Source organism: Procambarus clarkii, chromosome 75 (genome assembly GCF_040958095.1).
Source record: "Procambarus clarkii isolate CNS0578487 chromosome 75, FALCON_Pclarkii_2.0, whole genome shotgun sequence".
Taxonomy (NCBI): domain Eukaryota; kingdom Metazoa; phylum Arthropoda; class Malacostraca; order Decapoda; family Cambaridae; genus Procambarus; species Procambarus clarkii.
Window position 1 is genome coordinate 19,590,590 of NC_091224.1, and position 72,089 is coordinate 19,662,678.

Here is a 72,089-nt window from a genome sequence, read left to right on the forward strand (position 1 = left end):
CCGCCCACAGAGGGGTTTGCAAGGACCCTCAAACATCAGCTTCATACAGCAGCAGGATGAAGACTGCATCTATCTGGACCTAAAAAAGGCTTTTGACAGAGTTCCACATAAGAGGTTGTTCTGGAAACTGGAAAATATTGAAGAGGTGACAGGTAAGCTGCTAACATAGTTGAAAAACTTTGACTGACAGAAAAATGAGGGTAGTAATAAGAGAAAGTGTATCAGACTGAAGAAATGCCACAAGCAGAGTACCACAGGGTTCAGTTCTTGCACCGGTAATGTTCATTGTTTCCTTCTCCTGTACTGACGACTGTACAGGAGAAGGAAAAAAATAACGGAAATGCTTCGGCAGATACAACTATCAGAAGAAAGAAAAATTAACCTAAGCAGGGAGATCGAAGAAATAGAACAAACGTTGAAGCGATTATATGAGTCTGAGGAAATGGAATTGGAACAGAAAGCTATACAAGAGATAAAGAAAAATCCAAAATATTTTTTCACATACGCAAAATCAAAATATAAAGCCTCGACCAGTATTGGACCGTTAATTACAAATGAAGGTATGTACACAGAGGGCAACAAAGAGATTAGTGAAATTCTAAGAAGCCAGTATGAGGCTATGTTTAGCACACCAATAAACAACATGAAAGTTGATGACCCAGACAGCTTCTTTATGAATGACATTCAAGCTGCAGATAATGTAACAGATAACACGAACTCGGAAGACTTTGAAAGAGAAATTGACAATATACCCGTGCACTCGGCTCCTGGGCCTGACTCGTGGAATTCAATATTCATAAAGAAATGTAAAGTACCAATAGCGCGAGCACTCAGCGTAATATGGAGGAAGAGCCTGGATACAGGGGGAGATACCAGCTGCACTTAAATCTGCAGATATAGCTCCTCTGTGTAAGGGGGGTAGTACAGCCTTGGCAAAAAATTATAGACCAGTTGCACTAACATCACACATAATAAAAGTGTTTGAAAGAGTGATTAGGAATCAAATTTCTAGTTTTATGGAAAATAATGAGCTACACGATCCAGGACAACATGGATTTAGAGCGGGCAGATCCTGTCTGTCACAGTTACTCAACCACTATGACAAAATCACAGAAGCTCTAGAAGAAAAGCAAAATGCAGATGTTGTATACACAGACTTTGCAAAGGCGTTCGACAAATGTGACCATGGGGTGATAGCACACAAAATGAGGTCAATGGGAATAACTGGTAAAGTAGGACGCTGGATACTCAATTTCCTGTCGAACAGAACACAAAGAGTAACAGTCAATCAAATAAAATCGAGTCCATGCGCAGTTAAAAACTCCGTACCTCAAGGTACAGTCCTTGCACCGCTACTGTTCCTTATTCTCATATCAGATATAGACAAAAATACACGTCACAGCTTCGTGTCATCCTTTGCAGATGACACAAAAATCAACATGAAAATTAGCTCTGCTGAAGACGTTGAAAAATTACAAGCGGATATCAACAAAGTTTTCGATTGGGCAGCAGAAAATAACATGTTTAACAGTGATAAATTTCAGGTACGGCAAAAACGAGGCTCTGAAACATAATACAGGGTACAAAACGGAATCGAATCTGCCCATAGTAGGATAACAGCATGTAAAGGATTTGGGAATAATGATGTCCAACAATCTAACGTTTAGGAAGCATAACCAAGCAAATATTGCATCAGCCAGGAAAATGATAGGATGGATTACAAGAACTTTCAAATCCAGGGATCCCATCACAATGGTTGTACTCTTCAAGTCACTTGTTGCTGTCCCGTCTTGAGTACTGCTCAGTACTCGCTTCCCCCTTCATAGCAGGAGAGATTGGTGAAATAGAGGGAATACAGAAAACATAGGCACGCAATACAGAAAACATAGGCACGCATAGATGCGATAAACCACCTAAATTATTGGGATCGTCTCAAAGCTCTCCAAATGTATTCTCTAGAAAGGAGACGAGAGAGATACCAAATAATATACACATGGAAAATACTGAAGGGCCAGGTCTCAAATCTACAGAGTAAAATAATAATATACTGGAGTGAACAATATGGAAGCAAATGGTAAGTAATGTACATACTTTAGTACTGAAGATTTTGGTGAATTAGGTATAAAATTTACTTTTAGGTTAATTGTTTTGGGAGTGTGGAACAGATTAATTCAATTTACATTACTGTATTTCATATGGGGAAATTCGCTTCAGTTTACGAATATTCGGCTTACGACCCGTCTCTAGGAACGAATTAAATTCATAAGCCGAGGTACCACTATTGAGGTATTCCATTATTTTAAATGGGGAAATTCGTTTCCCAAGACAAGCGTTTCACATGATGAGCTCGGTGCTGGAACGGATTAAATTCCTTAACCGAGGTTTCTCTGTATGTACAGTGGAACTTCTGCTTACAAATGGGGCATTCGTAAGCCAAGGATCCACTGTATATAAATACTCTAACTTTCTTAACGCATGTGATCCGACTTGAGCTCTGCTGTTTTCTCTTATTCTTACCCCTATTTCTAATTGCCTTTCATCTTGCTCTTGCCTGTCATCTTATTCTTACCTTCTTTTTCTTACTTGCCCTTTACCTTTCATCTCGCTCTCGTACCTTATTTATTTGTCTGTCTTCCTCTCTCTCATTTTATATGCCTTGATAATGGTCCAGGATGGTCTGAAACTCTCTCTATACCTGTACACAGAAATCACAGTAGCGTGATGCATCAAATGAACAAATAGTCGACTAAGGCGTGTCTGGGATCATCCTGGGCACAGGTTCAAACCCTCATCATGGCCCTTGTGGATTTGTTCGTGTCTCTATTTTCTGATGGTCATAATAGGCTGAATGACAGGGAATGAGTTCATTAAGCATATCTATTAATATGCCTAACCAATATATAATTTTTTATTTAATATGTCACATTAATTTTTTTATTTCTCTGTTTTAGGTTCTTTTGGTGGTTGGTGGACAGGCTCCCAAGGCTATTCGCAGTGTAGAATGTTACGATTTTAAGGATGAAAGATGGTTTCCTGTGGCTGAAATGCCAACAAGACGCTGCAGGTATGTCCAATTTTAATTTAATCCTATTTCTTTTCTCATGCTAAAGGTAATTAAAATGTCTGTTTTCTAATGTCAATATAAATGGTGTACAATATTTTATGCATTCAAATCTAAGAATACACTGATATTTATTTTGACTACCTGTACACATTTGATACTAACTAGATAAATGTACCATATTTAATACTGGTAAAGCAATCGTAATGTTTTCGGAAGGATCTGTTCAGGAGTTAAGAGAAAAAGCCCTGAAGTTACAGCCCCGCTCCTGTGCCAGGTAAGTCCACTATGGGCTCACCATAGTTTCGAGTATCTTGAGGTTATCTTGAGATGATTTCAGGGCTTTAGTGTCCCCGCAGCCCGGTCCTCGACCAGGCCTCCACCCCCAGGAAGCAGCCCGTGACAGCTGACTAACACCCAGATACCTATTTTACTGCTAGGTAACAGGGGCATAGGGTGAAAGAAACTCTGCCCATTGCTTCTCGCCGGCGCCCGGGATCGAACCCGGGACCACAGGATCACAAGTCCAATGTGCTGTCTGCTCTGCCGACTGGCTCCCGGCTTGAGTAGCTGAATGTAAAACTACTACTACTACTACTACTACTACTACTACTACTACTACTACAACAACAACAGGAAAAAAGCTTATTTTCCCTATATGGTGTATTTCAGTAAATTTGTTCCCTAAACATTTACCATACAGTATTTTCGTCTTGCATAGAGTTGATGTACAGGCATACCTCAGAATAAGAGTTTAATCCGTTCCTGGAGACGCCTCGCCTTCCGAAAACTCGCATTCCGAAGTTAATTTCCCCATAAGAAATAAAGGGAAATGAATTAATCCGTTCCTGACTACCCCAAAAACCCCACATCAAACTAAATTTTTATACCTAATTCATCTAAATAAACCTACAAAACTGTGTTCCAGTTATTACTTACCTTACTGTCGAGTGCTGTAGGCGTATGGAAGATGGTGAGGAGGGGGGAGGAGGAGAGGAGTTACTGTTTGGAAGGGGAGTCCCCTTCCATAATCACATCACATAACCCCATGCCTTGTAACACTATGGATACCACTTCTCTTTCTAAATTTTTCAAACCAGCCCCTGCTTGCCTTAAACTCTTTCTTATCTGCATCACTCGTTGCAGGGGTATTCTTTAGAAGGTCTTCGTGCAACACCCTGGCTTTCTCACAAATAATGGCCTCCGAAACACTATCACCCCTCAACTCCTTGTCGTGTATCCAAATTAATAACAACTTTTCCACTTCTTCAAGTATTTGTGCCGTTAATGTTCTTACTCCTTTTGCCACTTTAGCACCCATAATCTTATTTTTCTTCTTAAGTATAGTGCATATTGTTGATGTGGCTTTGTTGTACTGCCTACAAAGTTCAACAACACGTGTACCGTTCTCATGCTTCCGAATGATCTCTTGTTTCTCCTCTATTGTCATCCTCACAGGAGCTTTCTGGCCTTTATCCTTACCACTGGCTTTCTTGGGACCCATGGTGAGATATATAATAACAAATTGTATAGACAAATCACCAAAAATCCAACAAAACACTGAAAATCCGCGAGAAGAATTGATGTGGGGGTAGTCACTGAGCGCCAGACAATAATAAACTGAGGGGCGGAGGGGCGACGAACGCGCTAGGTCGGCTGTACGCGTATCAACAAACTCGCGTCCAAACTCGCCTCCCGAAGTAACCCTCGCCTTCTGAGACAAATTTTTGGAGTAAATACACCTCGCCTTCCGAAAATCTCGCATACAGGGACAATCGCATTCCGAGGTACCACTGTACTTGGTTGTGTTCTTGTACAACTATATGTAATGTACTTCACAACCATCAACAAGCAATGCTCAGTCAAAAAGAGGCTGCCAAGTATCATTTGGCTAATTGCTAGTGGACCACCAACAGATGTTAACAAGTAAAATGAAGAATAACTAGAAAAATCCTGTCTCAAATTCAGACAGCACAGGTAAAGTTGATTAAAAGGGGAGATACAGAGGACCACATGGTTTGTGAACTTGAGTTATCCGAAAGTTCCAGTTTCTCAATTGGGGTTGGGAAGTCATGCTACACAAACTAAGTTCGGGTAGGAAGCGGTCCGCCAAGCCTCAAGCCAGCCCATGGTGATGGGTGGGTGGGTGGGTAGGAGATGGTCCACTCCAACCACTCTAGAGTGCTTTCTACCCAGTGACATCACAGATTCACGGCCTATTGTTCCTATTGTTTTGATTTGTCACGAGGCTGAAGTGTTCATTCTGTGACTTTCTTTTACATACCTGCACAATCGAGGAACATCTGTGCACCATGTCGGCTCCAAATGCACACATTGCGTCAGTGATGGCTGACTGGTGGGTGAATGGATGGGGGAGCTTAGGTGGGAGGCAATATGTGAGAGAGGGGGAGAATTAGTGAGAGGGAGGGGGAGGGAGAAATGCTAGGAGGTAGGCAGGAAGGTAGGGAAGTAGTGAGAGGCTGGCAGACATGTTCTTTTGAGGAAAGGCAGAAAGAAAACTCAGACGACACTATAAAAGAAGAAAAAAATAACGAAAATGCTTAAGCAGACACGATTTTCCCGTCAAAGAAGGAATAATTTAAATAGGGAGATTGAATAAATCGAGCGGAAATTGAAACACTCATATCAAACTGAAGAAAACCGATTAGAACAGAAAGCAATTCAGGAAATAAATAAATATCCTAAATACTTCTTTACATATGCAAAATCAAAAGCAAAAACCACTGCCAGTATTGGACCTATTCATACAAGTGAAGGTTCTTACACAGAGGATGACAAAGAAATTAGTGAAATCCTAAAAAAAGCAGTATGAGGACATGTTTAGAACTCCAATAAACAACATGAAAGTGGAGGATCCAGACAATTTATTTATGCGAGATATCCAAACCCCTGTAAATATAACTGATATCAACATGCACGTACTAGACTTTGAAAGAGAAATTGAAAACATGCCTATGCACTCGGCTCCGGGTACAAATTCATGGACTTCAATATTTATAAAGAAATGTAAAACGCCGGTAGCACAGGCACTCGGTATGTTGTGGAGGAAGAGCTTGGACACGGGGGAGATACCAGATGCACTTAAAGTAGCAGACATAGTCCCTCTACACACGGGAGGGAGCAGAGCATTGGCAAAGAATTATAGACCAGTTGCACTAACGTCGCACATAATAAAAGTATTTGAGAGAGTGAATAGGAGTTGGGTCACCAATTTCATGGAGACCAATGACCTTCACAACCCAGGCCAACATGGATTTTGAGCGGGAAGATCGTGCCTCTCACAGCTACTTGATCACTATACAACAAAGTCACTGATTCATTAGAAGAAAAACATAATGCTGATGTGGTATACACAGACTTTGCAAAGGCTTTTGATAAATGTGACCATGGAGAGAGAGCTCACAAAATGAGGTCAATGGGAATAACTGGTAGAGTAGGACGCTGGATACTCAGTTTTCTGTCAAACAGGACACGGAAGGTAATAGTCAACCAAATAAAATAGAGTCCAAGCGCAGTTAAAAGCTCTGTACCTCAGAGTACAGTCCTTGCACCACTGCTTTTCCTTATCCTCATATCAGATACAGTATAGAAAAAAATACAAGTCACAGCTTCGTATCATCCTTTGCAGATGACACAAAAATCAGTATGAAAATTACCTCGGCTAAAGACATTGAAAAACTTCAAGCAGATATCAATAAAGTTTTCGACTGGGCAACAGAAAATAACATGTTTAACAGTGATAAATTCCAGGTACTCAGTTACGGTAAAAATGAGGACCTTAAACATAATACAGAGTACAAAACACAATCAAATGTGCTCATAGTAGGAAAACAGCATATAAAGGATTTGGGAATAATGATATCTGACGACCTAACGTTTAGGGAGCATAACCAAGCAAATATTGCGTCAGCCATAAAAATGATCGGATGAATTACGAGAACTTTCAAATCCAGGGATCCCATCACAATAGTCGTACTCTTCAAGTCACTTGTGTTGTCCCATCTTGAGTACTGCTCAGTACTCACTTCCCCCTTCAGAGCAGGAGAGATTGCAGAAATAGAGGGAATACAGAGAACATATACGGCATGCATAGATACGATAAAGCACCTAAATTATTGGGATCGTCTCAAAGCCCTCCAAATGTACTCGATAGAAAGAAGACGAGAGAGATATCAAATAATATACACGTGGAAGATACTGGAGGGCCAAGTACCAAATCTACACGGTAAAATAACAACGTACTGGAGTGAACGATATGGAAGAAAATGCAGAATAGAACCAGTGAAGAGCAGAGATGCCATAGGCACAATCAGAGAACACTGTATAAACATCAGAGGTCCACGGTTGTTCAACACCCTCCCAGCGAGCATAAGAAATTTGCTGGAACAACAGTGAACATCTCCAAGAGGAAACTAGATTGTTTCCTCCAAAGAGTGGTGGACATGTGGGCCTGCGGGCCGCTCCAAGCAACAGCCAGGTGGACCAAACTCTCACAAGTCAAGCCTGGCCTCGGGCCGGGTTTGGGGAGTAGAACAACTCCCAGAACCCCATCAACCAGGTATCAACCAGGCATGCAGGACAGGCTGACAAGCATGCAGGCAGGCTGGAGCCTGGCTGATGAGCCTGAGTGGGAGGCAGACAGCCAGGCTGGCAGAGAGGGAGGCAGGCTGGCTGGCAGGCATTCACGGAGGGAGGGATGTATGTTGAGTTGAACTACGTGACCAGTGGAGCAGAGCGTGTATGGGATGTAGGGGGAGGTCTGTCGTGGTGGGGGGAGGGACGGCTCACTCCGATAAGCCTATCACACTTGACCCCATTTGCCAGATTTTTCTTAAATTCTGGATGTACATAATCATATATATTTCAGGAGGGAGCCCCTTCGGCTCCCCGGAGCTTACTAGGCTGATATGCTAATGTCAGACTTTGGCATCAGTCATGTGTATGGAGTTCTATGGGCCTACCGGGGACCACGAGCCAGAACCTGGCCCCCTCAGAAGAGGCAAGGAGAGCAATGGCCTATAAAAACCCTCGAGTGGTTGGAAGCATTCTGTGTCTGCCATCGACCGGGTCAGGCACTCAGAAAGGTAAGCATCCCAAAACCGGGGATGCTTATCTTTCATTCTTTCATTACATTCAACGCCGGTTTTTTGGTTACAGATTTTGTTTAGTAATATTATTAGGATAATTAAAAGTTATAAAAATATTTGTTTCACGAATGCTTTATTGTATTAAATGGAGATTCTTGTTCTGGCAATCTACTAAGCTAGCCACATTGGGGGAGGGAGGGCAGCAGTGATGGTGTACTGTCTCCACTCGATCATCCGGACTATATGGGAAGGACCCCCAGCCGGATTATCACATTTTTCGGATAATGGTACTTTTTCACCTACGAGTCCAAAAGTGACCATTTCCAACTATTTTTATACTACAAACAACATAATTTGAATTGCCTTGCCACATACAATTATTAAATATTCAACTAGAAACCTCAACTTACCTTGTTGGTGTTCGTCTTCTTGATTGATGCCACACATCTTGAAGTTAAAAATTCTTAACAATTTACGTAATCTATACTAACACAACACTAAAATTAACACTTAAAATTACTGTACAGTTCATTAAGCTAAGTTAGTTTTGACTGCCAGCTGCTGAAGCCTCACTGGTTGAGGGCATTTGGGTTGCCTGTGAGGCCTCACTTGTTGAAGCGCTTGCATGCCCTCACTTGTTGAAGGCGCTTGGCTTGCCTGTGACGCCTCACTTGTTAAAGGCGCTTGCTTGCGCCTCACTTGTTGAAAGCGCTTGGCTTGCCTGTGGCGCGTCACTTGTTGAAAGTGCTTGGTTTGCCTATAATGCCTCACTTGTTGAAGGAGCTTGGCTTGCCTGTGGCGCCTCACTTGTTGAAGGCGCTTGGCTGCCTGTGACGCCTCACTGTTTGAACAACACGTAACTTGTCTTGAATTGCTAGGACAATCTTCTTCCTCTTAACACTTCCAGAACGATTGATGCTGCTACCAGACATATTCTTGGCCAAAAATGTTCAAAATTACTATGAAAATTAAGAAAGTTATTTAAAAAAATATTTCACTAATGGCGCAACACTGTGAGGCCGCACTGGTTGAGGTGTATAACTGTGACTTGTCTTTTATTGTTAGGACAACTTTCTTCCTCTTAACACCTCCAGAACGATTGATGCTGCTACCAGACATAGTCTTGGCCAAAAATGTTCAAAGTTACTATGAAAATAAAAAAGTTATTTAAAAAAATATTTCACTAATGGCGCAGCACTGTGTATAACACGAGGGACGGACGCACATGGGTTGACCAGTGTTGGACAGGTCCACTTGGGGCAGCCATAGCGTTACGTAGGCCGCCAGGAGGAAAAAAATTCACAATATTTTTGAAGGAAACTTCAGCCTGTGCACAATGCTTTTAGGAAACTTATTTATTTGTTATTACATAATTACTAGTAGTTATTTTATTTGTTTTTGGCTATGATTAATTGTTCTAAAATTAATGGTAATTCCTGTACCCAGGTAGTCCCTCCTGACGCACCCCTCCCACCCTCCCACCCTCCCAACACCACCCACCCACCCCACCCCCACCTACACCATGCGCCTCGAGTCTCGGGCAGACGGGATTAATACCGTATGGCCCGCCTCATGTTTTCATATACGGACAAAGGCACGATTATCCGGGGGACTGACCGGATAGTGTAATTTCTGCAGAAAACCTGCTTTAATCCGGTCCCTGTGGCTATTTTGGCCGGATATTGTGATAACTTTATCCGTTCACGATTTTGGCCGTATAAGGGCGTTTTTCGGATGTTCGAATCCCGGATAATCGCGGGGTTACAGTACTTACAAAGTTGTGCTTGTGGGGTTGAGCTCTGGCTCTTTGGTCCCCGCTTCTCCTGAGGGAGAAGTGGATTAGGATTTCTCTTATTGGTGAATGCAACCAAAATACTGACAAGTTTATGCAATGAATCTGTCGATTTGTTCCCTTCGAGTTTTTCTCTCCATTTTCCTCCATTTCTCGTTTACGAATATAAACGATAACAGGCGTGTCTCGTCCCCAAGGGGTCCAGAAACCAAGTGGTACCCTGTAACAGGAGCAACCGAGTGGAGTGTCCTGCTCAGAAAGGAAATTTTCATCTACACTACAAATTATTTCTGAGCTATAATACTTTGTTCCCTTACTTAGTCAAGGGGACCCACTTGAGGTTCCCTGAAGCTATCACACTGATTCAGTGCAATACTACTAGGTGCCATCATGTGAGGTCACGAAAACTTGTAAGCCGTACTCTAGAGTACAAATTCGGGAAACTCGAGGACTGGGCCACGGGGACGTAAAGCCCCGAAATCATCTCTAGATAGAACCTCGAGAGAGAAGGGTATCTACAACTTCTTTTCTGGGGGAAACCCGTTGAGGCTCCCTGAAGGAAGCCTCAAGGGGTTTCCTTCCCTCCTATCACACTGATACAGCACCATACTGCTATGTGCCATCATGTAAGGTCACGAAATTTGTAAGCCGTACCCTAGAGTACGAACTAACAAAAAACATCCTTATTTATTTACAGTATGGGTACGTTACTTTAAACTAAGGATGTAGAACCAATGGGCATTTCTGGGGGAAGCATCTTATTTTGAGGTTATCTTGAGATGATTTCGGGGCTTTTAGTGTCCCCCCGGCCTGGTCCTCTACCAGGCCTCCACCCCCAGGAAGCAGCCCGTGACAGCTGACTAACACCCAGGTACCTATTTTACTGCTAGGTAACAGGGGCATAGGGTGAAAGAAACTCTGCCCATTGTTTCTCGCCGGCGCCTGGGATCGAACCCAGGACCACAGGATCACAAGTCCAGTGTGCTATCCACTCGGCCGACCGGCTACCTTGTCATCAAGCATCGTTGGCTTCCCAGAGCTATCCAGGCTGATATGGATATATTTGCTTTCTGGCATCAGTCAATGTGCATGGAGTTCTTGCCTACCAGGGACCACGAGCCAGAACCTGGCCCTCTCAAGAGAAGCACGAGGAACAAATAGAAACCCCCTGGAGCATTCTATGTCTGCCATCGACCAGGTCTGGCACTCAGAAAGGTAGGCGCCTCAAAACAAACCCCTATTCTGGTAAAAATATTGCTATGGAAAACTGAATTAGGGGACAGAACTCCCCAAATGAAAATTAGCAAACTGACATAACATCATTACGTTGCCGTGCCGTGCCGTGCCGCTCTCTGCGCAACCCCCTCTTCCCTCCCCGGGAAGGGGAAGGGGGAGCCCCAGACCCTCACGCCGGCAATCCAGCCGTCCAACAGTAGCACATCAGTTCTTGGCTGATGTGCTGCTGGTGAGGTCTTGTGCCTCTGGCTCCTGATTTGGTCTCGGTTTCTGTACCTTGTGGCTTGGTCTCTACAGGTGGTGTATCAGCCAGGAGTAATATTCTACTATACTCGGGCTGCATGCGCCTAGGGTTTCCTTCTCTAGGTACCAGGTAAGTACTGCCCTTGGGGCTTGGAGCCACTTTCCACAAGTCGCCTTGAGATCTACCTCTGCTGTGTCTTTTACTGCTCCGTACTTAGCCGTCCTTGGAGTCGGCTGGGGGTTTTGTTACCCTCGTTTGCCTCTGGGTAGGAGGAAGTTTTTGTTACTGGTAGGGGCGCAGGGTATTACACAGCTAGTTATCACCTATTATAGCAGCCAGCTCTGATCTGCCTGGGTATGTTGTCCTCTTGCAGGGTTGTTCTTTTGTTTTTGTTTTCCTGCCTGGTGGGGGGGATCTGCCTTTGGTTGGTTACCCCCTATCAATAATTAGGGTCTTCATATATAACCTGTGTTCTTGGTGATACCCCTTCTAGGCTCCCGTGAGTGGACACGTCCCGGTGGTTCAGCTTTTAGAAGTTTGCTTGGTATTCTTGGGCACCGGTTCGCAGTACCCTCATAACATCACACATAATAAAAGTGTTTGAAAGAGTGATTAGGAATCAAATTTCTAGTTTTATGGAAGACAATGAATTGCACAATCCAGGACAACATGGATTTAGAGCGGGAAGATCCTGTCTGTCACAGTTACTCAACCACTATGACAAAATCACAGAAGCCCTAGAAGAAAAGCAAAATGCAGATGTTGTATACACAGACTTTGCAAAGGCGTTCGACAAATGTGACCATGGGGTGATAGCTCACAAAATGAGGTCAATGGGAATAACTGGAAAAGTAGGACGCTGGATACTCAATTTCCTGTCGAACAGAACACAAAGAGTAACAGTCAATCAGATAAAATCGAGTCCAAGCGATGTTAAAAGCTCTGTACCTCAAGGTACAGTCCTTGCACCGCTACTGTTCCTTATTCTCATATCTGATATAGACAAAAATACACGCCACAGCTTCGTGTCGTCCTTTGCAGATGACACAAAAATCAGCATGAAAATTACCTCTGCTGAAGACATTGAAAAACTACAAGCAGATGTCAACAAAGTTTTTGATTGGGCAGCAGAAAATAACATGATGTTTAACAGTGATAAATTTCAGGTACTCAGGTACGGCAAAAATGAGGATCTGAAACATAATACAGGGTACAAAACACAATCGAATCTTCCCATAGTAGGAAAACAGCATGTCAAGGATTTGGGAATAATGATGTCCGACGATCTAACGTTTAGGGAGCATAACCAAGCAAATATCGCGTCAGCCAGAAAAATGATCGGATGGATTACGAGAACTTTCAAATCCAGGGATCCCATCACAATGGTTGTACTCTTCAAGTCACTTGTGCTGTCCCGTCTCGAGTACTGCTCAGTACTCACTTCCCCCTTCAGAGCAGGAGAGATTGCTGAAATAGAGGGAATACAGAGAACATATACGGCACGCATAGACGAGATAAAACACCTAAATTATTGGGATCGTCTCAAAGCTCTCCAAATGTACTCTCTAGAAAGGAGACGAGAGAGATACCAAATAATATACACCTGGAAAATACTGGAGGGTCAGGTCCCAAATCTACACAGTAAAATAACAACGTACTGGAGTGAACGATATGGAAGAAAATGCAAGATTGAACCTGTGAAGAGCAGAGGTGTCATAGGCACAATCAGAGAGCACTGTATAAACATCAGGGGTCCGCGGTTGTTCAACGTCCTCCCAGCGAGCATAAGAAATATTGCCGGAACAACCGTGGACATCTTCAAGAGAAAACTGGACGGTTTTCTAAGAGAAGTTCCGGATCAGCCGGGCTGTGGTGGGTACGTGGCCCTGCGGGCCGCTCCAAGCAACAGCCTGGTGGACCAAACTCTCACAAGTCGAGCCTGGCCTCGGGCCGGGCTTGGGGAGTAGAAGAACTCCCAGAACCCCATCAACCAGGTATCAACCAGGTATCAACCAGGTACCCTGCCTGGGTTTACCCTTGGCGTGTTACCAAGGCTAAGGGCTGTGGAGAACCTCACGGGGGCATTGTGGTCCGATGGATGAGACCCTCGAGTCCCCTCTTGCTTCGTGCGAGGTTGATGGTTGCTCAGTCCCCTTGTTTCAGGGGTGGCAATCACCAGTTGTGCCTCTGCCATGCTGCTTGTAGTCGTGCGACGCTTATTGTTTGCATGTGCTCCAGTTCACCCAAGCTACTGATCGTGATATGAGGGTGCAGGCAGTAGCCGAGTTGCATGCTAGGTTCAGGTTGCTGCAATGCGATAGGTTGGTTGCTTCCCCGGATGTCCCGAGATTGCCCCATTTTACTTATAGGGACCCGAACTTTTGGGTGGGAGTCGTTTCGACTTTGGTTTGTCCACCCCCTCCATGTTCTTCCTCTTCTATTGTGCGTCCAGTTTCTCTCCACCTTGCTTCTGGCTCCAAAATGTCTGAGGGTTTCCAAGTCGGAGCAGGGTATAGTTGGTGTTAAGACTCGGGTGGTCTTGGGAGTCCCTCTTCCAGGTTTGTGGCGGAGGCATTAGAGCCTGGCCCTCCAGCTGGAGCATCTGGGTCTGACCAGTGGGCCCTTTTCGTTGCTGCCTTTTCTTTAGAGGCCGGGGTGTTTGGAGGACGGCTCGGGCCCGGGTCCTTGGGGTGAGGTTCCCAGGGCGGGGGAGGGTGTTGACTTGGGGAGGAGGGGGGGGGGGGGGATGGGCCCCATTGGACCCTGCATGGGTTTTTTGTACTCTCAGAGCAGGGTACAAAAACCCTTTTCTTTCGTTCCCTCCTCGTTCGAACTGGATTTGGCATCTACCCCTCCCCCCAGGATTGGTTCCACCCTTCCGGAGGTTTTCAGCTATCCGTGTCCCATCCCATGTGGTGTGGGAAGCCCTTGCGGCTTACCTCCATCACGACCCGGATTATGCTTTCGTGATGATCCGTGTTCCTTCATGTATGGATCTTTGTGTCCTTACTGGGTATGTTAGTATTAGTATTAGTGGCCCTCAGGCCACTAATACTAATTAATTCAGGCAAATCTTTCATGTATGACATAATTACCAATAATCATCTTCTTGAAGGTCAAACTCTCTTATTGTCACAAACATTTAAAGCTGTTGTACTCTTCATGGTCTCTTCATGCGACTGTTCTCTTCCCTGCCTCCACATCCTCACAATCACCTGTTTCCTACTTTCATGTGGTAGGATGCCATCACACTAGAAGAAATGAGAGGGCAAGTAGGAAACCTATCTTGAGGCGATTTTAGGGCTTAGCATCCCTGCGGCCCGGTCCTCAACCAAGCCCCCCCGTTTTGTTACACATCCCCAGGAAGCAGCCCATAGCAGCTGTCTACTACCAGGTACCTATTTCCTGCTGGGTGAACAGGGGATCAGGGTGAAAAGACTATGCCCATTTGTTTCCGCCTCCGCCGGGGATCGAACCCGGATCCTTAGGATTACAAATCCTGAGTGCTGTGCACTCAGCCGTCAAGCCCCATACCATAACATGCAGGCAAAGCATCCACAGCTGCACCCCATCACTTCATATTACCACGTGTAAGATGCTTCCTCTGAGTTATGATTTAAAAAGTCAAGCTTTCATACCTGACTAATTGATTCCATAAAGCCCCACCTTCACAACCTTTTAAATTGTATATACTGTACTTCTCTTCCTTTCATTCCATACCTGTACATATGCACACATAAGTTGTTTTTAAGATTAATCCAGTTAAGAAATCTCTAAAATTATGGTGCTGATCTTTATATAACAAAATGGGGACTCAACTGGTAGATTTGTTGATGAAACTATTGTCATTCTTTTATGTTTTTATATTGCCCTCAGATGTGGCATAGCTGTGATCAATGGGAAAGTATATGCTGTTGGAGGGTTCAACGGATCTTTACGTGTGCGTACAGTAGATGTGTATGACCCAACTCGGGACTCTTGGTCTTCCTGTGCCAGCATGGAAGCCCGACGATCAACACTTGGTGTAGCAACACTCAATAGTTGTATATATGCTGTGAGTATTGATTAGGTTGATAAACTAGCTGTTATATGAAAATGTGCCCTTTTAAAGGTCAAATTAATTATATATAAGAATGATAGCATATGTTGTACTTTAGTACAACATACAATATATTGCATCTCTAAATACAGTATTCAGATTCTGATTTGGAAACTTTTTTTTTAATAACATTTACAAATCATTACAATACTAACTGGACTAAACAAGTGTATAAGCAGTCTAAATCAAGCTTACGCATTAATTATACTGTTATAATTTGATGTGGTGATATACTGTATAGTGAAAAAATAAAGTGTAGTTTACCAATAGAGCAGCTACACAGACAAAATTAGGATAAGACAGTTTAAAGAACTACTATACACTAATCAAACACTCATAAGGAGTATGATTTGACATAAATAAGAGTGTCATGGAAAGAAATTTAATGATTACTCAACTGGGAATATGTAATTAGGATACGTATTTCAGGTGGGCGGCTTCGATGGGTCTACTGGTTTAAACAGCGCAGAGATGTATGACTCCAAAGCTTATGAATGGCGAATGATTGCGCCAATGTCAACTAGACGGTCATCGGTAGGAGTTGGAGTTGTGAGCGGATTTCTCTATGCAGTAAGTGTATAATATATCAGTATAATACTGCATCTCATGTTTTAAAAAAAAGTTAAGAAGATTTTGAAAACAAAGATCTTTTTGAAAGAATGCAAGTGCTGTAAGGAGGCTGATGGAAAAACTAGTGGTAACATTGAAGATTAATATGAGAGAATGTTAATTGATGGAAAAAATTAGTGGATTTGTAGAATATGAGGGTCTGATGGGTGCAAATGATGGTGGTGGTGGTTTTACTGATGTGAGAAGTTTAAAAGACAGAGGACCAGCATATGTTCATAAATGAATGAGTTAGGTGCAACAGTGAAGGAGATATGTGGAAAAACCAACAAAATATTATAGTTGTAAAAAATGGGAGAGATGGCGAGTAGACATTCTAGAATCATCAGTCTTTTAAGAGAAAAGTGTATGGTAGCATAGTAACTGAAAGAGCACATGAAATAACTGATAAAGTGGTCATTGATGAACTAGGTTCATTATGTGTTGGATGTGAGTGTGAGTGTGTGGATCAGCTATTTGCATTGAGGTAGCTTGTGAAGAAGGTATGTGAGAAATATTGTTTTATGTAAATTGTGTATATATTATAGACTCTGAGACAGCATATGATGAAGTTAGTAGAATTCATTTATATGCATATATCTCCATGTATGTTGTACATATATCTGTTACATGTATATATCTCCACCTTAGGTGTATGCCAGAGATGTAGGTCTCCTTGAGTGTTCAATGTAGGATAGGTACTAGGCCTCATGCAGTTAAGCAACTTTTTGGGGAAAGCTCCACTCTAACTCCTTGTTGTTAGTCTCCTGACTAGCTCCACCCATCTTGAGTCACACCAGGCCCTTGTGAGTCATTAAAATCCTACCAGGGAGTAGTGGCAAAAACTTAGCCCCATCACAGAGGCATAAAGAGCAACAAATTCATGATTACCCTAACTGAAAAATAAGCCACCAGAAACGTAGTGAAACAAAACAAATGACAACAAGGCAAACAATTTGGAAAAGACACCAAATACTAAAGTCATTTGTCTACTAGCACCACTTGACCACCACCAGGTGGTAGCACTGGGGAGCTACAGCTGGTGATGCCCCTCAGTTATTTGCCTGGGCCCAGATTCACGAGACTGTTCCACAAGCACTTACGAACCTGTGCTTCTTTCCTCAAACTTTGGCGGCTTTGTTTACAATTATTAAACAGTTAATGAGCTCTGAAGTACCAGGAGGCTGTTTATAACAATAACAACAGTTGATTGGGAAGTTTTCGTGTTTGTAAACTTTTTAATAAATGTAACCAAAGGCGTCAAAGATTGAGGAAGGATGTACACGTTCGTAAGTACTTGCGTAACTGCTTCATGAATCTAGCCCCTGGTTTTTCCACATAAATGTTGGCCATCCTTTGGAGTCTGTCCTGCAGGGGTCATTTGCTTGTGTTTTCTGGGGAGCCTCTTGTGGCCCCCTGAAGCTACTACACTGATGGAGTGCGGTATACTAGGTGCCATTAGTTGTGGCGTTCTTATTGGCCTGCGAGCCAGAACCTGGCCCTCACTCAGAGAGGTACAGGCACTATGGCTTGTGCCATAGTGTCAGTGGCACTATGAAAACCTTTTATGTGAAGTTATTCTCATCAGCCACCACCAAGGGAAGGCACACACAGAAAGTCAGAGAAACAAAACAGACTACTGCCTGGTTAGAAACAAAACTGCACACTCAAACCCACCAAAATAACTTCCCGACAATGTAAACATATGATAGAAAATTTGTGAAACAAGCAGTTGCTTTGCCCCACACCTCCACCTCATTTGGGGGAAGGGAGGCAGGCAGGCCGGGTCAGCCGGCAGCTCCACCATCAGTTTTTATGTTGATGTAGATATCACAGCTTTTGTTGGTGGTTTTACTCTGTCACGGCCTGACCCTTAATATTCTGTCATGTGTTTGGCCGTGTCCCTAGGCTATATTATCTTCAGGTTGTATCGAGATGATTTCGGGACTTAGCATCCCCGTGGCCCTGTCCTCGACCAGGCCTCCTTTTTGTTACGCACCCCCCAGGAAGCAGCCCATAGCAGTTGTCTAACTCCCAGGCACCTATTTAATGCTAGGTAATAGGGGCATCAGGGTGAAAGTAACTCCATTTGTTTCCGCCTCCATTTGGGATAGAACCCGGAACCTTAGGACTACGAATCCAAAGCGCTGTCCACTCGGCTGTCAGGCCCTTACAGGGGATGGTACCTACCAGAGGCTAGTACATGTACTCTGGTTCTATAGTTAATTACATTTGTTTGACTAGGGAAGTTTGATTGATATTAGCCTGCTGGTAAAGACCAGAGAAAATCCCCAATGGAGCATAGAAACACCTAAGTCAAATGACACAGAAATTTACAAGTAAATAACAACCTACCTGTCTGTCTGTCTCTGTCTGTGTCTGTCTGTCTGTCTCTGTCTGTCTGTCTCTGTCTGTCTGTCTCTCAAACACACACACACACACACACAAAAACACAAACAAATTTGGGATTATTTATGCAGTGATAAGTCTAATGTCTTCAAAGTTAATAAATTAAAGTGAAGAACTGATACATTCTGGGGAAAAAACTCTTCTGTATTTCATACTTAATGCTTTCTTACGATAATTGCTGTTTCATATTGTAGCAAAGTCTGGAAATGACAAAATCCCCTGTGATGGAAGCAGCATTAGAATTTCATATTATTTTAGGTTGGTGGATATGATGGAGCATCAAGGCAGTGCTTGGCATCAGTAGAATGTTACAGTCCAGAGTCTGACGTGTGGACTTCTGTAGCAGAAATGTCAGCACGCAGAAGTGGAGCAGGCAAGTACCTTCATATGTTCGCTGGTAACCATGCTACTACTTTTAGAGCTTTTGCAATAGTTTAAATATGCTTGAGTTCAAAACCCATATCTCTTCTGTTTCCAATAATTTACTGAAGAATTATTTGAGTTTGTAGGTTTGATGCTGTTATAAATTTGAAAGTGCGGTTTCTCTAATGTCGCTACCAACATGGATTTCATAGATCATATGGTATTTAGAATATTATACCAATCGAAGTGTCCCATTTCACTGTTGGGAATAGAGGAAAAGAGGAATGTGATCCAAGTCTGCCTCTTTCTCATAGACCATTGTTCAAACTACAAAGTTTGAATTTTGTTTTGGGTATGAAACCCTCAAGATTTTTTTTATAATATAATTGAAGGTATTTGAAGTATTAACCTTGTATTTAAGAAAGGTGTAAAAAATCTAGAAATTGACTATTTATTTATTTATACGTATATTTATTTATAAGAAGGTACATTGAGTTTGTGAGAGTACATCTTCTTGAGGTTATCTTAAGATGATTTCGGGGCTTTTTAGTGTCCCCGCGGCCCGGTCCTCGACCAGGCCTCCACCCCCAGGAAGCAGCCCATGACAGCTGACTAACACCCAGGTACCTATTTTACTGCTAGGTAACAGGGGCATAGGGTGAAAGAAACTCTGCCCATTGTTTCTCGCCGGCACCTGGGATCAAACCCAGGACCACAGGATCACAAGTCCAGTGTGCTGTCCACTCGGGCGACCGGCTCCAGATACTTTTCAAATGCAGTACATATTTTCTCTTTACTTACCTACTAGTATAAAATAAAATACATAACATGGGTGTTCTTACATTCTTGCTAAGTCACTAACTTGCATAGCGTTTCGGGCATATTTCTACTAAATCTGCCCGAAATCAAAACTTCAACAGCCATGAAGACGACAGCTCCACCTAGCAACATTCTAGCAAAGGCTACTGAAGCCCCTCTCCTCTACTCTGGTTCCAGCTCATTCCACTCTAGAGGCTTCTTGCAACTCCTCCAACTCGGACACTTCAGTAGACATTACTGACACTCTCGCCAAGCCAGGTCACCATTTCTCCATTTCTTCAACCGAACTCGGGGAGGGGCAAACAGCAAATACAATTCGTACGCAGAGGGGGGGGGGGGAAGAAAACCCCACTACTTGTAACAGTAAGTCCCGCTCAGAGGGTAGAAAAACTCGGGCAGGGTCCAACAGGGCCCAAGGGCCCCCCAAGTCAGCCCTTCCACCACATTGGGCCCCGGGGCCAAGTCGTCTCCCAAACCCCCAGCCTCAAAAGAAGAGGCCGGTGCAGCCGTAGAAGCTTAGAAGAAATGGGGGCCCACTGGTCAGACCCAGAGGCTTCGGAGGGTGGAAAGACTCGAATGCCTTCGTCGCCCGCTCGAAAGGGGCATCCCCTGAGACCGCCCGAGTCTCAACACCATCTAAACCCTGCCCGAGTCTCGACACCATTTAAACCCCGCCCCGTCCTTGAAACCCTCAGACGTTTTTGAGCCGGAAACAGGGGGAAGGGGACCAGACCGAACCACAGCAGGGGAAGGACGAGAGGGTGTGGACTCGACCAAGGTTGAAGCGACCAACACACCCAAGTTCGAATCCCTATAACCAAAACGGGGCAGCCTCGGGGCATCTGGGTCAGCAACCAATCTAGCGCATTGCAACAACCTAAACCTAGCATGCAATGCCTGCGCCGCCTGCACCCGAATATCGTCATCAGTAGACTGGGTAAACTGAGTCATCAGCAACAAAACTCGCAGGACTCCGGGTCGAAAGTATCACCAACCCAGCAGGCAGCATGATGAAGGCAAAAACAATGAGTCACCCTGAGACAAGGAGACAGCAACCCTCAAACTCGCATAAAACGAGGGGAAACTCAGTGGTCACATCCATCGGACCCACACACCCCCGTGGGAATTCCCAGGGGTCCTGAGACGGAATTCACGCTCGGGAAAGCCCGGGCAGGGTATTGCTAACCGGCACCCAAGTCTACCAATCAAACTTCTAAGTAACTGAACCCCCCAGGATGTGTACGCTCATGGGGACCTATCAGGGGGGTACCACCAGAACAGAGAAGTGTATGCAATGCACACAGGGAGCAACAACAAAGACAGACCCCCCCCTACCAGGCAGGAAAACCAACAGAAAAATAACCCTGCAGGAGAACAGCGTACCTAGGCGGAATAGAGCTGGCCGCCATGAGAGGTGAAAACTAGCTGCGCAGTACCCTGTGCTCCTACCAGTGTAAACAAAGGATCACCGCAGCACACAAAGGGCGGCCGAAAGTCGAGCAGCAAACGACCCAGCAGAGGCAGAACCCAAGGATCTTAAGGAAGGAAGGCCCCAAGCCCCAAGGGCAGTACTTACAGGGCACCTAGGGAAGGGAACCCTAGGCGCATGCAGCTCGAGTAATGAAGAATTACTCCTGGCACGCATACCCCCAAGAAGACAGCCACCACACCATGCAGGCACCGAGCTGAGCACCAATGTCAGGAGCACACGACTTTCGCCTAGCACATCAGCCTTAGAACTGGGTCTGGGGCTTCACCCTTTTCCCCTCCCGGGGAGGGGGGGAGCTGCGCAGACAGTGGTGCGGCGATATGGTGACGTCTCGCTCATTTTTGTTTGGGGAGTTCTGTCCACTAGTTTGGCTCTCAGTAGCAATTTCTTAACCAGAATAGGGGTTTGTTTTGGGATGCCTACCTTTCTGGGTGCCATCCCTGGTCAATGGCAGACATGGAATGCCCCCAATTACATAAGGGGTTTCTATAGGCCATTGTTCCCTTTGCCTCTGGGGGGCCAGGTTCTGGCTCGTGGTCCCTGGTAAGCTGAACTTCAATTGCTTGATGCCCCAGACTAATATAACACTTATCAGCCTGATAGTTCCATGGGAGCCATAGGGGCTCCCAACAGAAATCTTAATCATATGATATATTTCTTGATATATTTCTTTAACAATTCAAATATATTAGCTTACTACTCGTTTAGTATTAAGTGTTACCCCTATTAAACATAAATGTTTTAATTATTTTCAAGTTATTCCTGAAATGCACTATGTATTAGTAACTCTATATGAATTACATTAAATTATTTTACATACTGTACATTATAGTCAGTCTTGTTTTATTGAAGGGTTTGGGTAAGATACTATAAGGATTCATAAACTCGTGCTGCTTTACTAGCTTTATTATTATTTCAACTCATAATTCAAATATTATATTGTATACTGTAATGTGAATAATGTGCATACTGTATTAGCAAAGCGAGATACAGTATTCAATTTACCACACTCAAATGGCATTGATATAGATATGCATACTGTAAATATGCATATATATTTGCTGTATAATTATATATAAAATTATGTAAATGTAAATTTATTGCATATTTTATATTTACATAAATTTCTGTAAAAGTATATGGTAAATATAAATTATGTATAAATAATATATAAATAATAATATAAACATAAAGTTGCTGTATAATTTATATCCAACCTTATATTTATACTTGTGTAGGTGTTGGGGTGCTGGATGGCCTTCTGTATGCTGTTGGGGGCCATGATGGGCCACTTGTCAGGAAGAGTGTAGAAGTATACAATCCTGATACCAATGGTTGGAGTCCTGTTGCAGACATGAACCTTTGTCGTAGGAATGCCGGTAAGATGTTTTTCATAGTTTTTCCCTTAGTCCTAGCATAGTGATGTTTATTGGTGATTGCTTATGTTGATCTCTGAGTGTGTTCATATAGTTTACTATATACATACATACAATTTTCAAATGTACTATTTTCATATACAGTGGAACTTCGGTTTTCAAATGCCCCTCTTTTCAAATTTTTTGGTTTTCGAGCTCAATTTATTCGTAAAATTTGACTTGATGTTTGAGGTTCGTCTCACTTCACGAGTTTGTTGATGCGCTAGGTCAACCCATGCGTGTGTCGCAGACCTCAGTTTACCAGTGTGTCCTGCTTAACCCTTTAGTTGCGCAAGACATCATATGATGCGTTGAGTGATTTGCAGTAACTTGTGCTCGGCATCATATGATGTTTTGGAGTACAGCGCAAGATTTAAACGGCCCGCGGATACATGGGGTTCACCACACCTTCATCAGGGCTCTTGTAAACAGACGCAATTTAAAAAAAAAATCGTGGGCCAAATTCCTGAGTGTGAGGGGCCTCAGTATCGAGTGAGCTACCAAGCCTGACGCACGCAGCATGAGCTCACAGCACTGTTGTTCAGCTTGTGACCACAGCATCGCCTAAAAATGCCATAATATACATGTTCTTGCTATTATTTAGCAATGATATTATTACAGAAGACCCCTGACCGTGATAAAACTGACCAGGGTTCTGATAATAGCAGGATTGTGGTGATATTTAGCGCTGTGCTCCATGGAGGGAGGAGTAATGCTGTGGGAGGGAGGGTGGTGGCGTTGTCTTCTGATTGTGTGTAATTACCTAAGTGTAGTTACAGGATGAGAGCTACGCTCGTGGTGTCCCGTCTTCCCAGCACTCTTTGTCATATAATGCTTTGAAACTACTGACGGTCTTGGCCTCCACCACCTTCTCCCCTAACTTGTTCCAACCGTCTACCACTCTGTTTGCGAAAGTGAATTTTCTTATATTTCTTCGGCATCTGTGTTTAGCTAGTTTATATCTATGACCTCTTGTTCTTAAAGTTCCAGGTCTCGGGAAATCTTCCCTATCGATTTTATCAATTCCTGTTACTATTTTGTATGTAGTGATCATATCACCTCTTTTTCTTCTGTCTTCCAGTTTTGGCATATTTAATGCCTCTAACCTCTCTTCGTAGCTCTTGCCCTTCAGTTCTGGGAGCCACTTAGTAGCATGTCTTTGCACCTTTTCCAGTTTGTTGATGTGCTTCTTATGATATGGGCACTTGTATATTATTTATATATATATATATATATATATATATATATATATATATATATATATATATATATATATATATATATATATATATATATATATATATATATATATATATATATATATATATATACTGTATATATATATATATATATATATATATATATATATATATATATACTGTATATATATATATATATATATATATATATATATATATATATATATATATATATATATATATATATATATATACTGTATATATATATATATATATATATATATATATATATATATATATATATATATATATATATATACTGTATATATATATACTGTATATATATATACTGTATATATATATATATATATATATATATCGGGCCCTACTATGCAGGGCCCGATTTGCCTAATAAGCCAAGTTTTCATGAATTAATGTTTTTTCAACTACCTTACCTAACCTAACTTTTTCGGCTACCTAACCTAACCTATAAAGATAAGATAGGTTAGGTTAGGTAGGGTTGGTTAGGTTTGGTCATATATCTACGTTAATTTTAACTCCAATAAAAAAAAATTGACCTCATACATAATGAAATGGGTAGCTTTATCATTTCATAAGAAAAAAATTAGAGAAAACATATTAATTCAGGAAAACTTGGCTTATTAGGCAAATCGGGCCTTGCATAGTAGGCCGAGAAGTGCGTTCTGGCTACTAGGTACGACATATATATATATATATATATATATATATATATATATATATATATATATATATATATATATATATATATATATATAACTGAAAACTCACACCCCAGTTGCATATAGTCCTGGGGACCATTCAGGCTTGTTCGCATATATATATATTATATATATATATATATATATATGTCGTACCTAATAGCCAGAACGCACTTCTCAGCCTACTATTCAAGGCCCGATTTGCCTAATAAGCCAAGTTTTCATGAATTAATGTTTTTTCGTCTACCTAACCTACCTAACCTAACCTAACCTAGCTTTTTTTGGCTACCTAACCTAACCTTACCTATAAATATAGGTTAGGTTAGGTTAGGTAGGGTTGGTTAGGTTCGGTCATATATCTACGTTAATTTTAACTCCAATAAAAAAAAATTGACCTCATACATAGAGAAAAGGGTTGCTTTATCATTTCATAAGAAAAAAATTATAGTAAATATATTAATTCAGGAAAACTTGGCTTATTAGGCAAATCGGGCCTTGAATAGTAGGCTGAGAAGTGAGTTCTGGCTACTAGGTACGACATATATATATATATATATATACTTTTTTTTTTTTTTTTTTTTTTTTTTTTTTTTTTGTGGTTCTCATCATTACTACTGTATAAGTACAGATACTACCAAAACAGGAGGATGGGCTGAATAAAAGCTTAAAACAAACAATGTTGACTGTGTTAGAAATACTAATCAAATAAAAGTCTGTAATAATGGGGTATCCTTGACCTGTTTCATATAAAATTTCCATAATATATTAATGAATAGTCTTAAAATTTCAGGAGTTATTGCGCTGACTGGGTTACTTTATGTTGTCGGAGGTGATGATGGCACGTCGAATTTGGCATCAGTGGAGGTCTACAACCCCAAAACAGATGTGTGGACACTGCTACCGGCACACATGGGCATTGGCAGATCATACGCTGGTGTAGCTATTATAGATAAACCGGGCTTCTGAGATGAGGCAGAGGGGGCAGGGGAGTGACTGCTGTGATTATTGAGATAAAAAAAAATTTTGTATCATACAGACTACATTAGCATAATTTTTGTACACTTAAGTTCTGTTGAGATTATTTTAGTTATTACAGTCCTTATTCTATTCTGTGTACCAGAGCCTTGGACAGCATGGCACATGCTTGCAACTCTAAATAATTCTATTTTCTTGCACAGTATTCTACATTAATAATGTTACTAGCTGAAGAAATTATTTAGCACCATTTTTAGTATTTGTGTTAATTGAGGAGCTTTAATTGATAAGATAATGGTTTAGAATAGAGGGCCAAACTGCTTTAAAGAAGAATAGTTTATATTTTTTTATTTTTTACTTTCATATGGAAAATATGGTACAATTAAATAAATTTATGGTAAAAGAAAGTATCATTTTGTATCAATAAGCATATTTTTTCAATATATAATATTTTTACATGAGAATTTGTTCAAAACTGTACTAGGATATGAATGAGTCATTTGCATGGGACCAAAAATTTGATGAGTAAAAACAAGTGAGCAATTGCATCTGGAAACTCTCATCATTCTTTAAGTTTTTCAGATCTTTTAATGGGTAAGCATTAAATTAGGGTCTAACTTAAATTTCTAATAGCAAATGAACATTCTAGTAATTTTGTTTCTTAATTAACTTGATAAGTTAGCTGTATGAAATGTACCCGTGCCTTTATTCCAAGTTGTAAGATTCTAAAGTCAGCATTTAGCAGATGACTGACATTATTTTTTATTCAATGAATAAGGTGTACCTTTATGCTTCTAGTTTTTTGGCTTATACAAAAAAATATTGCTTGCAAAATAAATTGTTTATTTTAAAGCACATAAATGGTCCTTTAAGAAGATTGCACTGCATCACCATAAGTATATGACTACTAATTATGTAGTCTAATCTAATGGCAAAAAAATCCTTTCAATTTCATTTACATGCAGGAATATTTATACAGTACATATACATATTTTTGGAGCCGGGTAATTAGGTCACCAATTGGGGCAATATTTGTAATGCCGTGTACTGGTAGTACTGCAGGATCTGCCTTGAGGTACTGTATTAACAGTTAACTCCATTCATTAAGGCTATCACCAGTAAAGTGAGACAGTATAAATCTCCCCATTTGGCTAGATTCGTCTTAACCAGTTTGGTGATTCATGACACACTGGCAAGGATGTAATTGTACTATGAAAACTAGCTTAAATCAAATTAGAAACTTCACTTCCCTTTGGTGGACACTCAGGACCACATGTCTGTCAGCCCAAACTAACCATTTTGCAATTACATCTTGTATTTGTTTAATAGTTTCTTCATATAGTAAAAGTTGAGTAACAGTTTTACTGTGATTTTCCAAGCAAACCTCCACTGTTAAATATGAGCAATATATAAGTACCAGAGAATGAACATTATAAAATCATGTTTTTATGAATTGGTTCAGAATAACTTAAGGAATACAGTTGCAAAAGTTATGCAAGAAGGAAATATTGAACGAGTTGATAAGTTATACATGTTTATGACTGAATGAACTATCATCACCAATAATGTGTAATAATAATAATAATGCTTTTTTGAAGTTATTAATAATGAGATTTTTTAAGTTATTGCGAGAGACTTAAAATCTATTGTCGAGAAAATTTGATTGCTAGAAAATAACCTAAAATATCTGAGAATGCTAATTGGCAGCTTTTTTCTTTAACATCTAGGAACTGTGTGCATGTACTCAAATGTACAGTGCATCTACATATGTATTGGTTAATTATAATTAAAAAAAAAGAATTCAGGCCTATAAAGAGGTTGTTTAGCATGTAACTTATTCACGGATGCATGTGATAATGAATATTACAATCATTGTGATAAGAGTGATAGTTAATCAATTCATGAGAGCAAAGGTGATAATTGTGATATATGATGAACATTGTCCTATGTGTGCTCACCTAGTTGTGCTTGCAGGGGTTGAGCTCTGGCTCTTTGGTTGTGTGTGTGTGTGTATGTGTGTGCATGAATGCTTGCTTATATAGAAAGAGCATCTTGGCAATTTTTCCCCCTTTGTCTCTTTAGTTATTCATTGGTTAAATCTTAAGTTTCACTGAAACTGAGAGAGATGCGTGTTGTTGGAGATGGTGTAAGACTTCATGTTGAACCACTTAGTAATATAATGGGGGGAAATAATTGTAAAGTTGACATAATGGGGAAATAATTGCAAACTATATTATGAGGGAAGTGATTGTAAACCACCGATATAATTAATTTTGTGTGATTTCTGGCAATTGTAAATGTGTTTTTGTTTAAAAGAGCTTTTTATGTTACAAATCGCTCTTATAAATGAAGAACTAATGAAAATCTGAAAAATTAAATGCCAGGTAACCCCAGGTGTTAAAGCTTAGAATCTCTAATATCTATTCAAGACTGTTGAATTATATGATTACCAATGAACTGGGTATTCCCGACATTTATTTTTTAAATAAATTGTGCTATTTCATAATACATTTTCTTTACATTGTTGAACAATTAACAAAAGGTGCTACAGTTTTAATTGTGATATAAACTCATAATGTTAATGATTCCTTTGTGGGGAATTGTAAAAACATTATTATATCCTTTTTTAAGGGTGCAATGTTTGAGTTCAGTAGTTGGAAAAATGTTCCCCAAAAAACAAAATAAAAAATGTACACTTTGTACATTACAGTACAATACTGTGTTTATAAAATGGTGGTAAAGTTATCAAGAAACTTAAGATGTTTCCCTATACCTCCACTATAAAAATAAATGTGAATTTTAATTACAAAGAGTCCAAGTTTCAGACTGGATATTTTAATTTATTTGATGAAACTGACTTGCAAAATGTTGAAAACTTTAGAAGGCTCATTATTCAAAAATATATATGTATACAGTGGGGCCTCGATTTACGATGGTAATCCGTTCCCAGAGACATATCGTAAGTCGAAACGATTTTTCCCATAAGAAATACAGTAAAGGGAATTGAATTAATCCGTTCCACACTCCCAAAAATATTAACTTAAAAATACATTTTATACTGAATACAATTTTTGTCTCTAACTACAATACAGTACATATGTTTATCTTACCTTTATGGAGGACTCTTGATGGCGAATGGAAAATGGTGATGAGGGGGGAGGAGGAGAGGTGTTACTGTTTGGAAGGGGAGTCCCCTTCCATTATAGTATCAGGCAGTGATAATTTCTATGAGGTACACTATCCTACGTTTTGCCTGCATACCACTAGGACCTGGTTGTGGTTCACTGCTTGTTTCTCACTAAAAATTTGTCTAGCGACACTTGTATTTCCCTTCGTTTTAATATTTGTCTGTAGTGATGCATCACAGTGTCATTGAAAAGGTTAAGGCAACAACCTACTGCAGCTTGATTTGGGCGAGTTATTTCAGCAAAAGTTTGCAGTTCTTCACATGCTGCACACATTTTCTTAATTTTTGAGGAAGGGACATTCTGTACTGCCTCCTCCCCCTGAAGAAATTTCCTCAGCTGCCTCTTGTTGCTGCTCCTTTTGAAGGGCTTGGAGTTCTTCAGTGGTCAGTTCTTCGCTGTGTTCCTTCAACTCCTCAATATCGGCACCATCCAACTCCAAGCTCAATTGCCGGCCCAGAGAAACAATTTCCTCAACAAGAGGCACTTCAGGTTCAGGCTCAAACCCCCACAAAGTCTTGTTCTGCAACACATTCAGGCCACAATTTTATCCAGCCAGAGATCACGATTCTTAGTCACTTCTTGCCAGACTTTGTCTACGAGTTTTAAGGCACTACAAAGGTTAAAATGGTTTTCCAGAACTCTTTGAGGGTGAGATTTGTGGGATCCGTCACTTCGACACATCTCCGAAAAAGTGCTCTTTCATACAGTTTCTTAAAATTTGTAATGATTTTCTGGTCCATAGGCTAAAGTAGGGGAGTGGTGTTGGGAGGAAGGAACTACTGTAACAAAACTACATTCCTCCATCAATGAATCCTACAAGCCTGGAGGATGAGCAGGAGCATTGTCGAGGAGAAGTAGGGCCTTGAGTGGCAAACTGTTCTCCTGCAGATATATTTTGATGGCAGGGCACACCACCTCATTCACCCACTCAGTAAAAAATTGCCTAGTCACCCATGCCTTAGCATTAGCCCTCCACATCACAATTTTGTTTTTCTGCACAATATATTTTTTGAAAACCCTTGGATTTTCGGAATGATACACAAGCAAGGGTTTAATTTTCAAATTGCCACTCACATTACCACACAGCACGAGTAAACCTATCTTTCATAGGCATGTGTATGGGCAGTGACTTCTTCTCCCTGGTAATGTATGTCTTCTTCGGCAATCTTTTCCAGAATAGCCCTGTCTCGTCACAACAAACGTTTGTCGTGCCTCACTCTGCACAAAATTTTTAAATTCCCCAATAAATCTTTCAACTGCTGGTTTGTCTGAGCTGGCACCCTCCCCATGCCTCACAACACTATGAATGCCACTTCTTTTTCTAAATTTCTCAAACCATTCCCTGTTCACCTTAAACTCTTTCGCTTCTGCATTACTCGTTCCAGGAATTTTCTTTCTAAGATCTTCATGCAATTTTCTTGCCTTTTCACAAATGATCGCCTCTGAAACGCGATCATCTGCTAACTCCTTGTTGTGTATCCAAATTAATAACAACTGTTCAACATCAAGTGTTTGTGTTCTATGTTTCGTGATTATTGATACGCCTTTTGCCACTTTGACACTCAAAATGTTCTTTTTCTTAGCAAGTATGGTGGATATCGTTGACTGAGATTTGTTGTACTGCCTAGCTAGTTCAACAACCCACACACCATCTTCATATTTACAAATAATCTCTTGTTTTTGCTCTATGGTCATCCTTACATGTTTATATATGTTGATTGAAGGAGGAGAAGGCAATAAATAGGCAGAAGGTGAGGAGAAGAAAATCTTAGAGGAAGAGAAGGCAAGGCAAAGGTAGGGAAGGTAAGGTGTAATAAAGAGGATAGTAAGAATGAGAAAACAAGAACAAAGATAATTGCAGAAGGCCCATTGGCCCCATACGAGGCAGCTCCTATTTATACCACCCAATAAGAAGGGGGGAAATAGTTGGAATAAGCAAGAGATCGTAAGAGAAAACAATGGAAAGAAAAAGAAAGAGAAATGGAAGTGTAAGCTTATGTTAGGTCACGTTTGTTAGAAAGTTTAGAGCATTGAAGTATATACTGTGAAAGGGAACAGTCAACAGCAACAAAGCCTCAAGTTCATGTTGATTATGTTGTGTATTAGATCCGATTCAACGAGACAGCGTCTGTGTAGAGTAGAGACAGGAAAGATAATTTTGGAGGAAGACCAATCAATAGGATGATTAGAATCCCTAACATGACAGAGGAGAGCATTGTTTGTGTCAGCAGACTTAGCACTTCATTTGTGTTCTTTAAGTCTGTCACCTTATGCGTTTCTGTTCTCGTATTGGCATCCTTGGTGATATTTAGCGCCCTCTGATTATTCCGCACATTTGATGGTGCTACATAACCTTCCCGGTTTGGTGCCTTCTTTTGATAATTACTTACATGCTTTAAGTCTGTCATTAAGTGTACGGCCAGTTTCGCCAAAGTATTGGAGAGGACAAGACGAACATGAAATAGAGTAGACACCAGCAGCATTAGAAGCAGGAGGAGCAGTGTGAACTAGATTGCTACGAAGTGCGTTAGATTGTCTTTAGACAGATTCTTAGTAAGACAAGCAAGCAGTGAGCCACAACCAGGCCCTAGTGGTATGCCTCCTACTCTCAGAGAAGAGAGTACTCCAGAAAGGTCATCACTGTCTGATATTATAATGGAAGGGGGAGACCCTTTCCAAACACAAAAACTCTCCTTCTCACCGTCTTCTATACGCCAACAAGAGTCCTCATTCAAGGTAAGATATACATACAGTACTTTATTGTAGCAAGTGCAAAATGAGTGTTTTTCATTAAATGTATTTTCAAGTTAATATTTTTTGGGGTGTGGAACGGATTAATTCAATTTACATAATTTCTTATGGGAAAATTCGTTTTGGGTGACGACACGCGTCTAGGAACGGATTACAATCGTAAATGAAGGTACCACCGTGTTATTGTTTGGATTTTACATGTGTGATGCAAATCAGAACATCATAGCGTTACATGGTGTATTGAAGTTTACCTTGACCGATGAATAAAATCCTGCTATCGTTTCATGGTTTTTACTATGTGAAAGTGGCTATTGTCATACTTGTTACAAGATAAATGCTGTCACCATCATTGTATAAAATTCTGAAGTTGTTGCAATTTAAATCGGTTGCAAAGTTTATATTGGCATACTGGGGACCACGAGCCAGAACCTGGCACCTCTCAGAAAGGTGCAGAGAACAGTGGCACTATGAAAACATTTTATGAAGGTTATTTATGTTTGCCACCACCAAGGGTTATCTTGAGATCTTGAGGTTATCTTGAGATGATTTCGGGGCTTTAGTGTCCCCGCGGCCCGGTCCTCGACCAGGCCTCCACCCCCAGGAAGCAGCCCGTGACAGCTGACTTCACCCAGGTACCTATTTTACTGCTAGGTAACAGGGGCATAGGGTGAAAGAAACTCTGCCCATTGTTTCTTGCCGGCGCCTGGGATCGAACCCAGGACCACAGGATCCCAAGTCCCGCGTGCTGTCCGCTCGGCCGACCGGCTCCCTTCCGTAATGGGTAATGGCAAACATGAATTTTCACCCAGAAAATGAGAAACAAAACACTACTGCTTGGTTAGAAATGAGACCACAGCCTCAAAACCACCAAAAGAACTCCCTCAACAATGTAACAAATGATCGATAATTAGTGAAACGTGTGTGACCTAGTTGGCCCCACCTTTCCCCGGAGCATCCCGGAGCAGCAGCCAAATGCTCCACCGTCAGTTCTTATGCTAATGTAGACAATGCTGATCAGTCTCTCAGCTCACTCTGGCTCAAGTCTCCTGTCATTAGTTAGGTGGTGTTTGCCTGTGTGGTTGTTCTTGAGCATATATGTGCAGCGTGAGGCAGGAGTTTAATGTCTTTGAAGCTGCATGCACTTAGGGTTCTTTTTCCTGTGTAATCCTTAACCCTTTCGCTGTGCATTCCTTCATATGAAGTATTGGGGAACTGCATAAGATATTAAAAAAAAAAGTTGTGTGTATTTACCTAGTTGTATTCACCTAGTTGTGCTTGCGGGGGTTGAGCTTTGCTCTATCGGTCCGCCTCTCGACTATCAATCAACTGTCACTAACTACTATTTTTGTTTTAACCCTCTCCCCCAAGTAAGCAGGTCCGTAACAGCTGTCTAACACCCAGGTACCTATTTACTGCTAGGTAACAGGGGCATTCAGGGTGAAAGAAACTTTGCCCATTTGTTTCTGCCTGGTCCGGGAATCGAACCCGGGCCACAGAATTACGAGTCCTGCATGCTGTCCACTCGGCTACCAGACCTTTTTTTTTTTTGGGCGCCTCTGTGTAATTACCTAAGTGAAGTTACAGGATGAGAGCTACGCTCGTGGTGTCCCGTCTCCCCAGCACTCTTTGTCATATAATGCTTTGAAATAACTGACGGTTTTGGCCTCCACCACCTTTTCACTTAACTTGTTCCAACCGTCTACCACTCTGTTTACAAAAGTGAATTTTCGTATATTTCTCCGGCAGCTTTGTTTCGTTAGTTTAAATCTATGACCTCTTGTTCTTGAAGTTCCGGGTCTCAGGAATTCTTCCCTATCAATTTTATCGATTCCTGTTACTATTTTAAACGTAGTGATCATATCGCCTCTTTTTCTTCTATCTTCTAGTTTTTGCATATTTAATGCCTCTAACCTCTCCTCGTAGCTCTTGTCCTTCAGTTCTGGGAGCCACTTAGTGGAATGTCGTTGCACCTTTTCCAGTTTGTTGATGTGCTGCTTAAGATATGGGCACCATACAACCGCTGCATATTCCAGCTTTGGTCTAATAAAAGGCTTGAACAATTTCTTTAGTATTTCTCCATCCACGTATTTAAAAGCAATTCTGAGGTTAGAAAGTGTAGCATAGGCTCCTCGCACAATGTTCTTAATGTGGTCCTCAGGTGACAGTTTTCTATCTAAAACCACCCCCTAGATCCCTTTCTTTGTCAGAATTCTTTAAAGCCCTTGCGGGTCCTTGGTGTCAATCATGGAATTAACGTGAGGCTTGCTAGAATGTTTTATGTATCATTTATACGCTCTGTGATTGACTACAATGCTCTACATCTCACACTGTATACTGACAAAGAACTGAAATCTCTTGAAACCTTGCAAAATGAAGCTATGCGTCTCATCCTTGGGGCTCCAAAGTCCACGAGTATAATTAATATGAGAGCAGAGTTAAAATTATCTACCACAAGTGAGAGAATTTTGTCTATTAGCACAGTTTTCGGCGTGCAGACATCGAGTAGATCTCGGTAACACATGAAGTTTCAAAGTAAACTTTGTAGTATGGTACACTCACCCACTGCCTCCAACCTTCCCCCACCAGCAGCCAGAGGAACATAAGCAGGCAACATGTCACACTCTATGTTTATACTTTAATACCTTATTAATATCCCCCCATGTAAAGTCATTTACCCATATGTCATCTAACAACCTCACCATAAGAGAATATAACCATACTTTGGAGAGTTAATTTTTCAACTTCCTGCTTATAATATAATGTAGGAATACAGTATAATATAATGTGTGTGTGTGTGTGTGTGTGTGTGTGTGTGTGTGTGTGTGTGTGTGTGTGTGTGTGTGTGTGTGTGTGTGTGTGTGTGTGTGTGTGTAAGGGTGTGAACACCATTACCCGCACACAGGCCAGAGTGTATTAGGCTCGACTGTTAAAACCCTTGAATTTTTATTTAGACAGTATTTAGTGAACATGGGTAAAGGGAAGAGGGGAAAGTGGTAAACAGTAGAGAAGGTAGGAAAGTTGGTGAATAATAGGGAATATGATGAAGAATAGGAAAGAGATGACAGGGGGAAAGATTGGGAGAGAGGCACGAGACGGAAAGGCTAGGCTAGAGAGAATATTTGTAAAGTTTTTGTAAAAAAAATTAATTGTAATGATTAATAATTTAATTAAACTACTTAAAAGTTAGCAAAAATCAGTAATAATTGCAGTACCAGTTTATGCCTAATATAATTTGTGTGCTAGTAACGGTCCAGGCTATGTTGACGATGCACTTCAAGCGTATATGAGCAAATAAAAATGAAGATCCTGAGTAAACAGTTTTTACCAGACGCCATTTACTCCGCAAAGTAATAACATAAAAAATGAATATGTAACCTCTAAATAAACTAAACAATCCATGGTGGAGCCTTTTCGAGGCTCAGTTCTGTGGCCTCTAATGCAGTATGTACCGATGATCGAGAGGTACACTGTAATTCTGTGTATATAAACGGAGAGTTTACATTAGTTCTGAACAAAGTTCAGGGCTAAAGAATGCTTACTAGTTGTCAGTTTACGGGCTCACTATAGCCCGTGCTACATGGAAATTTTGTTCTGAGTATCTGAATCTAAAACAACAACAATGGTGGTCAGTATGCAGATTTGATTGATGAAGATTAAGCCACATAAGAGGTGGCACGGGCATGAATAGCCCGTAATCAGTATGCAATTATCGTGGCCTTTATGTACCTCTCGAAGTTGATAGGCTTTTAAGCCCAACACCAATCAGCTGATGAGGAAGTGGCAACAGTAAACACAGTTGCCGACTTTCAGGGGAAAGTTTTATGCTGCATTGACATTTATGGAAGGAAACCTTCCAGAATATTAGATTAATTAGAATTGTTTTTCCTAAATAGAGACACAGCGACAATGCATGAAATAACTTAAATATGTTTAATGCTGGAACAACTATAAAGTATGAATCAAGCGAGCGCGAGGCCAGGGAGTGAGGACTGAGGAGCCAGTCATGGTAGAGCGTTCCTTGTGGGTGCACGCGAGTCGCTCCTGTTGAGGCAGGCAGCGAACACCTTGGATTCCGCCACCTTGCTGGCTGGCACTGGACACAGCACAACTCATGGCCACTAACTCTGTTATTCACGTGTCCGTAAATTAAGTGTTTTTATGTAAGCTTTAAGTTTATTAGTGAGTGTTAGCTATAGTGGTTTTAGATCTATCTCCTTTGGAATTAAACAGCTGAATGGAAATATGCGACATGAGAAACAAGATGATTATGTGCTAGTGGGTATTTAACAATTATTGCGACAATGATAAGACTTTAGGACGTAAATCGTTCACCAATCATGATTATAACCTGAAACTATATTTAAAAAGTCCCTTTTATTTGGAGGAGAGTATGCCATCCTCCAGTGAGTGTACTTGACTACATCCACATGGAGGTGCAGGAAAACATGACCATGAGCTCTCAAGTGGAGGAGGGGATGGAGATCCACCCAGAGCCCGACCCCCCTTTGGAGGAGATCAGGAGAATTCGTGGTTTTCGACGCAGAATGTCAGAGTCTGCTCGAGAGATTCCTGGTGAGGGCATATCTCGCCTCGCCCGCTTGGGCAATGGCATCCGTCGCAGGTTGTCCGGCTCGACGCGCGACGTCTCCACCACAGGGGCAGCCGCCGCAGATATGGCTGCCGAAGGCAAAAGTGGTGGTATTGGCCTTCGATGCCACCTGTCGGCCTCCATGAAGGATCTCCTTCAAGTGGGCATACTTCGAGGGGAGGGGGATGGTGAAGGAATAGGACGGCGACTTTCCCGCCGACTATCCCTCTTAGCTGGGACAGTGACTACGAGGGCTGACAACACCCGAGGCTCTTTGAGAGCTCGACTTCCTAACCTGCGACGCTCTCGCTCCTTCACTGTGACCGTCATCCTTCCAGACTCCTCCCACAGGACGGTAAGTGCCTCCTAAGTATCACTGTTTTAGCCTCTTTATGTTCACGTATCCCTTCTGTTTGTATTAGTTTATTGCTTGTTTGCTTTAGTACAGAATTTGTAATCTGGGAACTTGGCTAAATCAGCTCTTAAAATGCAAGTATATTGATAACATTAAATACGAGTTCCGTTCTCACGATTTGACCTGAACTTGCCTGGGGATCAAGAAACACTACCACAAGCTTCTCTTTCAAAGAACCAATTTTTTTAGGAAAATATATAAAACGAATCACCATGGGAGGATCTGGTGGGTATTTCAAGAAGGATCAAGTTATCACCCTGCATAACTGAGTTAGGATCTAACAGCATCGATCCCTACGTGACGGATAGAATCTGATCCCCAACTACGTGATTGCATTAGGATATAACCATGTGTGACTGAATTAGGTTTTATACTTCACTATGCGTGACTGAATTAGACTATATTCTTCACTACACGACAGAATTAGGCTGTATTCTTCACTACACGACAGAATTAGGCTGTATTCTTCACTACACGACAGAATTAGGCCATATTCTTCACTACACGACAGAATTAGGCTGTATTCTTCACTACACGACAGAATTAGGCTGTATTCTTCACTACACGACAGAATTAGGCTGTATTCTTCACTACACGACAGAATTAGGCTGTGTTCTAACGACAGAATTAGGCTGTATTCTTCACTAAACAACAGAATTAGGCTGTATTCTTCACTAAACAACAGAATTAGGCTGTATTCTTCACTAAACAACAGAATTAGGCTGTATTCTTCACTAAACAACAGAATTAGGCTGTATTCTTCACTAAACAACAGAATTAGGCTGTATTCTTCACTAAACAACAGAATTAGGCTGTATTCTTCACTAAACAACAGAATTAGGCTGTATTCTTCACTACACGACAGAATTAGGCCATATTCTTCACTACACGACAGAATTAGGCTGTATTCTTCACTACACGACAGAATTAGGCTGTATTCTTCACTACACGACAGAATTAGGCTGTATTCTTCACTACACGACAGAATTAGGCCATATTCTTCACTACACGACAGAATTAGGCTGTATTCTTCACTACACGACAGAATTAGGCTGTGTTCTAACGACAGAATTAGGCTGTATTCTTCACTAAACAACAGAATTAGGCTGTATTCTTCACTAAACAACAGAATTAGGCTGTATTCTTCACTAAACAACAGAATTAGGCTGTATTCTTCACTAAACAACAGAATTAGGCTGTATTTTTCACTAAACAACAGAATTAGGCTGTATTCTTCACTAAACAACAGAATTAGGCTGTATTCTTCACTAAACAACAGAATTAGGCTGTATTCTTCACTAAACAACAGAATTAGGCTGTATTCTTCACTAAACAACAGAATTAGGCTGTATTCTTCACTAAACAACAGAATTAGGCTGTATTCTTCACTAAACAACAGAATTAGGCTGTATTCTTCACTAAACAGAATTAGGCTGTATTCTTCACTAAACAGAATTAGGCTGTATTCTTCACTAAACAACAGAATTAGGGTGTATTCTTCGCTACACGACAGAATTAGACTGTATTGTTAATTATGATTTGACATTTATATACGTATGACATACACATTTCTTCCTTTACACATGCAGTACGCAACCAGACGCGCACATTAATACTTTTATGACTAGGTACACAGACAATTTGCAATAGACATTCAGACAATTCAACAAAGTTAGTCTTCGTGCAAAATTCTTATATCTCTCCAGAATATCATCAATCTTGCCATTGTGATACATCCAGGCTAATGCTATGCGTGCTAGTGGCTATACAAGAATGTAAGCGTTCTTGCATATGTAAAGAAATAAAAATTAAAATAAATAAAATTTGTTCAGGAACAGTCTTTAACTCGGTATTTCTATATACGTTAATCAACGGGACAATCAAGAACATAATGGGTGAGGGGTGTCAGATCTGAATTTACGACATAGTTTACACTTCATTTCCTTATTATTAACACCTATTCCATATGCCCAGCAATATTTGTACCCAAGTCTGAGCCGCGCGTGTGTAGTCACTCCAAGCATTTCTCCTTTTACCATAAGTAAAATGGGTGTTTTGACTCACATACATGTAGTGTTGCATGGTTTGGCTTCTCTCATACAGTATACCTCTCCTCGCGACTACTGATTGTGTCTGAATATTTTTAATTTTGTTTCTTATTTGTTTTTGTTAAAACACATTCAATGTCAACTTGTGGGTTTGATGTGGCGCGTTTGGCCACTTCGTGATTGAATGAAGCTCTATACTTTGCATGCCTGAATTAGGTTTTATGCTGCACTGCATGACTGAATAAGGCTCTGTACTCTGTGTGACTGAATTTGGCTCTACTTTCCTGTGTGTAACTGAATTAGGTTCTTGTATTTTACATAACTGAATTAGGCTTTATACTTCACTGTGCGTGACTGAATTAGGCCTTATGCTTTACCCCGCATGATTGAATTAGGCCTTATTCTTCACCTTGCATGACTGAATTAGACTATACTTCACTCTGCATGGCTGAATTAGGCTCTACACTTCTCTCTGCACGAATGAACTAAGATCTTCACCGTGCATGATTGGGTTAGGAGCAGTGTGCAGTGCCAATGTTGTAGGTGCCGGAGCTCTGCTGGTCCTGACAAAAGCCTCTCATTTCCTATCCTGTTTCAATATGACACACGATTATGTATTTCATGTTTGTACTCACTAATTATCATAAAATATAACTATCAAACAAATAAAGAAAAAAATAAATCATGTATTTGTCATTTTAAGTTAAAACACTTAGTTCTCACAAAATACAAACAGTGAGAAGTTTCACAATAGTTTCCACAAGGGTCACTTTCCTAGTATTTAATACTAAAATATACCATTGTATGAATTAAGAACACCTGTTTAATGAACTACTGCTAAAGCCATGAACATTATCGCTAAGTATTGGTATCCAAAGCGGTAGGTTGGTTACTTGTCTCGTACCGTTTGCCTGGCATAAATGGACAGGAAGTGTTCACGTGTATTATGGCCACACATTACTACCACTACAATTCATCCTGTTTACTTTTTAAATATATAAACATTTAAATATTTTTGAATCTTTAAAAAACGAAGAATTATTATTACATTATTAACTTATTAGTGTTTTAATACTAATATTTTCCTGCTACGTTGAACCATCACCCACAAGCCATTATCTCTATTTTTTCCCCTCATCCTCTCTCACTTCCCCCCATTCCATCACCCACTTGCTGAGGTGCGGAGCGGTGCTCCCGCAAGGTCCGGCAGCTCTGCTCCACTGGTTAGGCGTTAACCTTTATCTAGTGTTGCTGGACGTAGCAGTTTTTTCTGCATTAGATTAGGAACTAGCAGCCTCTGCGTGACTAGCTTTGGGCTCTTCCACCAAGCTGTTGGGCACATCTCTTACGCCGCTGGACTATGGCAATAAGTTTTCCTGAATAGTACATCGCATTTTGACGTATAACTTTCCTAGTCAAAAACTGATGTATTAAAATTGATAGCGGCACACGAAATTGACGTGATGTCCCGTTTTCTGTTCGTGGGTCCTCGTGTAGGTTAGGTTCGGGCAATTTAGTACAACAGTTAGGACACTGGGAACTCGAGAGAGAAGTGGCTGCACCCATTACGCTGCTGGGCCAGCTTGACAAAAAGAACTTACGAGCTTCCAGTCGTAATGTAAGTCCAGATTCTGCTGTTAAAACCTTCTGACAAAGCTGAGCAGAAAACTTTGATAAAACAATGAATCAACAATACCGCAGTGTTAGTAACGCACTTGACAGCTGGTTTCGCTCTCGATTCACAATCAGGTATCCCGGGCAGAACAGAAATGATTGGGCACATTTCATTTTATCTAATGCCCCTGTTTACCAACCATTAAATAGGTAACCGGAAGTTTAATTAAATGTTGTTGGGTTGCATCCTAGGGAGGTGAGTAGTTCTAGTAGTAGTCCCCAAGGTCGAACTACTGATACAGCTCTAAATGATGCAGTTGCGTGAGCAGTTGGGTGCTCATGGGTGGCAGTTCTAAATTGTATATATTCACAGGCTTCCTGTGTCCGAAAAAATAATTATGTTTTATATTTTATGTACTTACAAGTCACTAGGGCAGGCCGATGGAGAAATAAGGTGTATCTTCCTAATTAACTGTGAACTAACTAGCTGTGAACTTAGGAAGCGGTGGATTTGTTTTCTAAAAGTTGTTGTGAATATGGACAACGGACACTACCTTAAGCCAGTGAAGAAAGTAAGTGTCCCAGCAGTGGGAAGTGGAACACGCAACCACGACATTTCCACTCTGACTAGATAATGCGATATTTTATTTTCTATAAATAGTTTTGATCTACATTTCATCCTTGATGACCAAACTTGGGATCTATCTTATCTTGAGGTTATCTTGAGATGGCTTAGTTTAGGCTTGAGTTTGGCTTAGCGTCCCCGCGGCCCGGTCCTCGACCAGGCCTCCTTTTTGTTAACACACCCCCAGGAAGCAGCCCGTAGCAGCTGTCTAACTCCCAGGTACCTATTTACTGCTAGGTAACAGGTGCATCAGGGTGAAAGAAACTCTGCCCAGTTGTCTCCGCCTCCACCGGGGATCGAACCCGGAACCTCAGGACTACGAATCCAAAGCGCTGTCCACTCAGCTGTCAGGCCTCCTACCCTAATATAGCTTTTATTTTTGTGACCTTAATAAGAATTTTTCCTTCATTCTGTTTAATTAGATTATAATCTAACCGTTATCATGCGAGGATTAGAATATATTTATATCTTACGCGACTTGATCAACACCTAACCTTTACCTTGCATGACTAGGCTAAGATAGATGCCCCAGTGTGGAATTGATAGAATTTAGCTTTCACCACAAAATTCAGGTTAGTGCAAAAGTTTTATTATGAACCGCAAATGCTGGCTTCCATATATCAACATTTGCATAACGTGGATGTGTAATAGGTACGTAGGGGGGTACCTTAGATAAAGCTACCTGGTAGAGACTGTCCATTATTTATTTATTTATTATTTACTAGGTGTACCCGGCCACAGCAACCTTCCCCCTGTCTCCCAGTCCTCCCAACCATTCCTCACTCCCTCGTCCCTTTTTCCTCCAAATTATCCCCCACTCCAGCATCCCCTCGTTCTCCTAACAATTCCCCACTCCACCGTCCCCTCGTCCTCCCCACCACTCTCCATTCCCCTCGTCCCCACCATCCCCAACTCCCCTGTCTCCTCGTCCTCCACCACCATTACCCCCCTCCGCTGTCTCCTCGTCCTCCCCACCATTCCCCCCTCCCTCGTTTGATGATCAAGTGAACTGATGTTCCCATCAGAAAATTGGGAACATCAAATGATCTAGGGCTAGATTCACGAAGAAGTTATGCAAACACTAACGAACCTGTACATCTTGACTCAATCTTTGGTGGCTTTGTTTACAATTATTAAACAGTTAATAAGCTCCGAAGCACCAGGAGGCTGTTTATAACATTAACAACAGTTGATTGGCAAGTTTTCATGCTTGTAAACTGTTTAATAAATGTAACCAAAGCCGTCAAAGATTGAGGAACGATGTACACGTTCGAAAGTACTTACATAACTGCTTCGTGAATCTGGCCCCAGATGTTCCCATCACTGAAATATAAGAAAGACAGTTCAAAAAATGAAAAAATAACAAAATAAACTATACTCACGAAATGAACGGTATGGTAAACAACACAGCTCAATTCCAATGCAATGTCACACAAAAATTTCTTATTTTTCGCTGATGGGAACATCAGATCATTTGGCAATGCATCGAACAAGGGAGTGGGGAATGGTGGGGAGGACGAGGGGACGGGAGTGGGGAAGATGGTGGGGAGGACGAGGGGGATGGGGGAGACGGTAATGGTGGGGAGGACGAGGGGACGGGGTTGTGGGGGATGGAGGCGAGGAAGAGGGGACGGGGGAGTGGGGGATGGTGGACAGGACGAGAGGATGGGGGAGGGGGAATGGTGGGGTTGACGAGGGAGTGGGGGATGGTGGGGAGGACAAGGGGACAGGGGGAGTGGGGGATGGTGGGGAGGACAAGGGGACAGGGGGAGTGGGGGATGGTGGGGAGGACAAGGGGACAGGGGGAGTGGGGGATGGTGGGGAGGACGAGGGGATGGGGAATGGTGGGGAGGACAGGGGAATGGCTGTGGAATTACTTGCTAACTGAATCTGTCCTTGTAGTATTCTCCATTTTTTATTTGCTGTGCCCAATGCAGCCCTGGGAACTCGCCTCAATCATGACGCTCTCCGAATTGGAGTTGCCCTTCGCCTTGCTGCTCCCCATCCTCACCGAACATAGGTGCATCTGCGGAATCATGATGGCAAACCAATATGGTCGTCATGGTCTGGTATGTAAATCACAGGGTAAGATTGCAAGACATGAAGAAGTCACTGACATCATCAAGAGGAGCCTCGCCACAGCCAGCTGCCCAGCACAAAGAGAACCACACCTATTCAGACCCAACGAAACCCAGAAGCGCCCAGACGGGGTCACCTTTTGGGGTGGGTGGTGGCTGAGTGGACAGCACTAGATTCATGGACCTAGGGGCCGGGGTTCGGCCCCCCCCCTCCCCGGCACCGCCGGAAAAACAAATGGGCAGTTTCCTTCACCCTGAAGCTCCTGTTACCTAGCAGTATATAAGTACCTGTGAGTAAGACGGCTGCTACGGGCTGCTTCCTGTGTGTGTGTGTGTGTGTGTGTGTGTGTGTGTGTGTGTGTGTGTGTGTGTGTGTGTGTGTGTGTGTGTGTGTGTGTGTGTGTGTGTGTGTGTGTGTTTACTAGTTGTGTTTTTGCGGGGGTTGAGCTTTGCTCTTTCGGCCCGCCTCTCAACTGCCAATCAACTGTTTACTAACTACTTTTTTTTTCCACACCACACACACACACACACACACACACACACACACACACACACACACACACACACACACACACACACACACACACCAGGAAGCAGCCCGTGACAGCTGACTAACTCCCAGGTACCTATTTACTGCTAGGTAACAGGGGCACTTAGGGTGAAAGAAACTTGGCCCATTTGTTTCTGCCTCGTGCGGGAATCGAACCCGCGCCACAGAATTACGAGTCCTGCGCGCTATCCACCAGGCTACGAGGCCCCTCCCTGTGTGTGTGTGTGTGTGTGTGTGTGTGTGTGTGTGTGTGTGTGTGTGTGTGTGTGTGTGTGTGTGTGTGTGTGTGTGTGTGGAAAATAGTTAGTAACAGTTAATTGGCAGTTGAGAGGTGGGCCGAAAGAGCAGAGCTCAACCCCCACAAGCAAAACTAGGTGAATACCTTGCTTCCTTGGAAGGATGTTAAGCAAGTGTGGTGAGACTGCACATGCACCTCCACACTGGCCAGAACCTACCTCCACCACAGCACACACGAAGGGGGCGGCGCTGCTTCTTTCAGGGGAAACGCAGAAAGCCATCAAAAACAGAAGTCTGGCACACTGCTACAGCTTTGTTCCGATCAGTTCAGAGACTTTCGGTTCGTGGGGAAAATGTGCATTGAAGTTCCTGAAGGAATTGGTTGGCAAATTGATCGGCGTTAAGACCAGAGAGCGAAAAGCTTCTTGTTCCAGCGCCTCAGTATCGAGATTCAGAGAGGAAATGCCTGTTGCATCTTGGGCACAAGTCCAACCTCAGAGGAAGTCAAAGTGGTGCTTGACTTGAAACAGTGATCAAATCTACATGTGACATTTATTAAGGTATCACTTTGGTGGGTTTTTCATTTTACTTACATTGGGCGTGTTGCGTATGTGTTAAGGCCACATTTTGTAATTATGTAATCTTGTACAATAAAGTTCCCTATATATATATATATATATATATATATATATATATATATATATATATATATATATATATATAATATGTGTGTATATGTATGTATATGTATGTATGTGTATGTATGTATATGTGTGTATATATGTGTGTATATGTATGTGTATGTATGTGTATGTGTGTATATATGTGTATATATATGGGTATATATATGTGTATATATATGTGTATATATATGTGTATGTATATATGTATGTATATATGTATGTATGTATATATGTATGTATATATGTATATATATATATATGTATATATATATGTATGTATTTATGTATATATGTGTATATATATATGTATATATGTGTATATATATATGTGTATATATATGTGTATATATGTATATATATGTGTATATATGTATATATATGTATATATATATAATATTGAGAAAATTTGACTGAAATAATGACTGGAACAATTCAGTTGACTGGAATAATTTATGTAAAATCGTCTTGCTGTTAGTGGAAACAATCTACACATATAAATAAACAGGTAGATAAATGGAGGACAATGTGACCTTGTGGCTCGTGGCCAGCGGTCCCTGGGCCCGCGGGGGGGACATCCTGGCCAGGGACCACACCAGTGGTGCGCGCCCACTCACCACTGTCCCGACACCATCATTACACTCCAATCTTAGCCTGGAAGATTGCTTTCACACGTAAGAAACATGATTACCGGAACTGACCCAAACTGACAGCCTAGTATTACGCAGGGTTTTATTGTAGATATTTCGTCATGGACCATCTTGGTATCGTTACTGTTAACATTAAAGGCACAAGTGGCCGGGGCTTGGATACACACCTTGAACAAACTCGTGTTATTTTCCTGTTATGGCTTTGGTCTACTTATTGTATTAAGTTTTCATAGCGGTCTGCTTGTTATTTGTTATTATCATTATCGCACACGGCTGTTGATGGCAGTTAAGGTTAATAACAACTGTTGGTGTTCACAGCCACGGCTGAGGCTGCTGTGCTGGCGGTGTGCTGCACACGGCTCTTCTCGGCTCGTTATTGCTTGGTTAACACTGTTTTATCTTAACTAACACAGGTTATTCTAATGGATACAGACAAGGGGAGGTGGTGGGAGTTACACAGACAAGGGGGTGGTGGTGGTGGTGGTGGGTACAGCAGCAGGGAGGGTGATGGTGGTACAGTAGCAGGGAGGGTGATGGTGGTACAGCAGCAGGGAGGGTGGTGGTGGGTACAGCAGCAGGGAGGGTGGTGGTGGTACAGCAGCAGGGAGGGTGGTGGTGGGTACAGCAGCAGGGAGGGTGGTGGTGGGTACAGCAGCAGGGAGGGTGGTGGTGGTAAGGGGGTACCACTGGACACGTTAACATTTCATCATGGCGGACCACTTGTAATATTCCTTATTTTTAGTGCATAGTGTGTGTGTGTGTGTTTACTAGTTGTGTTTTTACGGGGGTTGAGCTTTGCTCTTTCGGCCCGCCTCTCAACTGTCAATCAACTGTTTACTAACTACTTTTTTTTTTCCCACACCACACACACACACACCCCAGGAAGCAGCCCGTGACAGCTGACTAACTCCCAGGTACCTATTTACTGCTAGGTAACAGGGGCATTCAGGGTGAAAGAAACTTTGCCCATTTGTTTCTGCCTCGTGCGGGAATCGAACCCGCGCCACAGAATTACGAATCCTGCGCGCTATCCACCAGGTTCGAGGCCCCCTCACCAGGCTACGAGGCCCCCTCACCAGGCTACGAGGCCCCCTCACCAGGCTACGAGGCCCCCTCACCAGGCTACGAGGCCCCCTCACCAGGCTACGAGGCCCCCTCACCAGGCTACGAGGCCCCCTCGTGTGTGTGTGTGTGTGTACTCACCTATATGTACTCACCTATATGTGCTTGCAGGATCGAGCATTGACTCTTGGATCCCGCCTTTCTAGCTATCGGTTGTTTACAGCAATGACTCCTGTCCCATTTCCCTATCATACCTAGTTTTAAAAGTATGAATAGTATTTGCTTCCACAACCTGTTCTCCAAGTGCATTCCATTTTTCTACTACTCTCACGCTAAAAGAAAACTTCCTAACATCTCTGTGACTCATCTGAGTTTCCAGTTTCCACCCATGTCCCCTCGTTCTGTTATTATTACGTGTGAACATTTCATCTATTTCCACTTTATCAATTCCCCTGAGTATTTTATATGTCCCTATCATATCTCCTCTCTCCCTTCTTTTCTCTAGTGTCGTTAGGTTCAGTTCCTTCAGCCGCTCTTCATATCCCATCCCTCGTAACTCTGGGACAAGCCTCGTCGCAAACCTCTGAACCTTCTCCAGTTTCTTTGTGTTTCTTCAGGTGGGGGCTCCATGATGGCGCGGCATACTCTAAGACGGGTCTCACGTAGGCAGTGTAAAGTGCCCTAAAAGCTTCCTCATTTAGGTTTCTGAATGAAGTTCTAATTTTCGCCAGTGTAGAGTACGCTGCTGTCGTTATCCCATTTATATGTGCCTCAGGAGTTAGATTAGGTGTCACATCCACTCCCAGGTCTCTTTCTCGAATCGTTACAGGTAGGCTGTTCCCCTTCATTGTGTACTGTCCCTTTGGTCTCCTGTCATCTGATCCCATTTCCATAACTTTACATTTACTGGTGTTAAACTCCAGTAGCCATTTCCCTGACCATCTCTGCAGCCTGTTTAAGTCCTCTTGGAGGATCCTACAATCCTCGTCTGTCACAACTCTTCTCATTAATTTTGCGTCATCTGCAAACATTGACATGTATGATTCCACTCCTGTAAACATATCATTTACGTAAATTAGAAAGAGGATTGGTCCCAGCACCGATCCTTGAGGTACTCCACTTGTTACTGTTCGCCAGTCCGACTTTTCGCCCCTTACCATTACCCTCTGGCTCCTTCCTGTTATGTAGTTCTTCACCCATACTAGGGCCTTTCCGCTTACTCCTGCCTGCCTCTCAAGTTTGTATAGCAGTCTCATGTGCGGTACCGTATCAAAGGCCTTTTGGCAGTCAAGAAATATGCAGTCTGCCCAGCCTTCTCTGTCCTGCCTTATCCTTGTTACTTTATCATAGAATTCTAAAAGGTTTGTTAGGCATGATTTCCCTGTCCAGAACCCATGTTGGTGCTTGTTTACAAACCCAATGCTCTCCAGGTGTTCAACAAGTCTTAGCCTAATTATTCTTTCAAGTATTTTGCAGGGGATGCTTGTCAGTGATACGGGTCTGTAGTTAAGTGCCTCCTCCCTATCACCTTTTTTGAAAATCGGTACGACATTTGCCTCCTTCCAGCAACTGGGCAATTCTCCCGACATAAGTGACTCGTTAAAGATCATTGCCAGAGGCACGCTGAGAGCCTGCGCTGCCTCTTTAAGTATCCACGGTGATACTTTGTCTGGTCCAACAGCTTTATTTGCATCCAGTGTTGTCAACTGTTTCATTACATCCTCTGCTGTCACCTCTATATCTGATAGTCTTTCATCTTGGGTAATCTCTTCTAACAAAGGGAGCTGCTCAGGCTCGGTTGTGAACACTCCATGGAATTTTGCATTCAGTACCTCGCAGATTTCCTTGTCGCTTTCTGTATATGCCCCTTCTGTTTTCCTCAGTCTTGTCACTTGGTCATTTACCGACATCTTCCTTCTTATATGGCTATGTAGTAATTTTGGTTGCTTTTTCGCTTTGACTGCAATATCATTCTCATTATTTCTTTCCGACACTCGTCTTATGTTAATGTAATCATTCCTAGCTCTGTTACATCTAATCCTGTTGTCCTCTGTCCTTTGTCTTCTGTACTTCCTCCACTCCCTCCTGCTTCTCACCTTTGCTTCCTGACACTGTCTATTAAACCATGGGTTATTATATTCCCTCCTGCTTTTTTCCTTTATTGTTGGAATAAATCTATCTTCAGCCTCCTTGCATTTCAATATGACTTGGTTCATCATACCTTGCACTGTTTTTCCTCTAAGTTCTTCCTCCCACTGCACTTCTCCCAGGTAGTCCCTTATCCTTCTGTAGTCCCCTTTTCTGTAATCAAGTCTCCTTTCCCGGACCTCTTGTCCTTTGGTCACAATTTTAAACTCCATCATGTAGTCAAAGACTAGGACACAATGGTCACTAGCTCCTAGTGGTATTTCATGTTCCAACTGCTCGATGTCTTCTACATTCTGAGTGATAATGAGATCTAATAGGCTGGGCGTATCCCCTCCTCTTTCCCTAGTATCTTCTTCCACATGCTGTGTTAGGAAATTCCTGTCAATAACGTCTACCAGCTTCGCTCCCCAGGTCTCTTCCCCGCCATGGGGATTCCTCGTTTCCCAATCTATCTCTCCGTGATTTAGGTCCCCCATGACCAGAAGCTTCGCTCTCATTCTATGCGCTAAAAATGCTGCCCTCTGCAGTTCATCCATACATGTCTTGTTGCTGTCCTCGTACTCCTGCCTGGGCCTTCTACTGTTTGGTGGGGGATTGTAGAGTATCAAGATTACAATCTTCTTCCCATCCACTGTCAGAGTTCCATGTATGAAGCTTGTGCTTTCATTGGTACCCGGATTTTCCAGCTCGTGTGTGTGTGTGTGTGTGTGTGTGTGTGTGTGTGTGTGTGTGTGTCACACACACACACACACACACACACACACACACACACACACACACACACACACACACACACACACACACACAATCATAAACACCATCTGTAACAAGTTTAACAATTATTGTTGTTATCAGATAGCGTGGTGATACATTACTTGGAAGGTGGAGGTGTGGTGTGTCCCCAGGCTGGAGGAACTGAGGCTGTTGGGCCATCTCCCCTCTGTAGCCAGCTAGTGTTAATTACCTTCATCACACGCCTTCCTCCCATCGCCAGACAATACCATATTTTCCCTTTGAAGGAGGCGGCTGGTGGCAATTAGGCTAAACTGCAGGATGCGGTAAGGAGTGAGTAATTGACGGGTGGAGCCCGGACGTTGGTGGGGAGGTGGTTATCTTGAGGTTATCTTGAGATGATTTCGGGGCTTTTAGTGTCCCCGCGGCCCGGTCCTCGACCAGGCCTCCACCCCCAGGAAGCAGCCCGTGACAGCTGACTAACACCCAGGTACCTATTTTACTGCTAGGTAACAGGGGCATAGGGTGAAAGAAACTCTGCCCATTGTTTCTCGCCGGCGCCTGGGATCGAACCCAAGACCACAGAATCACAAGTCCAGCGTGCTGTCCGCTCGGCCGACCGGCTCCCTGCAGTGGAGGGAAGGCAAGAGAATTGCCAGGAGAAAGTGCCAAGCCATTACGACTATATAGCACTGGGAAGGGGTCAGGATAAAGACCTGGGATGGGACGGGGGTAAGGAATGGTGTGCAGCCACTTGGACGGTCGGAGATTGAACGCCGACCTGTACGAAGCGAGACGGTCGCTCTACCGTCTAGGGGCCAGATTCACAAAAGCACTTACGCAAGCACTTACGAACGTGTACATCTTTCCTCAATCTTTGACGGTTTGGTTACATTTATTAAACAGTTTACAAGCATGAAAACTTGCCAATCTACTGTTGTTATTGTTATAAACAGCCTCCTGGTGCTCCGGAGCTCATTAACTGTTTAATAATTGGAAACAAAGCCGCCAAAAATTGAGAAAAGATGTACAGGTTCGTAAGTGCTTGCATAAGTGTTCTCGTGAATCTGGCCCCAGACCAAGTGGCTGGCGGAGGAGGAGTAAGGATGAATGGAGTTCCTGGGCGGAACTGCATGTCACACAGAGCGTTGAGGGAGAGGGTGTTAACGCGGATTACCTGAACGCAAAACATTTACCGACTCTTCATGTCTAATATTTATTCAACATTATTCTTCCAAATAATCCGTGTTTGATCTGAGCCGCCGACTGATCACTGCCTCTCACGGACAATTATAAAGCACAACTGTTTATGTTTTAGTAAGACTTGGCAGGTCTAGGGAGGACCACCAGCACATGGTGACGACAGCTTGGCCTATAATGGGGAACACTACTGGTGGCCACTCACCGCTTAATTAACATATTAACATTTTTTTTAAAGAATTTGATCCCATTTATTTAATTGAACATTCGTTTTATATGAGAACAATGAAAAAGTATGACAGGCTAAATTCATTCTTGTTTTAATATTGCGTCGAGGCTTCATCAGGGAGGTTTGTGCAGACATTGTCAATAACTTGAGTTACAGGTGGACAGAAGTTATTAGTTACAGGTACCTTACCTTGAGGTTACCTTGAGGTGCTTCCGGGGCTTAGCGTCCCCGCGGCCCGGTCGTCGACCAGGCCTCCTGGTTGCTGGACTGATCAACCAGGCTGTAGGTATATCTTGAGGTTATCTTGAGATGATTTCGGGGCTTTAGTGTCCCCGCGGCCCGGTCCTCGACCAGGCCTCCACCCCCAGGAAGCAGCCCGTGACAGCTGACTAACACCCAGGTACCTATTTTACTGCTAGGTAACAGGGGCATAGGGTGAAAGAAACTCTGTCCATTGTTTCTCGCCGGCGCCTGGGATCGAACCCAGGACCACAGGATCACAAGTCCAGTGTGCTGTCCGCTCGGCCGACCGGCTCCCTGAAGGTAGACAGAAGACAGACAGGTAGACAGAAGTTATTAATTATAATTATTTTAGGCTTCCGTATCTAGAGCATACTAATACTCTTTGGTTCCATTTGTTTTAATAATTTGTGATCGACGAGTAGAGAATATTTCTGACATGAAACTTGCAGCTCTTAGTCCTAAATGTTTCTTTATAACAGGAAGCTTTCCGGTAAGAACGTTCAGGGCATCTCCCCTGGTACTGTCTCCAGAACCATGCCCCCCTTGGTACTGTCTCCAGAACCATGCCCCCCTTGGTACTGTCTCCAGAACCATGCCCCCCTTGGTACTGTCTCCAGAACCATGCCCCTGGTACTGTCTCCAGAACCATGCCCCTGGTACTGTCTCCAGAACCATGCCCCTGGTACTGTCTCCAGAACCATGCCCCTGGTACTGTCTCCAGAACCATGCCCCTGGTACTGTCTCCAGAACCATGCCCCTGGTACTGTCTCCAGAACCATGCCCCTGGTACTGTCTCCAGAACCATGCCCCCCTTGGTACTGTCTCCAGAACCATGCCCCTGGTACTGTCTCCAGAACCATGCCCCTGGTACTGTCTCCAGAACCATGCCCCTGGTACTGTCTCCAGAACCATGCCCCCCTTGGTACTGTCTCCAGAACCATGCCCCTGGTACTGTCTCCAGAACCATGGGCCCCCTGGTACTGTCTCCAGAACCATGGGCCCCCTGGTACTGTCTCCAGAACCATGGGCCCCCTGGTACTGTCTCCAGAACCATGGGCCCCCTGGTACTGTCTCCAGAATCATGCCCCCCTTGGTACTGTCTCCAGAATCATGCCCCCCTTGGTACTGTCTCCAGAATCATGCCCCCCTTGGTACTGTCTCCAGAATCATGCCCCCCTTGGTACTGTCTCCAGAATCATGCCCCCCTTGGTACTGTCTCCAGAATCATGCCCCCCTTGGTACTGTCTCCAGAATCATGCCCCCCTTGGTACTGTCTCCAGAATCATGCCCCCCTTGGTACTGTCTCCAGAATCATGCCCCCCTTGGTACTGTCTCCAGAACCATGCCCCCCTTGGTACTGTCTCCAGAACCATGCCCCCCTTGGTACTGTCTCCAGAACCATGCCCCTGGTACTGTCTCCAGAACCATGCCCCCCTTGGTACTGTCTCCAGAACCATGCCCCCCTTGGTACTGTCTCCAGAACCATGCCCCCCTTGGTACTGTCTCCAGAACCATCCCTCCCCTTGGTACTGTCTCCAGAACCATCCCCCCCCCTGGTACTGTCTCCAGAACCATTCAACAACGGCTCTACTGCAGCCGTTGTTGTGCTACCAACACCCAACAACTACCACCACACACACCCAACAACTACCACCACACACACCCAACAACTACCACAACTCAGGGGACAGTAGGAATGTAGCTCCCGTCACTTTCCAACTTTCCTAAAGAATGGTGACGGTGAGGAAGTCACTTATTGAAGTCGAAGATTTGTATAAGTAGTGACGAAATACGAAAAAAGTTTAAAGAAATTAAGAAACTGAAGAAAATTGTGTTAAATACCAGTTTCCGCGCCGCGGATACAACATTTTATCCCGTGACATACCATCTTCCCCGACCAGATTTTCACCTAGTAAGTGAGGACGGAATTAGATGCCCATTCCAGTTACATGTGGACTCATCTCATTGTTTGGCGAGGCCTTTGGGAGCCCGTCCGACGTGGTTGTGCAAGAGGAATCGAAAGGAACGTCTCCACTGCTCCAGGAGGAACCGTTCTCGACCAAAAATAGATTCACTTCCGTGGTCTCAGATTCACATCCTGAATGCCGTCACAAGCATGTAGTATAGAGTACCAGTATGGGTGATTGTCATCTGGGTTTGACAGGACTGACCATTATGTAAGGATCTTACGTAATTAAGATGCGCATACGGATGCGCATCTTACGTAATTAAACGGAAAGTCTAATTTTAATATTATTCATTTTTATTTAGGCAACAAGACTAAATTTGTTTAATTATTTGCGAGTGATTTACGATAATGTATCATTAGTCTGCAGTTACTGTATCTGCCGTAAATGACAAGGACTCCCATTTACAAAATTTTAAGAGAATAATTTAAAGTAATTTATATATTTTCGTATGTGTTAGGTTTTGTAGTGCTATGAATTAGCTTTAGTAAGTTGTAACTATTGAGCACAAGCTTCAAGCAGCTTTAGGTAACTTTAATTTATTCTTGAGTGTTCATCGTTTTCTGATAGGCTTCCTTGATAGGCTTAAGTCCAATTCAGAAATAAAAGCACGTACATTCTGTATTCTGCACAATAGTTTTTAACACGGTGCAGCTGGAACAAATAAAGATGAGATATTCATTAAAGATTATTTTAATAATTCTTTGTATTGCGAGATACGCAAGGTATGGAGTCTGAGGGATGCTCGCTCCTTTGCCCTAATGTGACTGAATCGTATCTAATTATTATTGTTATTTTGATTTGGATTTTCCTTCTTCGTCATTTCCGTCGCCTGAAGGGTGACTTTTCCTTCTTGGTTGACGATGACATTCCACCCAGCAGCCTGACCATTGGCCACGTCGACGGGGTTGAGAAACGTGCTTCAGCGAATATTACTTCGTGTAACTGGTAAAACATGGAATTTGTAAGCTTTTTTTTTGTACTTGTTGAAGGTGATGGGTGAAATTCGAACCTTCAATTTAGCTCAAATGATGGACATGTCTTCTTCTGTAAGTAAAGAATGAAGAGGCTCTCTTTCTTCATTGTATTCATTACTAGTTTTTGATTACCTTCCGTGACGTCATGAACATGGCTGCCTGTGAGAGTGCTTGTGTCTTGTATCATTCGTCTATTGTGGAAGTGTTTCGGGGGGTGGGGGGTGGGGGGGGTTGCCTGGGCCCCGTGCTGGTACCTCTTTCAGGTGGTATCACCCACTGTGTTCTTCACACTGTTGTTGGCTGGTGATGCCTGACGTGGCGGGTTCTGTGTGCCCTGTAGCAGCTCTCGTCAGGGACTACCTCTCCAGGCATTTATGAGGTCTGGATTGGAAACGTTACAAGTTGTGGCATAGCGTATAGTTGATGCCCGAAACGCTTTGCGTAATAGTGGCTTTAGGCATTGTATGTACTAGCCCTATCTATAAATCCATCACTCTTTGTAAAATCTCTTGTATGTATGTACCTTACCTAAATAAACATTTGATTTGATTTGATGTGCTATACGCTCAGACACTCGTCCTGTTCCAGCGATCTGTCATTATATTAGAATTTGTGTGTATATGGCTATCAAGTTTACTTCGTTGTCTATTAGGCGGCTCATTATTCTCTATTTATACACCTTTCTCACTCACTTCTCCAGTCCATTATACACGTTTTTTATGGTCTGCCTTATGTTGTCTGGTGGTTGGGTAATGTGAATCAGACTACTTAACGGCAGTAAATCATTAATTTTTATATACAAAGGCATCGCTTATTCGTTGCATAATTCCGCAATCATGTAAGTGGAAGTTGAAATGAAAGTCCGGGGGATTAGTTATTATTTCAACTTTTTTTTTTAAATGATAGGGAAGCCTGCAACTTATTCTCACACTTAATGCATCGCAGTTTTAATGTATTCGACCATAGTGTAAAACTTCCGGTTCGTCAGCGAATTAAAAGTGCTGTAATCCTCGTGGCGCAGTGGTAAGACACTCGCCCGGTGCTTCACGAGCGCTTTGGCCTGGGTTCGTATCCTGGCCGTGGAGGATTGACCGGGCGCCAATCCTTAACTGTAGCCTCTGTTCACCCAGCAGTGAATGGGTACCTGGTTGTTAAACGATTTGGCGGGTCGTATTCCGGGGAAAATTAGGATTAAGGCCGGAAACGCCTGCTATGCTTGTCTTTACAAGAATGTAAGAACTCTTGTATATATAAATAAATAAACACAACTGAAAACTCTCACCCCAGAAGTGACTCGAACCCATACTGCCAGAAGCACTCTGCAACTGATGTACAGGATCTCTTAACAGTTGCAGAGTGCTTCTGGCAGTATGGGTTCGAGTCACTTCTGGGGTGTGAGTTTTCAGTTGCATATATGCCTGGAGACCGTTCAGGCTTGTTCGCAAATAAACACAAGTAATGTTGACGCTTCCTTTACGGGGCTATTCATGCCCATGCCACCTCTTGGGTAGCTTAATCTACATCAACCGACGGTTCCTCCTAACTAATGATAGGTTGGGTTGCCTAAGTCAGAGCGCTTCTTTTTAGGCAAACCTGCCAAGCTTGACCCTTGCCATGTCGTGAGAACAGGCAGTCAACCTGTGGGGATTTATTGGTATATGAAGATCTGAAAATATTATATGAAGATTTAGGGGTGAGATATGATGATCTGTGGTTATATGACGATTTACGGTTATTTGTGATAATTTGGGAGTGCAATATAGAGATTAAGAAATCCTATGTAATTGTTATTTATATCGGGGTACTACCTGTGTTGCAACTGTGGGGAACCCGAGCCGGTCGGCCGAGCGGACAGCACGCTGGACTTGTGATCTTGTGGTCCTGGGTTCGATCCCAGGAGCCGGCGAGAAACAATGGGCAGAGTTTCTTTCATCCTATGCCCCTGTTACCTAGCAGTACAATAGGTACCTGGGTGTTAGTCAGCTAGCTGTCACGGGCTGCTTCCTGGGGGTGGAGGCCTGGTCGAGGACCGGGCCGCGGGGACACTAAAGCCCCGAAATCATCTCAAGATAACCTCAAGATAACCCGTAGCCTCAAGGTATTCAGCAAAAAAATATGAACATTGTCAGAATACATGACACCCCAAAACAAGACCCCAGGCCAGTACCACCAAGCAACCCAACAATCACTAGTTCGGTCGTTACCTTTCATTACTTTGTTAATCACACCGTGTAACGTTGCCTCCTTTCTAACGACTAAACACACGCTCCTGAAAGTAAACATTCCACACTTGAGTTCGTGAGGAGCAAGTCACCTGCCTCTGGGTACGCCACGGGCAAGAGATCAACTGGAAACGTTGTTGCGGTGCTTCGCTGTGACGGCCCCGTCATTCACCGATTATGGCGGGAACTGGATCTCTCTGAGGGAATATTTCCCGTCTTCGACTGTGCGGCGAACTTTTTTGTGGGTTTGTTGTTATTTGAGTGAAATGGAAAATGTTGGAGGGTGTTGGTGGAGAGAGAGAGAATTTGGGACCGGCAGCATAAGCAGAGATATTGTGGAGGACATCTGGCCCTTGCGTGGGGGGGGGGGGGAAGGTTGAATTCTTTCAGCCTCTCTTCATATTTAAAATCTCGAGTTTATAGGCAAGTATAATTCTTGTGGGGAACCATTTTTTTATTTACTTTGTGTATTGTGCATGCTACTGAAGTTATATAAATATATCAACCTATTCTCTTGTTTAGATAGTACCTATTGTGACGTAATCAGTAATCAGAATTCGTACGTTCTTAGCTTTTAGATAGAAGTATACTGACTAGTAAGAAATTCTTTTAAAATAAGTGAGGCTAAAACACAAACGTAAATATTCCTAGGTCTAGTATAGCACACATATGTACTATATTAGGCCTCAGATATGTATTAGGCCTAGGGAGGTTAGAACAAGTTAGTTAATTTGTCAAAGTAACACAAGTAAAAAATAGTTTTCCGTTTTGTCCAATTCAATAGTTCAGAGTTCCACTTTCTAATTTGGTTGTAGGTGGGTATATATACTATGGTCCTCATCGTTACTATAAGTACTACCGAAACAGGAGGATGGGCTGGAATATATGCACTTCCAGTTACAAGGTTGGCTTGATATCCACCCCAGTTACCCATCCGGTTTACACCTGCAGTTCGGTACATATAGATAAGTAGTAGGGTATCTATTTGAGTTAGCAGGGCCGAGCTTTAGCTCTTGGATTCGGTCATTGGAGCTACAATGACCTTTGAATGACCACTGATCATCTCGGTTTCTATCGCATCTTAGTGTTCAGTTACTCCTAATATATTCCATTCATTCATTGTACCGAGCCGGTCGGCCGAGCGGACAGCACACTGGACTTGTGAGCCTGTGGTCCTGGGTTCGATCCCAGGCGCCGGCGAGAAACAATGGGCAGAGTTTCTTTCACCCTATGCCCCTGTTACCTAGCAGTAAAATAGGTACCTGGGTGTTAGTCAGCTGTCACGGGCTGCTTCCTGGGGGTGGAGGCCTGGTCGAGGACCGGGCCGCGGGGACACTAAAAAGCCCCGAAATCATCTCAAGATAATCTCAAGATACCTACACTGAAAAATGTTTCCTTAAATGTGTATGGCTCATTTGGTCTCCATCTTTCTCTCCTACGGCTTCCTATATCGAACACTTCAGGTCTTTCAGACTTGTTTCCCAGATTCAACAATTCTGAGGCGTTAGTGTGTCAGGTATGTCAGGTGTGTCAGGTTGGCATCAGATATAAATGTCACTTAAGCGTCAGAGCTGTGTCGAAGAAATGTCAATTTCGTGTATATGTATGTATAAAAATTGTGACAAGCAAGTGTCAGGTGCAACATAAGTTTCTGATAAAACTCCTCTCCGCTCCACGCCTCGCCATGTGCCCCAGATCAGGTGTCGGCAGGGAAGCAGGCAGGCATGGAAGGAGGAGGGAAGCAGGAAAGCATGTAAGTAAGGAGAGAGCAAGGTAGACCAGCAGCCAGACAGGCAGACAGGCTCCGACCGCACCCCTCCGTGTTATACTGCTTGCAAGTAAGACAATCTTTTCTAAACCTGTCTCCGTGGTGCCCCAAGCACCGGCTTCCTCAGTCATAATGAACAGCTTTGCTTTTATTTGCAGACGATGAGTCACAATAACGTGGCTGAAATATGTTGACCAAACCACACTAGAAAGTGAAGGGACGACGACGTTTTGGTCCGTCCTGGACCATTCTCAAGTCGATTGTGAATGATCCAGCTTTGTGATTGCTTTTATTTTCCCTGTCCTCCTCGTCCTTTGTGTTATATAAGGCAGGAGGTGTGAAAGATAATAGGAGAAATCTTGAAAGGAATAGTGGCGAGTGGAATAATCGGTTTAAGGGTCGGTGGAAAGCTAGATGTAGGGCCTAAGAGAGAATAAGGTTGGTGAAATGTGGATCTTACCTCACGGGAGGCATCTCCCGTCACGCAGGGTGCAGTCGCACCTCCACAGATCTCCAGTATCATCTATTGATACTGGTAATGGCTCAAAAAGGCCACCACTTACGGGCTATTCATGCCCGTGCCACCTTTTGGGTGGCTTAATCTTTATCAATCAATCGATCTTACCAGTTCATGTTGACCAGACCACACACTAGAAGGTGAAGGGACGACGACGTTTCGGTCCGTCCTGGACCATTCTAAAGTCGATTGTGAGAATCAAGATTCTCACAATCGACTTCAGAATGGTCCAAGACGGACCGAAACGTCTCATAGCTGAAGCACTTGTAGCATTGTCTCGCGTTGTAGACCTTCCCAGTAGTGGGAACGCCCATGCCAAGATGCTGGATCCGGAACGCCCATCCCAATAGTGGGATGGGCGTTCCGGTCCAGCATCTTCTGTAGGTCCGCTTGTGTTACCACGATTACCGTGCCCTCGCTACCATGCACATGGACCTCAACTGGTCCCACTGATGTTGCCTTGTCAATGGCTGCTGCAATTTCGCGCGCTTGTAAACTCCGAGGAGTCCCACTTTCACTTCGTATGTTATGATCTCTGGCAATGGCTGGGATTGTCAGGGGAACCTGGAGTGTAGAGTGGCTTGCAGACAGCTGTGTGGGGACACAACTGCCGGCAGGAGAGGTGAGTAGGGAGCAAAAGTTCTTGTATTAGATTCAGCTACTCGGAACAAAACGTTCCAAGTATCACGGGCTATGGTGAGCCCGTAGTGGACTTACGTGGTACAGGAGCGGAGCAGTAACTTGGAGCAAAGTTGTGGGCTGAAGTACTTGTATTAAGGCGGTGAGATCAGTCTTTAACAGTCTCCGTCGTGTAGTGGTAAGACACTCGCCTGGCGTTCCGCGAGCGCTATGTCATGGGTTCGTATCCTGGCCGGGGAGGATTTACTGGGCGCAATTCCTTAACTGTAGCCTCTGTTTAACGCAACAGTAAAATGTGTACTTGGATGAAAAAAAGATTATTCGCGGCGGGGATCGTATTCCAGGGACCTGCCCGGAACGCTACGCGTACTAGTGGCTGTACAAGAATGTAACAACTCTTGTATATATCTCAAAAAAAAAAAAAGATGAAGCGAAGCGGGGTATCGGTGAGGGGGGGGGGAGAAAAATATAGACACGTCGGGGCGAAGGGTTAGGTTGGGAGGAAGAAAGTGAGACGTGGTGCAGGCGATGCATCACTTGTTAATGTTCACAAAACTTATTATCCATGACACTAAATTTGTTACCGTGAATTCCTTGTTGTGTAACTAACCATGTTGGCATTGTTCAGGAAACAGAGACAACTAAATGCCTTACGTAAATATAAGATAATGGTCAACACAAAGACGTTACCTGTTGCCGAGGTGAACCTTCTCTACAGGTTTACCACAATAATTATGTTATACGACTTTGGTTTCCTATATCTTATTTAGTCTTTGTACTGGAAATAAGGAGTGACTGGCTGCGCATGTCACAGGTTGCTACACTCTAACAGTTTAACGTTACTTATGAAACATGTTGTAAGCGATAGTGTTGGCAGGAAGGTCTGGATCAAGGCACCAATTATGTGGTAGAGTGAGAAGGGACCCCTGATGAGTAAATATAGCAGACATGATGGTATAGCTGGCCATTAATACTGCAGGTACGAGACTACTGCAGGACTGGTGGTGGTGGTAGTGACTACTGCAGGACTGGTGGTGGTGGTGGTAGTGACTACTGCAGGACTGGTGGTGGTGGTGGTAGTGACTACTGCAGGAGGACTGGTGGTGGTGGTGGTGGTGACTACTGCAGGAGGACTGGTGGTGGTGGTGGTAGTGACTACTGCAGGAGGACTGGTGGTGGTGGTGGTGGTGACTACTGCAGGAGGACTGGTGGTGGTGGTGGTGGTGACTACCGCAGGAGGACTGGTGGTGGTGGTGGTAGTGACTACTGCAGGAGGACTGGTGGTGGTGGTGGTGGTGACTACTGCAGGAGGACTGGTGGTGGTGGTGGTAGTGACTACTGCAGGAGGACTGGTGGTGGTGGTGGTGGTGACTACTGCAGGAGGACTGGTGGTGGTGGTGGTGGTGACTACCGCAGGAGGACTGGTGGTGGTGGTGGTAGTGACTACTGCAGGAGGACTGGTGGTGGTGGTGGTAGTGACTACTGCAGGAGGACTGGTGGTGGTGGTGGTAGTGACTACTGCAGGACTGGTGGTGGTGGTGGTGACTACTGCAGGACTGGTGGTGGTGGTGGGTGACTACTGCAGGACTGGTGGTGGTGGTGGTAGTGACTACTGCAGGACTGGTGGTGGTGGTGGTAGTGACTACTGCAGGACTGGTGGTGGTGGTGGTAGTGACTACTGCAGGACTGGTGGTGGTGGTGGTAGTGACTACTGCAGGACTGGTGGTGGTGGTGGTGTGACTACTGGTGGTGGTGTGGTGGTGACTACTGCAGGACTGGTGGTGGTGGTGACTACTGCAGGACTGGTGGTGGTGGTGACTACTGCAGGACTGGTGGTGGTGGTGGTAGTGACTACTGCAGGAGGACTGGTGGTGGTGGTGGTAGTGACTACTGCAGGAGGACTGGTGGTGGTGGTGGTGTGACTACTGCAGGAGGACTGGTGGTGGTGGTGGTAGTGACTACTGCAGGAGGACTGGTGGTGGTGGTAGTGACTACTGCAGGAGGACTGGTGGTGGTGGTGACTACTGCAGGACTGGTGGTGGTGGTGGTAGTGACTACTGCAGGACTGGTGGTGGTGGTGGTGACTACTGCAGGAGGTGGTGGTGGTGGTGACTACTGCAGGACTGGTGGTAGTGGTGGTGGTGGTGGTGGTAGTGGTGGTGGTGGTGGTGGTAGTGGTGGTGGTGGTGGTGGTGGTGGTGGGGGTAGTGGTGGTGGTGGTGGTGGTAGTGGTGGTAGTGGGGGTAGTGGTGGTGGTGGTGGTGGTGGTGGTAGTGGTGGTGGTGGTGGTAGTGGTGGTGGTAGTGGTGGTGATGGGGGTAGTGGTAGTGGTGGTGGTAGTAGTGGTGGTGGTAGTGGTAGTGGTGGTGGTGGTGGTGGTGGTAGTGGTGGTAGTGGTGGTGGTGGTGGTGGTAGGAAGCTGAAGGGTCGTTGGAGTGTTGGTAATAGAGGGTGGATATATGTGGTGGTTGTAAGATGGTGGTAGGGACTGGAGGGATAATAGTGGTAGTGGGTGGTAGTTAGCAGGGTAGTTATCCTAGTAGAAAATAGTTTTCAGGTTCAACTCAATAGTTCAGATTTGTACTTTCTAATTCCGTTGTACGTCGGTATATTATATATGTATATCTTGAGGTTATCTTGAGGTTATCTTGAGATGATTTCGGGGCTTTTAGTGTCCCCGCGGCCCGGTCCTCGACCAGGCCTCCACCCCCCAGGAAGCAGCCCGTGACAGCTGACTAACACCCAGGTACCTATTTTACTGCTAGGTAACAGGGGCATAGGGTGAAAGAAACTCTGCCCATTGTTTCTCGCCGGCGCCCGGGATCGAACCCAGGATCACAAGTCCACAAGTCCAGCGTGCTGTCCGCTCGGCCGACCGGCGGTATTATAAGTACTACCAAAATAGGAGGATGGGTTGACTATTCCCACCGCCGTCCACACCCCCAGCAATACCACCACCATTGTGGAAGCTGGAAATGGAAATTATAGTGTAAAAAATGTAAGGAAATCATCTTACCCCTTCTCGAGTGGTCTCGAAGAGGCATGAACTGGAAGAAGAAGAAGAGGCTGAGGAAGCCACCTCCAGCCTGATTCGATCGTCAGGAGACTTAAACTTTTAAGACAAAAGGTAGCCTTAGCTCTGTCCTTTTCTGTGTCTTCCCATCTCTCTGCTGTCTCAGTTCTGTACGTCTGTCTCTGTTTCAATGTCTTTCTCTGTCTTTTGCTATCTCTGTGTGCCTGCTTATCCAACCACTTGGACTGGACGGTAGAGCGACGGTGTCGCTTGATGCAGGTCGGCATTCAATCCCCGACCCTCCACTCCGACCTCGACCATCTATAAGTGATTGGAGCACCATTCCTTTCCCCCCGTCCCATCCCAAATCTTTATCTTAACCCCCTTTCCCAAGTGCTACATGGATAATGGTTTGGCGCTTTCCCCCCTTGATAGTAACCCCCCCCCCCTCCTGCTTTTGCAAAGTTGTGAGAGACTAGCCGTAAGCGTCTGTCTGCCTATCCTTTTGACAGGAGGATAGAGAGACTCCTATAGAGAGACTACCATAGCTCTTTCTCTCCTATCCCCCCTCTCGACTCCCCTATTCCACCCAGCTCTCCACCCACTCCTGTCCCTTCCCCCCCCCCATCTCCCCACATCCCCCTTCCCGTTCCTTCCCATCATTTCCCTTCCATCGACCCAGCGGAGGGTCCTTCAACAGGCGTCCTGCAGGACAAAGGAAGCCCAACCGTTCTCCCACACCGGTATCCCGCTCGGCGACCCGGCTCCTGGGAGCTCTTAGGGGCTCCTAGGGGCTCTTGGGAGCTCTTAGGGGCTCCTAGGGGGCTCTTGGGATTTTTAGGGGCTCCTAGGGGCTCTTGGGAGCTCTTAGGGGCTTCTAGGGGCTCTTGGAAGCTCTTAGGGGCTCCTAGGGGCTCTTGGGAGCTCTTAGGGGCTCCTAGGGGGGCTCTTGGGAGCTCTTAGGGGCTCCTAGGGGCTCCTAGGAGCTCTTAAGGGGCTCCTGAGAGCTCCTAGAGGCTTCTGAAAGCTCCTGGGTGCTCTACGGTGCTTCTGGGGGCTCTTGTGAGCTTCAAGGACTCCTGTGACAAGGGGCTCTGTCTACTTATATGCTATCCTCCTACCCCCTATCCACCCACCCCCATCCACCCACCCCCCTCCCTTCTCTTGCTATCCTAACATCTATAATTATTCTCAGTGTTCTTTCTCTCTTATTTGCGCAAAATCTCCTTTCACACTAATAAGAGAAATTGCACTAGCATCTCTTATTTTTTTGCGTGCGCAATTGCTCTCTCTTTTTTTTATATAAAGCTAATTGCGGTGCTGTTGTTACAACACTTAAACAATGTGTAATTTAAGTTTGAATAGTGATTAGCAATTTTTGTATCCAGGGTGTTGATAAGACCTTGATCAAAAGTTTTTAGTGTGAGGGTGTGTGGGGGGGGGGTGTGAATGTGTGTGTGTGTGTGTGTGTGTCTGGGAGGTGGTGTGTGTGTGTGTGTGTGTGTGTGTGTGTGTGTGTGTGTGTGTGTGTGTGTGTCTGGGTGGTGTGTGTGTGTTTGCCTGGGTGGTATGTGTGTGTACTCACCTAGTTGTACTCACCTAGTTGTGCTTGCGGGGGTTGAGCTCTGGCTCTTTGGTCCCGCCTCTCAACTGTCAATCAACAGGTGTACAAGTTCCTGAGCCTATTGGGCTCTATCATATCTACACTTGAAACTATGTATGGAGTCAGCCTCCACCACATCACTTCCTAATGCATTCCATTTGTCAACCACTCTGACACTAAAAAAGTTCTTTCTAATGTGTGTGTGTTTGTCTGGGTGGTGTGTGTGTGTGTGTGTGTGTGTGTGTGTGTATGTGTGTGGGTGTACTCACCTAGTTGTGCTTGCGGGGGTTGAGCTCTGGCTCTTTGGTCCCGCCTCTCAACTGTCGTGTGTGTGTGTGGGTGTCTGTGTGTGGGTGTCTATCCCTATATTTCTGTCAAGAGTTAGTCATGTTGGCCAAATATTTTCTTACACATTTTTTTTTTGATTTGGGGTTAAGACATAGTGTCCAGAGACGCAGGTTTGAGCCCGTTGCATGGCTTCAATGTCCTTGTTTTGAGAAACACCAGGTTCTGGTAATTTTCCCCTGGAGATTGTGAGGTAGAGAGAGAGGTTGTTAGATAACAGGAGTGACTTAGTGAAATAGCGTAATATAACCATAATTTACCTCAAATATAACTGCATTATATTTGATAGTTCCAGTTTGTATATAGTAAGGTTTAGGCTATACTAGGCCTAGGCTATATTTAGCGTTTTCTTTACCTTCTCATTTTTGTTAGTTGAAGCCCCTCTTAGAGAGCAGTTCGTTAGTAATCAGATGTGATTCATTCATGCAGTGCCATTCATTCACATAGTGCAGTTCATTCACATAGTGTAGTTCATTCACATAGTGCACTTCATTCACATAGTGCAGTTCATTCATAAAGTACATTTTATTCATAAGACATTGACCAAATACTTGTTTATTCAGCAGGTACGTCTATTTATGAATGAAAAACACTCTCCACACGACTCACTAGTGACTATGTTCGAACATTTTTTTTTCGAACAGTGCTTCGCGCGCTTCTTATTTTCGAACTGCTTGTCTCTTAAATATTTTACCTTCATGCTGTAAGTATAAGTACTAGGAACAAAGACTGATAGTAGAGCAGGACATGGATAAAAGTCTCTTTAAAGTTGGCTTGTGGTTAATAAGTACAGCGTCCGGGTGTTGTGGGGCCTTGGTGATCAAGCACCAAGGGTTACGACGTATGAACTGCGGGCTCGCCATAGCCCGTGCTACTTGGAACTGTTTGTTCCGAGTAGCGAATCTTTAACAACAACAACAACAACAGTTTACGAGGTGTTGGAATGAGGTTACAGTAATGAATAAAACGGTGAACATCAGAGTCGTTAATTAACCAGAATGGAGGTTATGAGGCTGGATACCGTTACAATCTCTGACTCTTAATAGAGTCCTTCGGTCCTGTCTAGTTTGGGTCTAGCTCTGTCAGTTGAGACACTTCTGGACTCTGTTGTGAAGGTCTGGAATCTCCTGTCGAGGTCTTCTCACACACTTCAGTGTCATTCTCAGTGGGTGGGGTTCAATCTTTTAAGCTTCATTACCCTTGTCTTAACTGTTATTTTCCTCCCCAGATGCAGCCCGGCCTCTTGCTAAGGTTTCCCAAAGTTAAGAAAACGGTCAATTTAAAGTGGTCTCTCCTAACTTACCAGAGGACCCAAAACAGAAAACGGAACAGTACTTAGGTAACGCATACCATCGAAATGCGACGTTCTTTTCTAAGAGGAGAGGTTAGGCTGTGAAGCATCTCTCGGATTGGATCTTTGATTTATCTTCAATGTTGTTTCTTTAATGGTCCTTTTGATTCCATTCTCACCTAAGGTGTTCACTCCTGGCCCTCTGGTGCTCTCTATTTCTCCTTTTGTTCTTCAAGTTGTTTCCCTGCTCTAAACTTGGACACTTCGCTTCCTTACACTCCTGGTTAAACCAGGTAACTGTGACAGGTAAAAAGGTATTTCATCTTGAAGAAGTTCACCATTTCTCACTGAAGTCTATATCCCCACGATATCTTTTACTGCATGTGGTCTATTTCCTCGTAATTTTCATTTTGAATTGGAATTCCCTTATGCTCAACTCATTGAGAATTAATAGCAAGTCTCATCATAGCTTCTCATTCTTATGAGGTTCATTGTCATGTTTTATCAATAAGTTTATCATTGCTGTCTCCATGAATTTAACTCTCCATGTATTTTTGCTTTGTACCCACGTGCGGGTTCACTGTTTTCCCAATCTATCTCCCCCATACTTCAAGTCTCTCATGATTCAGATTCGATAACCAATTTCTATTTCCAATTGAGGCAACTCATACCAGTGCAATAACAGCTGCGCTATCGTAATGAGTCCTCTGTCATATTGTACAGGGTTATCACCACTCCTGTTATCTTACAGCAGGAGTGCGAGATAACAGCAAGAGTCTTACATTATCCTCATAGCCTCAGCGTGTGTGTGTGTGTGTGTGTGTGTGTGTATATATGTATACAGAACCAGAACAAAAGACGTATACTATGGCCAAATGTATTCTCAAACATACATATACATACATACAATATGATACGTGTAGATACAATTAGCTGATCACCTAACAGAGTTAGTTGGCCAACTGTAATTAGCAGTTGTGACCGCTGGCTTTGAAGGGGGGGGGGGGGACGAACTACCCTTAATTGCCGTTGTCTTTAAGGTCATCGCCTCTGTGGTAGTTAATGTGTCTTTGTGTTGAGTGAGAGATAGTGAGAAAGTATTTAAAACACACACACACACACACACACACACACACACACACACACACACCCACACACACACACACACACACACACACACACACACACACACACACACACACACACACACACCCACACACACACTCACACACTCACACACACACTCACACACACACACACACCCTGCACAGGTCTGCTCTCAGTAATATATCGCACCAATTTAGACCCCCAGCAATTATACGGTCGAAGAAAACGTATCTTACACCGAGACAATAGACCATCATAGATAAGATCCCGTGGCATAACCCTCTCTTCACCCCCCCACCCCCCCCTAAGATGAACACCAGCTTCTGAAATAAAGTTGGATATATTAATTCTCATTGTGTTTGTCCGTTGTATTCTGTTATACTTTAATAATAATAATGTTTGTGAGTTTTCTTTGCGTCTTGATAGTTATAACTGAAGGAGTTATACACACACACACACACACACACACTCACTCACTCACACACTCACACACACACACACACACACACACACACACACACACACACACACACACACATTAAAAAACACATTAAAGCGTTGCATTCCCAATTTAATAGCGTTAGCAAAAAAATACTAAAAAATCACTATTTTTGTCGTCAATCAGAACAGCCAAATTTTCGTCGGAATTTATGCTTTGACCCGAAAAGAAATCGATCAATAAAATCTAATAATTACCCCGGCTTGGGTAAACAGCATATACCCTGGTGGTTGAGGGTCGAGGAGCGAAGGTAAACCCCACAGAATTCCACCATTAATTTAGTGTCAGACGATCTAAACAATGTCCCCCTGGTGTCTGATTCCTTGCTTGGCTTAGATATCATGATTCTCTTCTGCTCCTCTCTCTCTCTCTCTCTTTTCCTCCCCGCCACTTTGCTACTTCGTCTCTGCAGTCCATATCGGCGAATATAATCTTTGTACAGGGAGAATTACCATGAGATTTTTCTTCGCCTAATGCAATCCAGACCCAGAGAGCCGAGGCACAGCTACCAGGACTCTCTCAATGGCCTGGGAGTGAAGGAACGCAGATTCAAGACCATCCAGAACTGCACCTCTGGCGTCCAGGGAGTCGGGTTGAAGTCTCTTCGCGTTCCAGGCGCTCTCTTCAGCGCCTTCCAGAGACCACGAGACGTGTTTCAGGATCCGGATATCCGACACTGATAGACTTCCAGGGCCATATGGCCGCTGTCGAAGATGGAAATGGTGTGGAGGAGGAATGTGTAGGCGAATCAAATCGTCCCAAATCCTATGGAAAAACCCGCCTGGGTCTGGTCGCGCCTCCAATGGTTCCCGGCTCACAAAAGCGGCGTCCGACACCCGCCGCTACTCGCGTCGAAGAACAGCTCCCGCGTCCGTTCGAGACCAGGACAACACCCAGAAGAACTCCCTCGCATTTCCGGTCATAATCATCATCCCCGGAGCTCCTCCAGCCGCCGGAATCTGCAACCGGAGCGTGGTACCTCCGGTTACCGCCGCGACCTGACCGCCGCCGTGAACTGTCTCATGAGGCGGTATTTCCTCGGGGATTCACCGGTTTCGGATACCAGTCTTGTTGGGCTGGGGGTTCGGTCCAGAGGTGCGCGGGAACTTATTGCATTAATTACGGCCCTTCGGTAGCCCGCAGCTTCAAGCACGCGACTCAAGAACCAGCTTCGATAGGCGAGGAACGAGAATGCGCCAAATCCGGATCCGAAGCGCCCGTTCGCGTCTGTAAAACGCGGTAAAACATTAATTTAGCCTACATGACGTCAGCACCACAGGCATTCACTCAGAGCACCTGGTCCTTCTCCCTTCCCTCTCCCCCCCCCTTCCCAGCACTCCCCTTCCCGGGAGAGGGAGAGGGAGAGGAAGGGAGGGAGGGAAGGAGACACAGGGGTGGTTCCACTTCGTCAATATTTCATGTTGAAAAACAAGAATCTCTCGTAATCTCTAAATGCTCCGGGTGTGTAAATCCCCCAAATCCCCAGTTATCACCCGATATTACCACCTCAACCACTGCAAACCTCTAAAGTAATCCCAATTGATACTCTTCCCCATGGCAATAAAAACATTAGAAAAATCCCACTTACCAAAATCCCCCTAATCGCCAACCAGCCTCGGGAGCTGAGCAGCTTCAGCGCGGCAGAGATTTCATAGTGGAAGATAAATATGGGAAAGGGAATATGGGAAAGGATAACTGGAATGGGGGTGATGCAAAATAGGGACGCAAATGGGTACAAAAATGAGGAAATATGGAGAAAATTGTTTAGGGGAAAAACATATTGTCGAGTGATTTATTGTGGGGTTGTATTTCCCTGTGAACAGTGGGCCAAGTGAGGGGTATATAGAGATGGGTGTGGACCCACCTCCCCGCCCCTAGTGGACCCACCTCCCCCACCCTGGTGGACCCACCTCCCCGCCCTGGTGGACCCACCTCCCCGCCCTGGTGGACCCACCTCCCCGCCCCTGGTGGACCCACCTCCCCCACCCTGGTGGACCCACCTCCCCGCCCCTGGTGGACCCACCTCCCCGCCCCTGGTGGACCCACCTCCCCGCCCTGGTGGACCCACCTCCCCCACCCTGGTGGACCCACCTCCCCGCCCTGGTGGACCCACCTCCCCGCCCCTGGTGGACCCACCTCCCCGCCCTGGTGGACCCACCTCCCCCACCCTGGTGGACCCACCTCCCCGCCCCTGGTGGACCCACCTCCCCGCCCCTGGCGGACCCACCTCCCCGCCCTGGTGGACCCACCTCCCCGCCCCTGGTGGACGCACCTCCCCGCCCCTGGCGGACCCACCTCCCCGCCCTGGTGGACCCACCTCCCCGCCCCTGGTGGACCCACCTCCCCGCCCCTGGTGGACCCACCTCCCCGCCCCTGGTGGACCCACCTCCCCGCCCTGGCGGACCCACCTCCCCGCCCCTGGTGGACCCACCTCCCCGCCCCTGGTGGACCCACCTCCCCGCCCCTGGCAGACCCACCTCCCCGCCCTGGTGGACCCACCTCCCCGCCCCTGGCAGACCCACCTCCCCGCCCTGGCGGACCCACCTCCCCGCCCCTGGCGGACCCACCTCCCCGCCCCTGGCGGACCCACCTCCCCGCCCCTGGTGGACCCACCTCCCCGCCCCTGGTGGACCCACCTCCCCGCCCCTGGTGGACCCACCTCCCCGCCCCTGGCAGACCCACCTCCCCGCCCCTGGTGGACCCACCTCCCCGCCCTGGCGGACCCACCTCCCCGCCCCTGGCGGACCCACCTCCCCGCCCCTGGTGGACCCACCTCCCCGCCCCTGGTGGACCCACCTCCCCGCCCCTGGCGGACCCACCTCCCCGCCCCTGGTGGACCCACCTCCCCGCCCCTGGCGGACCCACCTCCCCGCCCCTGGTGGACCCACCTCCCCGCCCCTGGTGGACCCACCTCCCCGCCCCTGGTGGACCCACCTCCCCGCCCCTGGTGGACCCACCTCCCCGCCCCTGGCGGACCCACCTTCCCGCCCTGGCGGACGCCGGTCAAGGGATTACGAATATTTTGTGTAGGATTTTTGGTAAATTTTTGTACTGACCCTGAAGGTCTATACACAATATACTGTAAATGTAAATAAATAATTTTTGGGTGGCGTTTTTTACATAGAATTTTGTGCGTTACTTTTATTATCACCATTTGATAACTTATGAAAATAATTGTATTAGTAATGCCATTAAATACAATTATTAATTGTATCTTGTTTAATTAACAACTACATTTATTTTAACCTGATTGCTTAAGTTTAAAGAAAGCCTCTAAATGTTGTGTGTGTATATATATATATATATATATATATATATATATATATATATATATATATATATATATATATATATATATATATATATATATATATATGACGCAGAATTCCTTATACTTATATATATCTATAATTCTATTTCTGTATCTATAATTCTAGGTCGCCTCACAGCTGTCATTTGCGATACGGGTTTGTTTAGTGCGGAAGAATGCGGAAAATTGGTTTAAATTGGCGATTAAATAGGATAACCTTATTTTGGTGAGGGAGGGAGGGGGGGGGGGAAAGGTACTAATTAGGACTACTGGGATAATTGGGCGGTTGTGATTTAGAGTTAGAGAGGAACGCGATCGTTACTGTGTGAGAGATTTCAATGCTCCCGCAGAGAGAAATCTTTATTGATACAATGTGTTCTTGTGTGTGTCTCTCTCTCTCTCTCTCTCTCTCTCTCTCTCTCTCTCTCTCTCTCTCTCTCTCCGTCTGTCTGTCTGTCTCTCTCTCTCTTTCTCTCTCTCTCTCTCTCTCTCTCTCTCTCTCTCTCTCTCTCTCTCTCTCTCTCTCTCTCTCTCTCCGTCTGTCTGTCTGTCTCTCTCTTTCTCTCTCTCTCTCTCTCTCTCTCTCTCTCTCTCTCTCTCTCTCTCTCTCTCTCTCTCTCTCTCTCTCTCTCTCTCTCTCTCTCTCCCTCTCTCTTTATCTTACATTTGAGATAGAGAGAAAGAGAGATTTAGACCCAAGAACTATATATCTCTCTCTCACTCTTTCTAATGCCTTCATTATAATGCCTTCATTATAATGCCTTCATTATAATGCCTTCATTATAATGCCTTCATTATAAATTCATTATAGAGGTGAAAGAGCTTTTCCTAAGGAAGATGTCTCGAATTGCTTTTAAATTATTTTTTTTTAGAAATGTTACAATTCAAACTAGGGTAATAGAATGGGAATGAGTAATAACGGGATAAATCCACAAGGGCCGTGACGAGGATTCGAACCTGCGTCCGAGAGCATCCCAGACGCTACCTTAATCGACTGAGCTACGACATGGTAAAAGGAGTTGAAACTGAAGTTCTACTGAACTTACTGGATCCTGCAGCCTCTCCGAGACACAAACCAGGGTTTTACACAACTCCCCCCCATGCTGCAGGATCCAGTAAGTTCAGTAGAACTTTCGGTTTCAACTCTTTTTACGCTCAGTCGATTAAGGCAGCGTCTGAGATGCTCTCGGACGCAGGTTCGAATCCTCGTCACGGCCCTTGTGGATTTGTTCATTGGATGCATCACCCAATTGAGATTTCTGTGTGTTCCACTTGGAATAGAACAGACGCCAGAACGAAAGTGGTGAATGGAATTGGGGGGAGGGCGATAGATAGATAAATAAAGTGGTTGTATAGGGTTCAGGTTGATGTGGGTGGAGCCTGGTGGTGGTACTTAGCTATCACAACTTGTCTATTAGTGCCTACCAGCCCTCTTGTATCTCCCGTGTGTTATAATAAGTTTTTCTCAAACGTTCGATTTCTTTGTCGATTCTGGTCTTAAAATTAGTTATGGAGGTGGCTTTTACAACTTCTTCTTTCAATACATTCCACTTATTGGCTTCCCGTACATTTCTTGGACTCATTTGCGTCCCCAGCTTCGACTTATCCTCTTTGAATTGAAAGTAAGGCAAGACATGGCTTTGTTCACCTTGTCTGTTCCTGCCTGTATCTTCTACGTCGTGATCATATCCTCTCTGTTTATTCTTTCATTTGGGGTTGTGAGATCTAGCTCCATTAACCTATCCTTGTATCTCAACTCTCTTAATTCTGGTACCAATCTTGTTCCTAACCTCTTTACTTGTTTAAATTTGGGGTTTATGCATCACAGGGTGCGGATTCCAGGCCGGTGCTGCTTATTCCAGTATTGGTCTAACAAGGGCTGTATGGCTTCCTTTGATGCAGCTTTGATTTAGATTCCTAAATGCCGTTCTAATGCTCGTCAGCTCGTCCCATATGCCGCTGATGACATCCTGCTTGTGTGTGCCACTGGTGTTAGTGCTGGAATTATATCCACTCCCAAATTCTTTTCCATATTCGACTCCAATAGCTGCCTTTCCCTTATGGTGTAAATTCCCCTGTCCCACTCCCTTCCCCTGGTGTCCTTACTCCCTTTCCAATTCTTGTTACCTTACAATTGAGGTAACTGGGGTAGGGATTTTTATCGGAGCGTTGGTAGTGGTAATTGCTAGAGTAGGGGTGGTAATGGTGGTGAGGATTGTGGTAGTTTTTCAAAGTGAT

The 72,089-nt window shown here is 44.0% G+C and overlaps 1 protein-coding gene across 1 annotated transcript; it reads left to right on the forward strand.

Annotated features, from left to right (window-relative positions):
* Nucleotides 1-2,935: 2,935 nt before the first annotated feature.
* On the forward strand, nt 2,936-28,061 carry LOC138356883 (kelch-like protein 3). The gene is made up of 6 exons (XM_069313250.1): nt 2,936-3,064; nt 15,318-15,495; nt 15,970-16,110; nt 18,814-18,928; nt 22,465-22,605; nt 25,371-28,061. The coding sequence occupies exons 1-6, from the start codon at nt 3,045-3,047 to the stop codon at nt 25,544-25,546; spliced, it is 771 nt and encodes a 256-aa protein (XP_069169351.1). The 5' UTR covers nt 2,936-3,044; the 3' UTR covers nt 25,547-28,061.
* Nucleotides 28,062-72,089: the final 44,028 nt, after the last annotated feature.

Excerpts from the sequence above, each read along its gene's own strand:
- LOC138356883 (XM_069313250.1), top strand. The coding sequence starts at position 3,045 with ATGCCAACAAGACGCTGCAG. Across the intron at positions 3,065-15,317 it reads ATGCCAACAAGACGCTGCAG|ATGTGGCATAGCTGTGATCA; the intron begins GTATGTCCAATT and ends TATTGCCCTCAG. Across the intron at positions 15,496-15,969 it reads TCAATAGTTGTATATATGCT|GTGGGCGGCTTCGATGGGTC; the intron begins GTGAGTATTGAT and ends TACGTATTTCAG.